This window comes from Sander vitreus, chromosome 7 (assembly GCF_031162955.1).
Source record: "Sander vitreus isolate 19-12246 chromosome 7, sanVit1, whole genome shotgun sequence".
In the NCBI taxonomy this organism is placed as follows: domain Eukaryota; kingdom Metazoa; phylum Chordata; class Actinopteri; order Perciformes; family Percidae; genus Sander; species Sander vitreus.
Window position 1 is genome coordinate 4,610,894 of NC_135861.1, and position 68,993 is coordinate 4,679,886.

The 68,993-nt window shown below is 40.8% G+C and overlaps 3 protein-coding genes across 3 annotated transcripts; 1 reads left to right on the top strand and 2 right to left on the bottom strand.

The window, feature by feature from the left end:
• The first annotated feature begins 5,454 nt into the window (after positions 1-5,454).
• snphb (syntaphilin b) lies at positions 5,455-26,804 on the top strand. Its single transcript, XM_078254269.1, has 4 exons — positions 5,455-7,140; positions 20,029-20,136; positions 20,755-20,904; positions 21,891-26,804. The coding sequence occupies exons 1-4, from the start codon at positions 7,091-7,093 to the stop codon at positions 23,905-23,907; spliced, it is 2,325 nt and encodes a 774-aa protein (XP_078110395.1). The 5' UTR covers positions 5,455-7,090; the 3' UTR covers positions 23,908-26,804.
• A 4,350-nt stretch (positions 26,805-31,154) lies between these two features.
• sdcbp2 (syndecan binding protein (syntenin) 2) lies at positions 31,155-49,177 on the bottom strand. Its single transcript, XM_078254270.1, has 9 exons — positions 49,028-49,177; positions 44,840-44,891; positions 42,618-42,714; positions 38,864-38,964; positions 37,519-37,683; positions 35,347-35,522; positions 34,615-34,786; positions 33,991-34,082; positions 31,155-32,878 (listed from the first exon to the last, which is right to left on the bottom strand). The coding sequence occupies exons 2-9, from the start codon at positions 44,888-44,890 to the stop codon at positions 32,824-32,826; spliced, it is 909 nt and encodes a 302-aa protein (XP_078110396.1). The 5' UTR covers position 44,891; positions 49,028-49,177; the 3' UTR covers positions 31,155-32,823.
• A 1,544-nt stretch (positions 49,178-50,721) lies between these two features.
• Positions 50,722-60,315, bottom strand: fkbp1ab (FKBP prolyl isomerase 1Ab). Its single transcript, XM_078254271.1, has 5 exons — positions 60,178-60,315; positions 59,966-60,013; positions 55,731-55,843; positions 54,216-54,384; positions 50,722-52,125 (listed from the first exon to the last, which is right to left on the bottom strand). Exons 1-4 carry the CDS (start codon positions 60,212-60,214, stop codon positions 54,256-54,258), a joined length of 327 nt encoding a protein of 108 aa, XP_078110397.1. The 5' UTR covers positions 60,215-60,315; the 3' UTR covers positions 50,722-52,125; positions 54,216-54,255.
• Between the last annotated feature and the right edge of the window lie 8,678 nt (positions 60,316-68,993).

The following is a 68,993-nucleotide window of genomic DNA, read 5'->3' on the forward strand; positions in this document are numbered from 1 at the left end:
TTACCACTGCAGTCTGCTCTGTCCCGGCGAGGAGGGGAGCTTTGTTACACCTTTGTGTCTCTGGCAGCATCATACTCTTTTCTCGCATTATGTTTTGCTACAGCCAGTATTGTGCTCTCTATTCAACCCTGTCATTGTTTTTCTACTTTCAATATACTGTAAATGGATTTTGATGCAAAAACACACACACACACACATGCACGCTCCAACTGTGCAGAACAGTTGTTTTAGCTATACAGAGATTAGTCAGGGTCATATCATCATAGACAGCAAGGACGTACTCTTTCATAAGAGAAACCGCAGTGTCTCCTCTGCTGCAGACTGTGTGTGTGTGTGTGTGTGTGTGTGTGTGTGTGTGTGTGTGTGTGTGTGTGTGTGTGTGTGTGTGTGTGTGTGTGTGTGTGTGTGTGAAATCACGTCTTTCCACAGTTCTGTGTGTGTCCAGATTAAAAGCTGTTGTCCATCTTCATCTAGCTAACATCCTTTCCTCATCTACACCTACACGTCTTTCTCTCCTTTCTCACCTTCACAAAGTCCCTGACACGTGCCGCCTCCTCCTTTTATTTCATTGGCTCTCTCCTCTCCTGTTTCCTCTCCTGTTTCCTCTTCTGTTTCCTCTCCTCTCCTGTTCCCTCTCCTTTTTCCTCTCTGTCTCTTCGCTTCTTTCTGCCTCAAAATCGTCTTTCTCCCCTCTCTCACCCCCTCATCTCTTTTCTCTACCTCTCTGTTTCCTTCCTGTCAGCACAGAAGCTGCTTGCGTGTCTACCTTACTCAGGCTGTCCGTGGTTGGGGATGGTGTTACATAACAGGCCTAACTTAATAAATCCTGTATGATGTGCTGTGATGGCCTTTCATCTGTTGTGACAGCAGCCAGAGCTGGAGAACATGCCGCCTTCCCGGGCCTACTGTATGTCACACTGTGTAGAGGACAATTGTAAAATCGCAATTCATTTTAAAAACTTAAATGATAACTATGTTACACAATAAAAGTGTATGCACTGCTTTTCCAAGTCATATTAATCATTTGTACATTTAATCTAGTAAAAAACAGGCATGACCGTGATTTTATTCTGTCTTTGTCTGTGTGTGCATGCATTTCCATATGTGTGCGTATGTGAAAGGTATTCATTTGTTTCACAATCGTCATGAAACCGTCATACTCCCTGTGGCTTTGATCTAAACAGTCCCAGCAGCCAATCAAATGTAAGTAATGGCTGCAGGTTTGTTCCCATTCATAAATTCCACGACTTTAGCCTTGTTTGACCAAAACAGATTTATACGTTTATTCAACCATAAATGAATCTGGCAGCACAAAACATACATAACATACTTACTAAGTAAATCCTGAAACAAACAGTTGTATAACTTAAATTCATTCTTAAATGAAAACTAAATAAATAAATAAATAAAAACATATTGACCTTTGTTGGTCCCCAAGTGAACAGTCCTAAAATAATTGCTGACTGGTGATGACACTGGTCTGGGGCCGATAATGATTCTGAACTATAACTACTCGGATTGTCCATAGTGAGTCTAGACTGAGTCCGATGTGGACTTTAATAATAGTACAGTAATCAAACAGCAGTGCCTAGACCTTTAATCGTTTTGAAAATGGATCTAAATATAGAAGGCAATCATGAGAAATAAGACCACAGGTGTGTGTGTGTGTGTGTGTGTGTGTGTGTGTGTGTGTGTGTGTGTGTGTGTGTGTGTGTGTGTGTGTGTGTGTGTGTGTGTGTGTGTTCTCACCGGTGTCAGGCTTTGAAACAGTGTGCAAAATAGGGAAGTGTCTCTGGGGGTCTTGTAGCCTGACAAGCCAGACCCACATCAAGATGTTGGGTCTGGGAACTCACCATTGGCAGGGCTCAATCTGAGGGGCGGGATAAACGGTTGTCTTTCAAAGACCCTCTGCACGCAATAGGATAGCTCTACAACCAGGCAGAGCAATGCTAGTTGATAGATTAAATCGGATAAAACTCCAAACACATCTTACTTTTTTCAGTGCCGTTCTTTGTTCAAGTAGCAGGGAATTCACGCGGAACCGTTGCAACTCTGCCGTCATTATGTTAAGCCCGCCCACCGACTCTATACACGATGTGATTGGCCTGACTAGAGTTTGGTTTCTCCAGCTCGCAAGCCAACGGAGAGTTGCTAGACCCCCTGGCTGCAAATTACATTTGCTGCCGCTAGGGTGCATCTAGATTTCTAGGCTAGGGGTCTAGGCTTCTTAATGAACAACTAGAAAATGCATTTCCTGTAGAAAATGCGTGGGAATGCTGAATAGCTAAATTGCTAATGCTAAACTGGATGAATAGCTTAAATCCGTAAGAAGAAGTTAAAGTAGTGATAATAGTTGAAAAAGTTGAACTTGTTTTAATAAGTATGACTTTCATTAAAAAGTTAAAAGCTGACGCCAAACTGAATTGTTGGCTTTAAAAGTTCAACGATGCCATCGATGTAAAACATTGTGAGTTCTGAATTTATCTATTAAGTATGGAAGACTTACAAATGCTATGAGAAACATATATTAAAATGCAGAAATCAAAAGAAATGTTCAAAAAATCTGAAATGGTTTGCACTGCACTACTGAAAAATTTGGAATTTGAAATGTAAAAGTGTCAGTTGGAAACTGAACTGCATTACCTTAATAAGCTAACAGTCGAAAAACATTTCTATAAAAGCTGGAAGCTGAACTATAATACCGTCAAAAGTGGAAGTTCCAATAAATTGACTAAAAAGGCTGAAAGTATAAATACTTTTTATTATTATCAGCCATATCCATTGTGTAGAACAAACAAGCATGACACTAAAGAGCTGAGAGGTGAATATATTGCCTGAAAAGAAGCAGGATATATACATGGATGAAATCACAAATGACCCGGGAGGGAGAGGGAGAGGGAGAGGGAGAGAGAGAGGGAGAGGGAGGGAGAGAGAGAGAGAGAGAGAGAGAGAGAGAGAGAGAGATTAGGCCTGCACGATATTGGAAAAAAACTTACATTGCGATATTTTTTTCTCCCTGCAATATATATTGCGATATGAAAAAAAGACAAGAGGACATAAATAGCCCTATTTAGAAATACTAAATAATTCTCAACTACTGGAGTGATTTTGTAGGGGAGTGCATCTACAAAGAAAATAAAAATGAAAAAGGAAATTTTCTTATGTGAACCCGTCTTTGTTGAACTTTAATGCTTTACAAAAACCAAAGCAAGTAAGCGCTGTGATTACTCTTCTGAAGTGATTTTGGAGAGGGACATTAGGAAGAAATACACTGGTTGACTGACATGACACCATTGTATTCACATAATATCAATCCAGGCTAAAGTGAATGATATTAATAATGCATGCATTTTGCTTCCTCTCAGGTTGTGGTCGACTAGCGGGGCCTGCTTTGGTTGATTGATAAATTGATTAAAATTGATCATGATTGTTGGTTTGCTGTGCATGCAGAGCCTGCATGTCACACTCTTGCAACAAACTGTATCCAAGAGCACTTAAATCAGTGTAAATGACGTTATATCAGACACAGACTGCTGTTGTAGATTAGTGTTGCGTTTCCAGCATCGCAGCTCCGAACCATAATGTTAGTTGGGACAGACGCCTTGTTTCCTTAGGTTAACTATGTTAGCTTTAGCCTGGCTGGTAGCAGCTTTCTGCGGTGAAAAATGGCCGGGATATGTCGTGATTACGTTGTATTAATCAGGTGATTTAGTTTGTCTTTGCAGCGAACATAAAACACTGACTACTGTAGCTTCACTACCCATGGAAAAGCATGTGCATCACTGTGTCAGCGGCAGCTGCCGCTTACGGTACTTTTCTACACACGGGAGAGCCTCACTTCCCATAACAACCCCCCCCCGTCGGACTAACGTTACGTCACATGACCACCTGTCTTAAAAGGGGAAGGGTCAGCCAGTAACAATCATGGAAAAGGAGAACGGTGAAAGTTTACTTTTTTATCAAGCAGCAAAGAAGTTGTAGCGTCAACATCCCAACGTCCTGCGATGTGACTATCGCACATGCGCACATCGCGATGTAGACGATGAAACAAAATATCGTGCAGCCCTAACACAGACAGACACAGACAGACACAGATAGACACAGACACAGACAGACACAGATAGACACAGACAGACACAGACAGACACAGATAGACACAGACACAGACAGACAGACACAGATAGACACAGACACACACAGATAGACACAGACACAGATAGACACAGACAGACACAGATAGACACAGACACAGATAGACACAGACAGACACAGACGAAGGGAGGGAGACAGATAGACAGAATGACAGACAGACAGTAGTGGATCGCAAAGGAGATAGACTAATGTTCATATTACTGCCTGTAGTATTCAAGTTGACTATCTGTGAAAGTGTTGTCATGGCTACTAATGACCCGTGACTAAACACCCTTTGATCTCTGTGATGAGATCTCTTTGATCAGCTAACGACCACAGCACCTGCTGTTAATATGGCACACTGCAGCTATTCAGATACACTGAGCTCGAGCTCTCAAATAAAGGCTCAGTCTGCTAAAACGATAAGTGCTATCAGTCAGATGACCTCGTCTTGAGCACCACAAGGCCGTTCTGAACGTAATCATATAAAATTCATATGGATAAACTTAAAAATGTGGGCACATCAGTGATTTAAAAAAAGTATACCTATGTGATTTAAAAAAGTTGATGTATAAATTGTTTATGACAAGTAAATATTGTGGGTGTGAGAGCAGTTTATAGAGCAAGGACAAAGATAATTTTTTCGAAGCTCCACATTCTAATCTGTGACATCACTCACTCTAAGAAGCTACTGTACATACACACTCTGTTTAATCGATAAAATTTCCTGAAATGTACACTAAACTTAAATAGCGTTTTTACAAAAACTGTGAAAGATATCAAAACACTGAGCACACCCCGAATACCTGAATATTTTGTGAATGGTTTAAAGTTTGAATCACTTCTGTAGGTGAAAGAATGTAGGAGGAGATACATTTTGAAGCAGAAGAGGATTTGAAGGATTTGAAGCTTGCTCTCATTGACTTTAATGTTAAAATAAAATGTTTAAAAGCTTAATATTTAAAAAAGTATAAATAGTAGAAAAAAGTTGAAGAAGTCCCATCATTAGCTGAAAGAGCTGAACATTTTAAAAGTTGAATGGTTTTAATAGCTGAACGTATGCAGAAGTTACGGAGAACCAAAAAACGTACGGAATAATAAGAAAAAGAAAAAATAAAGAACAGGATAACAATAGTTGGAATGCTGCTGAATCAGCATTCCCACTAACTAGGACCCCCTTCAACCTGGTCTCACTGATATACGTACCCATTAGGACTCATTTTTCCAGGGCTACAAATACGGTCAGGTACATTCTGCCACCCCAGAAGAAATACAAGTATACCGTCTTTGTATCATGTTCTATGGTGCAGCTCTAATGGGAGTTGTAGTTTTAAAATACATTGGTATATGTCTTGTAAGTAGAAGTTGGCATTGTAGACTTTCAGATACTCCCTGGGTTGTTTTTGGGATGGTGAACACATTGGTTAAATAAGTGAAAATAGCTTATTCCCATATTTGACTACGGCAATTTAATTTGATTTAACTTTACTAATGATCGTTTTATTGAAATGATGCAGCCACAACAGCAAAAAAGAAGGAACATTTTATATAGGCTCCTTCTCCAGAGGGGCAGCTCAGCCAATTAGGGCAAACAGGTAACACAAAAACATGAAAATGAAAAGAGAACAGAGGAAGAAAAGCTAGATACATTAAAGTGGAGTTCAGATATGGATAAAGTTATACAGAAAGTAGCTTTATATTAACATCATTTGAATTAATTAATTAATGTTTAAGTGATGCAGCAGAAAGATAAGAATATAAGGCTGTATTTCCATTAATCCACCTGTCCTCATTCACTGATTGTAGTGGGAGAGAGGTTTATTGTGTCAGTCATGGTTGGCACAGAGACAACACAGCATTTAGAGGTGTTACAGCAGGAAGGTGACTTACAGCGGGTGCCTGGCAGTTACACACATACACAAACCTGGTGTTGCGGCTGTAAGCAGTCCCACAAAGTGCTGCCGCGAGGGACTAAACACAGAGATGCATAAACACACTGTGACGCACTCAAGATCGTATTGCAATGATTTATTCCTCCACACGTAAAATACAACTAGCACTGCAGTTACCAAATGTAAAGTAACTGTGAGTCGAAATAAGTGCGTTAGTGCGGCGGTCAACAGAAAGTGTTCGCTCCCAGGCTCACCTCTCTGTCAAAGCCCAAAAAACCCAGGTGAACAGGTGAAGCAAACAAATATGTTATCACTTCCGCTCAAACCGCACAATATAATAATCAATAAATGATATAAATGAGACCATAAACAACATACAATATGTGGCTCCTACACCTGGTACTCAAGAGCCCACTAAGTTGTGTGTGATGTATTATTGATGCGAGTAATCCTCCTCTTTTTCCTTCCATTTGCTTTTTCATTGTGTCTCTCTGTTTCTCACTCTCAACGTGCCTCTCTATCTCAGATGCTGGCAGGATTTCATTGCATATACCATGAATACCTCGGCTGTGGCAGAAACCGATTTTCAATTATCAATCAATACACACATGAACAAACTTAACACACACAGATACCTGTCTTCACATGCAGATGCAAATGTCAGTTCCCTTTGCTCACTTCTGCCACTCTAACCGATATTCAGCCTGAGATGAGACAGATGAGTGATGATTGGTTAAGCCTCCGACATGACTAGGAGGTGATTGGCTGCGTGTCCAGTCTTAGCCAGCTAAGTGTCAGAATGCAGAGGCTGTCAGCAAAACCCATCCCTGATTTGTGTGTGTGTGTGTGTGTGTGTGTGTGTGTGTGTGCGTGTGTGTGTGTGTGTGTGTGTGTGTGTGTGTGTGTGTGTGTGTGTGTGTGTGTGCGTGCGTGCGCGTGCGCGTGTGTGTGGTCACTCACTGGTCATGTCTGTGTTTCCCTCCAGGCTCTCAGTGTGGAGCTGAAGAACAGAGAGACAAAGTGAGGACAGAACAAGCTGAAGGTTGCACAAGAGGCTGTCTGGCCCCATGTCTGCCCCTGCTCCAGCCAATCGGAGGTCTGCGTTGGGCTCTCGCCGGTAGGTAGCCAATAAGGTCCCGTCATTGTTTGGGTATTCAGTAAGATAGCCACAGTTGAAAATAAGTCTGTAGGGAAGAAAAGTGTTGACCTCCGGGAGGGGACCAGGGCCTGTTTTGATTAAGCATCTCAGAGTAGGAAATCACTCCCAACTGGCCAAAGATTCTTAGAGTGATGCAACTTTGGTCCCACTTTTGGGACTAGGAGTAAAACCATTTTTATCAAGTTTCTAAACTGTGGAAATGACTCCTATCTCTGCTGATATTTAGGAGTCACTACTCTGTGGGAGGAGAGATGTTCAATAATAAGCTTATAAACAGATACAATTTTTGTGACTGACCTCATGCAAAATGCAAAAGAGGACACAGAGGTCCTCCCAAACTCACAGCAACACAGAAAATGTAGTTTTGCAGCAGTGATGATTTGGATCTGTAATAACAACATTTACAGCAGTAATAAATTCAAACCATCCATAATAATCCATAATACACACATTCATTCCATTTTCTACAAGCTGCTTCATATTGTTCATATTGTTACCTAAGATTAGGTAACATTAAAGAAATAACCTGTAAGGTAACAGGGAGTGTTGTTGAACAGTGAAAGAGAGGACTCCATGACCCTCACAGTGCACAGCAACAGCTTTGCAACATCCCTGCTGCCCGCACAATACTGCACAATATATTCAAGATGCAGCACTAATATAGATATTATAAAACATGAGGATATGTCACGCAGCCAAGTGAAGTTGCCTGCTATTTTTAATTTGTATACATTTCTTCAACTATATGAGTGGCTTTTTATTTAGATACAGTCTACAATACAAGTGTCAAATATCATTATGACTAACTGTAACCCATATTTACCTGTACACATAACTCACATACACATAAAATGTTGATGTTTTCTGCATTTGGAAGTGTACCATTAAGTGTACGTTTCTTAAACAGCAAGTGTCATTAAAACTACAATACATAATCATTTCTCTTTTGCGGGTGAGTGTGTCGTGAAACAGCTATGTCACTCTCTCCCTCTCTTTGGTGGAGTCCTTTTCCTTGCTGAAAGTCAGTGTAGGATGCTTCATACATTACACTCACTGAGAGTCTCACCCTAAAGTAGGAATGTTTATAGTGGTAGATTAACTGTCAGCGTGATTCCTAGGAGGGATTCTGAGACGCTTGATAAATACAGGCCCGGATGTTTTCTCCAGCACGAGGCCCAGCTGGAGCTGAACAAATGACGCACATGTATTAATACATCCTTATTCTTATTCTATTCTATTAATATTTTCTATATATATTCCTTATTTACATGTTCTCTTCCTTTCATCAACCTGTGTCTGTGTGTGTGTGTGTGTGTGTGTGTGTGTGCGTGCATGTGTGCGTGTGTGCGTGCGTGCGTGCCTGCATGCATGTTTTCTGTAGCTCAGTTATGTTGCTCCCTGTCAGATTAACAAATGAAACCTTGTGACATGGTCTTTTTAGCACTTCTATAATTTTGTGTGCAAACGACAAAAATACTGTATGTGCTCTGTGTATGTTTGTGCAGCATAATTATTTGTAACACTTTCTGAGCACAGCTTTTCTCCAATTGAACCAGCTGTTTTAAGAACTCTTACCCAACTCGGTAACACTTTCTAATTATTGGCCTGTTATAAAGAGTTTATGAGTTGTAGCCACTTGCTTTATTAATGGTAACAAACCATTTACTAAAGCTTTGTTGAGCATGTATTAGCCATATATTAAAACAAATGTTGCGTTGCCAGGTTGTGAAGAATCTCCCTGGCTGGTGTTTATCCCCCTCCAGCAGGACACTTGCTTTGACTCTTTACCTTTTCACTTTATGAGAGAGACTGCTCCAATAGGCTGACCTTCCAGAAAAGTGCTGCAGAGCATGTGGAGCAAAGTTACTAACAACTTAATAGCATTACTAATGACAGACATGTTTTGCTGTGGGCTGTATAGAAAGTAAGAAACCTGTGACCCTTGATATTAATGACGTATTCATATTTTTTTTATTTGTTTAACCTTTATTTAACCAGGTAGGCCGCTGAGAACATGTTCTCATTTGAAACGGCGACCCGGGCAAGAAAAGCGTAGGTGTGCAAGACAACATACAGTTTCACATTAAATACAATACAAGAATACAGTGTGTGTGTGTGTGTGTGTGTGTGTGTGTGTGTGTGTGTATATATACACACACACACACACACACACACACACACCAATCCGAGTGCACCGATCCGATATTAAGATCGGATATCGGCCCCAATATTGACAAAATAGCTGGATCGAGGTCTAGTTTTTTTTTTCCTCCGTCGCAGCACTGGGACCCCTGTTAACTGCGTACCCTTCTCACTCATGGTAGTAACTTTATAACACAACAATTAATAACCCACAACTAACTTTCTTTAAAAGGATATGTTGGGTAACATCATAGCTGCTAGCTAGCCAGGTAGCATAACAGTCTGTTAAGCTGGGAGAGGCTCCGGTCACTACTGCACACTCAAGAACAAAGAAGAAAGTTAGAGGATGAAGAAAGACCGGAGGTACACCAGAACAACGTATGCTCAAGAGAGGAGCCGTCTGTTGTTGCAAGGTTTTTTGTTTCTAAAAAATCGGACATAATTTAGCCACTGTTGTTGCCCGTCGCTCTAACGTTACTCGGCCGTGCTAACGTTACAGTGCTAACGTTAAAGACATGTCACTTCAAGCATGCAGCGAAGCAACATTATGAACGCAATCCAACTACGGTCCCGCTACAGACCGTTGAGAAAGACGGGTTCAGAGCAATGATTAAAACACTGGATTTAAGATGCCTTGCCTCGCTGAAATACGTCCGCCAACCTACAAACATTATTCAAACAGCGAAGGAGGCTAACAGCGGAGCTACGTTCAGTCGCCCACTACAACCACACTACAACCTAACTTACCTGTGGCCAAGGTAGTGTTTATACAACTAGCTTACAACTATTTTGTTTTGAAAGTTGTTTTTATGTGTATTCATTCAATTTGAGTTTATTTTACTACTTTGCAGTTTGCATTAAAAAAAAAATAGTTTAGATTCTGTAACTGTTTCATGGATTCTCCTTCATATAACGTTATTGTATAATGTTGATGAGCCAAGCAAACCCTTTAGTAATCAAAGCTTTTAGTAAACATGATGACATTAAAATGTTTTTGTGATATTCTATGTACTCCTGACAGTAGAATAAGCCATTATAAACCTATATAAAGGCCCATTATTGTTAGTTATTTAAATTAATTTTAAGAAGTTTGATTACATTATATTTTCGATTTGAATTGTTTTTTAAATAACAAATAAATAAGAATTCAATACATTACATCTGTGCTATTATGTCTTAGTTAGGAAAGTAATGTTTAGTTAGGAAAGTCTGGTGCCTTTAGTCTCTTCCACATGGTGGAAGGAAGGTATAAGGTGCAAAAGGTATACAGTGTATTATTAATTCAACAACAGTATCGGATCCATATCGGGTATCGACAGATACACAAAGCCCTGGCATCGGTATCGGGACTGAAAAAGTCGGATCGGTGCATACCTAATATATATATATATATATATATATATATATATATATATATATATATATATATATATATATATATATATATATATATATATGCAGCCTGCTTGGCGTATAATAATAATAAGAAGAAGAAGAAACATTATTTCTATAGCACTTTACAATGTTACAATGTGCTTTTCAGAAAAACAATAAAAACAATGAAATAAATAATCATAAATCATAAAAACATAAAACACAAAAGTGATATACTCCTTATCCTGTATTATCAACTTTATTAATAGCTTTACTATTAATGACTCAAAAGGCAGAGAGAGGTTTTTTTTTTTTAACATTAATAAAATGATTTACAACCTAAAATTCCTCTGTAAAAGGTGCCATTTTAGAAGGTGCCAGTGGTACCCACAACTCTTACTCAGCTCTGTCTTTCTTTTTTATAAATGTGTCAGCATATTACCCCAATTTGTTTCTGTACTTTTTTTGTCATTAAGCTCTGATGATCCTGATGGAGGAGCTGTGGTGTTAGTGACAAGATGGACTTCAGATAAACTAGATGCATTCAGCTGCTTTCTGCACAATGACCAGTGAACAGCTAGTTTACTGAAACCTGATCACAGTTTATTGATGATATTGAGGTTTTCTCCTACAGCTTCAGCAGCTTCCGTGGCCTGTTTACTGGACACAGGTTAAAATAAGGCCGTGTTACTGAGCTTTTGTTGTCCACAGGGACCAGGGAAGACTTTTTCCACATCCATTAAGCCGCAGACTAAATGTTCTCAACTCTGCAATAATGTTGTATACAGGATGTATGTCTTATACCTAATGCATTGATTTACATCTATGCTCCAGTTTTACACAGTCACCACTTTCAGGTTCAGGTTACTTTATTGGTACCTGTAGGTAAACTAGGTTTACAGTCTAAGAGGCAGGACATCCTTAAAAATATGGAGAGCCTATTTGGCATTAATATTGGCTGATGATCTGAAGAATCACCAGCTAAGTTCAAGGTCAATATACTGCATATTGCCAAAATCCATTTATACTAAATGTGGGTAATGTGATTTTAAAGTGTTTTAATCAGTAGTCTCATCCAGATGTTTCAAGGCATATATTTATGTGTGGGTCACAGACAGATAAATATCCTCCTAAACTGAAGCCAAGATGTCTTGTTAGCGTTTTTTACGGTTTTAATGGTATGGTCATATGTTATACAAACATATATATGTAGCGGTTCAATCTGCAGCTGTGGTGTCCTCCTTTCTCTCGTCTCTTTTCCTCAGATTCAACCCACTGAAGGCGTTGCAGCCCAAACACCGCTTGCAGCAAATACTGGCGTCCTCGCCCGTCCCGGTGCCCAAGCCGGCATTGGGGTCGGGGACAGGGACAGGGACAGGGACAGGGACAGGGAAGGGGACGGCTGTGCCAGCGGCCACGGCACCGGTGGCCATTCCTGTGCCAGCGCCCCCTGCGTGAGACTCACTTCAGTTACAGTCTCAGAGAGCATGCTCCGTAGCTGTAGCTCCGGCATGCATTGTAGCCACTAAAACCGAGCACACAGGCAACATGTATGCTACCTGTCTCACTTAGCCACGTTTTTCATGAACATGATAAAAACACTGAGATCCCAACTGGAGCTCTCAGTGTTCACATGCAGCTGCAGATGTTGGCATCAACAACAGCAAACAGCACAGACTTGTGTGTGTATGTGTAATTGTGTCACATCACCTTCAGGTCTATTGATGCCCTGGCAGGAAAAAACATGGATGTGCACTGAATGCATCACTGACGTGTAAATTAATAGAGTCAGTAGTTACATTTCATAGACTCGAACATAGACTGTAAAAATAATGGACGAAGCTTCCGGGTCTAAAAAGTGAAGCCAATGCGGAAGTGCCTTCAACCTGCATTATATCTTTATATAAAACTCCTAATGAATGAAAGATGTGGAACATGTTTAGGCTAGAATTAAGTATGGATCCGTAAATAAGACTTGATTAAGCATGGAAAGCAGCTAAAGCAGTATAAATAGCTAAAAAAAAAGTTGGAAAGGGATGAAGGATGCAAAATAAGAGTAAGAAATGATAGGGGTTCAAATGGTTTGCCTATCTGCGCCACTATTTCTTTATAGAAGACAGACATATTGACAGAGATCAACATATAGACCTATAGATTGTAGAGAGAAGCCCCGTTTTGACCTGGTGTTAAAATGTTGAGAGATCGGATCACAAGTAGACAGCTCTAAGTACAGTTATTGAACTAAATGCTCGCTCTTGGGTGAATTGTTGGAATTGTTGGGTCTTTGTAGTTATAGTGTGGTCTAGAAGATCTACTCTATCTATCTAGTATGTCGAAAAAAGTGATAGTGTCATAGTATAATACGTCGAAAAAAGTCACAGTATAGTATGTTGAAAAAAGTGATAAAAAAGTCTTAGTATAGTATACTGAAAAAAGTGATAAAAAAGACTAAGTATAGCATACTGAAAAAAAGTCTTAGTATAGCATGTCGAAAAAAAGTCACTGTATAGTATGTCAAGAAAAGTTATAAATAAGTCATAGTATGGTATGTCGAAAAAAAGTCACAGTATAGTTGTCAAGAAAAGTAATAAATAAGTCATAGCATAGCATGTCAAAAAAAGTTGAGAAGAACATGCAAACAACTCCACACAAAAATAATCAGCCCAGATTGGGTATTGAACAAATGGTCAAAGTTTGCACTGCCTACTTGCTGCTATAATTTGCTTCAGTGCTATCACTAGGCCACTGTACCATCTATTAAATATGTTGAAAACAGTCGTAGCATAGTATGTCAAAAACAGCCACTGAAATATCATGGTATAGTTTGTTGAAAAAAGTGATAAAAAAGTCATTGTATAGCATGTCGAAAAAGGTCATAGTATAGTATGTCGAGAAAAGTGGTAAAAAAGTAGTAGTATAGTATGTCGGAAAAAGTGATAATAAAGTGAAAGTTTGGTACCTCAAAAAAAATTTATAAAAAGTCATAGTGTAGTATGTTGAGAAAAGTTATAAAAAACTCATAGTATAGTATGTCGAAAAAGTCATTGCATAGTATGTCGAAAAAAGTGATAAAAAGTCATAGTATAGTATGTCGAAAAAAGTGATAAAAAAAAGTCATAGTATAGTATGTCGAAAAAAGTTATAGTATAGTATGTCGAAAAAAGTGATAAAAAAGTCATAGTATGGTAGTCATAGTATAGTATGTCGAAAAAAGTCTTAGTATAGTATGTCAAGAAAAGTGATAAAAGAGCCATAGTATAGTATGTTAAAAAAAAGTTGAGAAGAACATGCAAACAACTCCACACAAAAATAAGTTTGCACTGCCTACTTGCTGCTATAATTTGCTTCAGTGCTATCACTAGGCCACTGTACCATCTATTAAATATGTTGAAAACAGTCGTAGCATAGTATGTCAAAAACAGCCACTGAAATATCATGGTATAGTATGTTGAAAAAAGTGATAAAAAAAAGTAATTGTATAGCATGTCGAAAAAGGTCATAGTATAGTATGTCGAGAAAAGTGGTAAAAAAAGTAGTAGTATAGTATGTCGGAAAAAGTGATAATAAAGTGAAAGTTTGGTACCTCAAAAAAAATTGATTAAAAGTCATAGTGTAGTATGTCGAGAAAAGTTATAAAAAACTCATAGTATAGTATGTCGAAAAAAGTCATTGTATAGTATGTTGAAAAAAGTGATAAAAAAAGTCATAGTATAGTATGTCGAAAAAAGTTATAGTATAGTATGTTGAAAAAAGTGATAAAAAAAGTCATAGTGTAGTATGTTGAAAAAAGTCTTAGTATAGTATGTCAAGAAAAGTGATAAAAGAGCCATAGTATAGTATGTTAAAAAAAAGTTGAGAAGAACATGCAAACAACTCCACACAAAAATAATCAGCCCAGATTGGGTATTGAACAAATGGTCAAAGTTTGCACTGCCTACTTGCTGCTATAATTTGCTTCAGTGCTATCACTAGGCCACTGTACCATCTATTAAATATGTTGAAAACAGTCGTAGCATAGTATGTCAAAAACAGCCACTGAAATATCATGGTATACTATGTTGAAAAAAGTGATAAAAAAAGTAATTGTATAGTATGTCGAAAAAAGTGATAAAAAGTCATAGTATAGTATGTCGAAAAAAGTAATGGTATAGTATGTCGAAAAAAGTGATAAAAAAGTCATAGTATAGTATGTCGAAAAAAGTAATGGTATAGTATGTCGAAAAAAGTGATAAAAAAGTCATAGTATAGTATGTCGAAAAAGTTATAGTATAGTATGTTGAAAAAAGTGATAAAAAAAGTCATAGTATAGTATGTCGAAAAAAGTTATAGTGTAGTATATTGAAAAGAGTGATAAAAAAGTCTTAGTACTTAATGTCGATAAAGTCAAATATATTATGTCGAAAAAAGTGATAAAAAAATCATAGTATAGCATGTCGAAAGAAGTGATAATAAAGCCATAGCATATTATGTCAAAGAAAGTCGAGAAGAACATGCAAACTCCACACAAAAATAATCAGCCCAGACATTGAACCAAGGTTCAAAGTCTGCACTGCCTACTTGCTGCTGGTATTTGCTTCAGTGCTAACCACTAGGCCACTGTGCCAACCATTAAGTAGGTTAAAAACAATTGTAGCATAGTATGTCAAAAAAGCCACTAACATGTCATAGTATAGCATGTCGAAAAAAGTCATGTAAAAAGTAGTGCTGTCAAACGATTAAAATATTTAATCGCATTAATGTCATAGTTAACTCGCAATTAATCGCACATTTTATCTATTCTAAATGTCCCTAGATTTCTTTTTGTCCAATTATTTTTTCTCATTTTAATACTCTTATCAACATGGAAAAGTGGATCGGCTTGCTTTGGGCTTTTGTCGCCTGGCTTTGACGAGGGGGAATTTGCATCAGCTGTGTGCTTGGCCATCAAGTGGTATTTCAGACTGGATGTGCTGCGATCATAGCACAGTTCACAATGACGAAACACACAGATCACTTTGGTCTTGTCAATGGAACCATTTGGCAACTTTTTAAAAGTAAACTTTCCATTCAGAATCTTATTGGCATCCATTTCGGCGTCTCGCACTCGCCATCCACTCAAAACGCAACGGTAGCCTACTACTCTTTGGCCGGCTCGCAAGCCCAACAGGCACGTGTGCGGCGTGCCTGTTGTTTTGTTTCCGGTCTATCTGTTGTAGTTTTTCTAACGTTACTAGTTGTTGCAACAGCATGTGAAAAAAACTACAAAGTTTGCTATGCCAAAAAGAACGTTAATCTTGCGATAAAAAAATTGACGCCGTTAAAATGGGTTTGCGTTAACGCCGTTAATAACGCGTTTAACTGACAGCACTAGTAAAAAGTGATAATAAAGCCATAGTATATTATGTCAAAGAAAGTCTAGAAGAACATGCAAACTCCACACAAAAAAAATCAACAAATGTCAAAAAAGTGATTAAAAAAAAAAAAAAAGCCATAGCATAGTATGTTGAAAAAAAAGTCATATTATGACGTATGTCGAAAAAAAAGCATAAAAACCTTTGATGACATCACTGCTGCTACGTTCACTATTTTTCCAGTCTCTGGTAAATTTGTACACCAGAATTTGTAACATCATTTGGTCCATGTTCCATGTCATTTTTCGTAGCATGAAGTTGTGTTTAGAGGCTACATGCACGGTAGAAACTGCCACTGTCATTGTGCTTTGGAAGCAAACTGTGATCACATGTGATCACTGGTTCACCACAGCCGCTCAATCAACAGCACCCACAGTTTGTTTACGAACACTAACCAGTTCGACGGCAGAAAGTTGGTGAGACGCCCTGAAATGACATTCCCTGAAATACGAATGTACTTTTTGGTTTATTTAAAAAAGAGAAATTGCTGGAAATCTAAAATGATTTCAGCTTCTTGAAAAGAAGTCTCTGTCTCTACCAGGAACAAACCACAGCATAAAGGAATATTTATGTACTTCACCCACTACACTCGACTCCTGCAGCCTCCACACAACTGCCTCCAGCAGACTGTCACCCAGCACCCGCAGCCCAGACACATGTTCCATCTCAGCAGATGGATGGGACAGACTGACAGACCTGAAACACTGTTGTACTGTCCCCTCCAGGCTCACCGCTTCAGCTGCTTCCCTCTGCCTGTTTCTGTTCCGTCTTGGCTTTTGTCATATATTGATCTTCAAAGAAATACCCAGTAGTCAATATCTGGCCTCCTCCCTTATTGTATCACACAGGACACGTTTACTCAGCTAGAAGGAGGTTGGGGTAGCCCAAAAAAAAAAAATAGATGTAGTCAAATGTAGCCACTACGGTGGTGTGGAGTTATCGGGTCCTGTGTGAAAATCCCTCACGGCTGCTCCGATTGGTCCTGCTTGTCCCCTCCTCCCCCTGTGGAGGCCAGTGATTGGGCAACAGTCATGTTCTTTAAAGTAAGAGGTCATTACAACATTCGCTATGTGACGTATTATATCACTGACATTTACAATTTCTTTAATTTATTAAGAAGTTGCCCATCACAGATCACCCTTCCTTCTCCTGGCTACTACTGATGTAACTATTCTATGATACTCAACTTTATTTTCTTTAGCAGGATGGTAGCAATGGTTAAAGGTGAAAATATGATTATTGGACTTTTTTTAACCTTATTATTTATGATATGTGTGGCTTTACATGGTCTCTAAGGGTTTTTTTTGTGCAAAAACGTCCATTGCCTGACATGGATTAGTTTGACATTTTAGGAAATGCTCTTGCTAAGAGTTAGATGAGAAGATCGATACCACTCTATTTTAGTTAGAAGGTCAAGCATGAAGCTAGAGTCAGCATGCTACTTAGCTTAGCTTAGCATAAAGACTGTAGGCACTGGGAAACAGCTCACTCAAAAGCTAGATAATAAATCCATCTGCACTGCTAAAGCTCTCTAATGAACACAGACATGGGGGAATTACTGTAAGTGTTGAAACTATAGAAAGGATGAAGTCTTGACATCACATCCTGGTTAGCCGATGTTCCACAATATAATCGCTCATTGAGGCCATTGTTATGGATCCCACGTAACTTCTAGGCAAGTCCCGCCCTACGAAGCAGCTCGATTGGTTGGGTTTAGGCATTGACCTCGAGTGGTTAAGGTTAGGATAGGCAGTTGGTCAGGGGATAGGACCTGAACAAATCGGGTTACGTTACCTTGCCGAAGCATGGACGCCTGGCCAGTAGTAATGTGTGAATGCTATTGAAGGGCGGGTCTTGCCTAGAAGTTGCATGGGTTGCATAATAACGCCTCATTGAGCACTTCTGACAGACAAACTGGCAACCACTACAGCACTTTATTAGACATCGAAACCTTCGGGATTTTAACAAAGTTATCCATAATATTCCCCAGCAACATTTTAGCTGGAATCTCTGCTGTCTACAAACGTCTACAGTGCTCTGTCTTTCTGTGTCTCCTGGGCTGTGGTGACATCCTGGATTCTCCACGAGTCACCTGGCAACCTCACTTTGGAATGCGTGAAGCTAACTGCTTCCAGTTTTTATGCTAAGCTAAGCTAATCACCTCCTGGCTCTGGCTTTACATGTAACATCCCACTCTTGGCACAAGAGCAAATAAGCATATATTCTAAATTGTTGTTATTATATTATAGATGATAATCTGGCCTCATAGTGCAGGATGATGTTGTTTATATTATGGGCTGAGGAGGGAAGTTATTTTTAGCAGCGGTTACTCTACAGACTGGCGCGGTGCGTGGAGAGTGAGATTAACAGGGATGTTGGATAGTCCAAAGGGGTTGGATTGGTCTTTAACATTTCACAGCTGGGTAAATCTGACACCATTTTGACAATTGAACAAACCTTTCTGTCCTTCTAAAAGTCTATCCAGATATTAGCAAGGAAATCTAACTTGTTGTGATAAGAGAGATTATATTGTCATGTTCTGACAATCTTTTGATTTGTATATCAGATGTGTCAGAGGTTGAATTTCTGCTCGATTATGTCTTTGAGATCTCCCCAATGTTTCAAAGGGTTAGTGTGTAGAGACATTTGTGTGAAAGCTTGTTTGGAGTGAAATGCTCTGGATGATGAGTCTCTTATGAATAATGCTAATGCAGTTGCCACTGCTTCTCTAATCATTAGAGTCTCAGAACACTGTATCTCTTAGTGTTAGCTTGTGTTCTGTGCCAGTAAACGCTTCATAGCTGCAAATGACTTCACATAGACGTTTTACATGGGAAGCCAAGGAGAGCAGCCTAAACGATTAAAGCAGAGCTATCTTCCTTTCCTTTGGTAAAGCTTTTAGAGAGCCACCTCTCTTGGGCCCCATCAGTGTTTGAGTGCTTGTTGCTATTTAGCAACGACCTGCATCTCAGGCTCTGAATGAATTAGGAGAATCCTAAAACAGCTTTGTCTCACCTCAATAGTGTGCATACATTTGAAGCATGCACATTGTATCAGTCCGGTGTGGTCCTCTGCCGTCTTCTGTGATTTGACACCCTGTTGTCTCTGCCTGGTCAGGTTTGACTACTGCAGGTTCATAGAGCTAGACTACGTTCCTATGGAGACAGGCTATATGGTCTCAATGCGCCCGACTAAAGGCTACGCATCGAACAAGTCGCCGACTAAAGGCTACGCTTCCACCAAGTCTCCAGATCGCCACAGCCGTTCAACGAACTCTCCCTCGACCCCTCGTTGTCGGTCTGTTCTGAGTCCCTCTTCTTTCCTCACGATCAGTGTTGACTTTTTCAAGCATGGGAATGATGAGAGCCTTTGCACTGTGTTGAATGTTTTTCTGACAGAATTGTTTCCACAGCATCATGTCTAGTCTGACCTGTTACTCCCTTATTCTTTTCTCTTTGTCTGTCCTCTTTTTTATACTCTTTAGTGAAAGCTATCCTCATGTTATTTCTTTTGAGGAATGCTTCCTGCAGTTATATCATTGACTTCCTAATTCCTTTGGATTCTTGCTTTGGTTTTCATCTGTGCTGCACATTCCCTTTTTTTTTAAAACTGCTGCATCACTGTCATTGCCCAAATGAGTGTGTGTCCTTGTCCTTGTTTCTAAGGCAGTTTCTAAACTGTTGTCTGTTGGCAGTAACTTTGTCCTCTGTATTCATAATGTGTCTGTGTATATCTGTGCATTTCAGTATTGTATTGGCATGTTAGTGGACCTGGATTGACGTGTGCTCCATTCGTGTCTTCTTTGAGTTGTGATTTTGAACAATTGTTCACAATGGTTTTGCTCAAAAGCTCACAGAATCCACTGTCACCTTGTTGTTTGGAGTGTGGTTTCATGGTGTTGCAGGAACAGGTTAACATGTTTCCTCTAACTTTGGACCAGGCGGACACCGGCCGCACCTAGTAATAGAGATCCCCATGGCAACACCTCCCTTAGCAACAGCAGCAACTCAGGCTCTTGCAAAGGCAGCGACTGCAGCCCCACCAAAGGGTAAGACATCAGAAACTGCATGGTCTGATCAGTAAAGTGCTCTTGTCTAATATACTCCATAGAAGGATTGATTGCACTCCTTTCAAACCAAAGTTACAAATAGAAATTAAAACTTTGCACACTTTCCTCACATCGATGAAAATCAGAACTAATATGTGTATTTACATTCTCTAGCTGTTTTATTGGAAAATGATTTACCCCACTTGATTTCCTAAAAGTGTCCTAAGTACATTTTCAGTCTTTTAAAGCTGCTCTGATGAATCATTTTATAATAATAGTGGATCAAACAAGTATATGTTATGTAAAAGGACTTAGTGACAAACCCGCAGAGAATTATCACCCGACTCATGGTTTTGGTCTTACAGTCCAGTTTTATCTCATCAGAGACAGGAAGCAGCTGTTTTAGCAAGTTCTAAAAAACCCACTGTAAATTTTTAATACCTGACCAGCAACAACGGCACTTTTGACAGTTTTCGATCATCAGTGCTCTGGATCTAAAAGTATTGAGTTTCAATTACCAGCCCTACTTACAAGACATCAACAAACTAAAATAAAGGTCACTGAAGTGTAATCAGTTCTAAAGAACTAGGAAAAACTACTTTCGTATGATTGTCCTAGACGTCATCAGAAGTACACGTCATGTACGGACAACCATGGTATCCGGCCCCCTCCACCAGAGCAGTACCTCACACCACTGCAGCAGAAAGAGGTGTGTATCCGACACCTGCGGGCCAGGCTAAAGGAAACCATCAACACTCTACAAGACAGGTGAGATGCTTAGATAGAAATAGAGATTTTCCATATTGGCCAGAAAGTCATGTTTTATACTGTCTGACTTGTTCTGAGGTTTTCCCTTAAGTACCAGGTTCTATCCCCAACCCTTAAGGCCAATTTATGCTTCTGCGTTAAATAGAAGCTGTGGGTACGTACCTAGCAGTGGTGTAGTCTAATGTATTGTAGTGGGTATACTGTACTCTATATATACTGTATATTGGCCAGAATACCTTCATTTAGCCTATGTGAAGAAGGAAAACACAGATGACAATTCAAAATATATCAAAATTATAATGGAAAGTATGTTGTTGCGTGTCATTGGGCATTTTTAAGTGGGTATATTGAAATCCTGGAGCTTTCTTAGTGGGAATACTGCGTATACCTGTGTATCACGTAGACTACACCACTGGTACCTAGGTGCGTGGAGATACGGACACTACGCCAGACCCTTTGCCGTAGCCTGACGTGCACCTCTCAAAAAAATAACTGCACGTCGAGGCAACGCAGACCGCGACAACTGTTATTTGTCCACTTGGCCGTGGCTTGGTAGCTTTGCATTTCCCCCTACTAACAACATGAAATCAAGGAGAGGGTTAACTTTTCCTGCTACAGATTTCCCACCATGCTCAGAAAGCACAGGGGAGACACTTTGTTTCTCCCACTTTGCCTCTAGAGTCGCTACTCACTCCGAAGCTAATCACTGTCACTCTCTCATTCGCTCTACCACACACTCCCCATGCACACACACATGCCGGCTCTGCTATTCTCTAGATAACGCACCCACCAACACACAAGTATAAACTTCAGGCCACTAACGTAGGCTACGGTGAAAGTTCTGCGTGGAGCCTCCGCAGAAGCATAAATCCCACTTTACACTAGGCCTAATATCTGAATCCTCATAATTATTTTGTTCTCTCCCCTTCTCTTCTCTTCTGTTCTTTCTTTCTCCCTTTTCTCCTCTCCATTCCCCCCCCCATCAGGGACACAGAAATAGATGAGCTGAAAGGCCAGCTATACAGGATGCAGGAGGACTGGGTTGAGGAGGAATGTCACCGTGTTGAGGCTCAGCTGGCCCTGAAGGAGGCGCGTCAGGAGATCCAGCAGCTTAAACAGGCTGTGGACACTGTTCGCGCCAGTCTCAGTGATGCTGGGGGGCTCAGCGGGGACATAGGGGTCCAGAAGTACTTTCAGGACATCAACACTCAGAACCACAAGCTTGAGAACCTTTTGCTAAGCATGGACCTAGCCCAGGCTGGATTAGCCAAGGAGGGGGAAGGCATTCCTGGCTTTCGGACCCGTGTTGGAGGTTCGGCACCAGCATCGGTATCAGGGGAAAGTCCAGGGGGAATACCCAAACCGGCAGTAGGAGGGAGGGGGTCTTGCTCCTGCGATGCTTCGCCAGCCCGTTCTCTGACCCGGAGCTCCACTTACACTAAGCTGAGTGATCAGGCACTTGCGGACCGAAACGGCAACGGCCTGGACTTTCCTTGTCTGTCAGGTGACGGCACCCAGGACAGCGGCTTTGTGTGCTGTGGGGAGAGCAGCGTCCCCAGTCGGACCGACCTGCTGCTGGAGGCAGCCTTCCTCTCTGAGGAAACAGCATCTTTACTCAACTCCTACGCACAGACCTTTTCCCATTCTCTGCCCCATTCTCTGCCCCATTCTCTGCCCCATTCTCTGCCCCACTCTCTGCCTAGTAGCTCTCTGCCCCACTCTCTGCCCCACACTTACTCCCATACTTTACCTCATTCTTTCCCTCACAATTTGTCCCACTCTATGCCCCACACCATGCCACACTCCTCCACCTATGACAAGCTGTGCACAGGTGAGCGGCAGGTGCCCCTTCGTTGCGGCCTGGGTGGAGTGGGCTGTATGAGCCATCCCTGCCTATCCCACCACCACCTCTACCTGCACCCCTTGCGGGAGACAGGCATTCAGACCGAAAGCTGCCCCATCCCTGCAACGGCAGGTTACCCCTCTGATCTAGATACCATTGCGGAGCAACGCACTTTCCGCTCCCAGGCCTGCAGCCCCACCTCTACCTGGATGTCTGATGAGGGGGAGGAGGAGCTGGACTCCATCACCACCACAACTTCAGTAACCACAGCGACGATGATGAGTACAGCCACAGAGCCGATCCTGGTCACTAAAACTCCTCTGGTCCCTCCCTTACCACGGTCCGCTACTGTGGCATGTTCCATGGAAAGTCCTCTATATGGGGAGGAAGAGGAAAAGCAGGAGAAAGAGAAGGAAGCTGCAGCAACGGAGCAGCAGGAGGAAACATCAGTGATTAGCTTGGCAGAAGAAGAGCAGCAGATGCAAATGGACTCAGAGGGAGGGAATGAGGTGGAAGTTCAGAGTGCAGCAGAGGATGTAGCACCAGGAAAACCCTGCGATTTTGCAGAGACATCAGCAGGGACGCAGTGTGAGCTTCAGTTTGGAGGATGCTGTGGAGAAGGCAGACAGGGTGGGACACTGGGAAACCTCAGCATGGAAGACAGGCAGCAAGAAGTTGGTTTATCAGCAGGATCGACCCAGGTAGAGACAGCAGAGCTGAGTCCAAGTAGCCCAGGATTCTCGCCAGACGTAGAACAGCCTCATACCTCCCAGCCGAGGAGATCTACTTCCCATGAGGAGATAGCTGGTGTCACTGTAGTGGAGTTGCATGATGAGAACGATGACGATGAAGATGAAACTAAAGAACAAGGCGCCACAGGGGGCGCCACAGCAGAGGAGGGAGATTCAACCAGCTCTGGGACAATTGAGAAAAGCTACTGGAGTCGTCACTTCCTGGTTGATCTGCTGGCAGTGGCCATCCCTGTGGTGCCAACAGTGGCATGGTTCTGCCGTGGCCCAATCCGTGCCGGACAGCCCATGTATCATATAGGCTCGCTGTTGCGAGGCTGTTGCACTGTGGCGCTCCACTCACTGCGCCGGGGAGGGGGGTTGAGGCATTACCCTGCAGGCGGGGGTGACCTGGGCGGATCACAGATATAACAGGAGAATCTGTCTAGCACCTCTGTGGTCCTTAACTACGGCCTCTCCTGTATGGGTCTTAGCTTGTTGGAAGATACCTGTAGTGTGAGGAGAGGAAGAGGAAAAAAACGTCCTGTCCTGCATTCCTCATCAAGGTTAATAGCTGAGGGGAGCATCAGGAACAGGAAATGTGCATTTATGACTACGATCTCTGACTAGTAAAATCTGTTCTGTTTGGTCTGCTCCTTATTGTCTCTCACCCACTGGTCCTTGCTGTTGATACCAAGATGTCTACTAACACTGCTGACCTGTGCAAAACTGAATGAGCTGATTGAAATGAATGATCTATGCTTGGATGTTTAACACTGATTGTTTTTTTCTTTTTAAATGCAGGGAAATGTTAAAGGTTCATTGATCGTCAACCTACCAGGCTGTCTCAATTCTGACGTGTGTGTGTGTGTGTGTGTGTGTGTGTGTGTGTGTGTGTGTGTGTGTGTGTGTGTGTGTGTGTGTGTGTGTGTGTGTGTGTGTGTGTGTGTGTGTGTGTGTGTGTGTCAGCCAATTCAGAATTGAATTGAGAATGACTCCTAAAAAATGACAAAAACAGGATCTAGAATTACAATTTGAATATGAATTAAAGGAAGCGGAATTGCAATTCAATAAAAATTCAAAGAAATTCATATACATAATTTAAGTGAAGTGTTTAACAACGAAGCTTTACAATATATGTCAGATATGAGTGCATTACATATTCTATAAATGATATTAGTTTGAACTACTTGTACCGATTACAATAAAAGGAGAGTTGTTCCCCCAGCAATGAATGTTAAAAGCTCTAGTCACAGAACAAATAATTAAGTTTGATTTATTGTAATTGTAAGTTTGTGGAACATGACAGAACATGACTCCGTTTCCCAGAATGCTTTACTTTAACCAAGTATTTAAAATGGTTGCCAAACAATTTGAGGTGGACATTTGTTTGAAAGCTTCTTTTCTACACACTTTGATGGTCAACGCTGGACTTCTTAAGTTTCAGAAGTCCCTTACAACTTCAGATTACAAACATTCATAGATTTGACACCTGTAATAACAGCGACATGGGAAATAATAGCAGGCCTAAAAGGTCATCTGTTCTAGTTCATTTTGAAGAATCAATTCCAACACGAACACCTGGAAAACACAGTCATATGCAAGCACTGCAGTGCTCCAGTCTGTGGCTCCATCACGGCTACTTCAAATTTCAAAAGGCATCTACAAGTAAGTTAACAGACAGACAGTCTTTTATTTTGAAAAGCATCTCTTGATGGTATTATGCTACTGATATTTGATATCATCAGTGTTGGGGTCACTACTCAAGAACGTGTAATACACATTATTCACTTTAAAAAAAACAACAACCATAATGCATTACCTTACTTGTTATTCTCTATGGATAGTAACTCATTACTCATTACATTACTGTAATAACACTAACACAGCAAGAGCCTGGCATATAGCTCATAAAGAGCTTAAACACACCTTCAACTCACAACACAACAGCAACAGTAACATTAATGTGTTACATTGCTCAGTTACAGCCAAATGTGATTATATTATGGCATTACTTCGTAATGAGTTACCCACAACACTGGATATGATATGTGTTTAAAAGCATGCAAGCACACCTTTTACTTAGTACTTACTGTAAATCAAGAAAACAATTCTTGTCAATTGTGGAATTAATAGAAATATTTGTTTTCTTAAAGAGTGATCTATATTTTGGAACAAAATGTATGCAGGGTTGAGGAGTGACTAGTTACGTGTAATGAAATTGTTATTAAATTACAAAATGAATGTAATTGTATTTAGTTGTATTACAGAGGTAAAATGTGGAATTCAATTAGTTACTATTCCAAATTAAAAGGAAATTGCTTTGCATTGATAAAGTAATCCAAACCACATTTACAATTACATTACATTTAATTCCACTTCCTGTCATTCCAATTCAACTTCCTGTGGGCGAAGTCCAATTCATGAATTGAATGGAGGCCAATTCTGAAATTCTGAATTTTGCACAAGCCTTGTGTGTGTGTGTGTGTGTGTGTGTGTGTGTGTGTGTGTGTGTGTGTGTGTGTGTGTGTGTGTGTGTGTGTGTGTGTGTGTGTGTGTGTGTGTGTGTAAGAGTCAATGTGTAACCAAATGGTCTCGTTGTCTGCAGTGGATGAGCTACACTGCTCAGTGACTAAGGCAAAATCCACCCTAATTCAGACTTTACATGTGTCCTTTGACTGTTTTCTGAGTCTTCAACATCTTAGAGACTGAAAACATGGAGTTTATCTACTATCAAGAGATAACAACGTAGACACAGACCTCAGGTTGATTCTAAGGGTACAACACACCGAAACACACAGCAGCAAGGCTGCCAAGAACCATAGACACTTTCAACACTCAGCTGTTGGAGGGCAGATCCAGTGCCTGAAATGGCCCTTACTTACCATTACTTTTTGTCCACATGAGTATTTTACACTTCAACCACAGTCAATACTCTTGGATATATATTAGTATATTATGAATAACTGTCTTAGCAATCAGTGGGTGGTTGTCATATTGGATAGATGGATAGAAACATCTGCCAATCGCTAGATTTTGCTTCTAAATTCCAATCAACATCTATTTCTCCTTTCTTTAAAGTTGATTTCACAATAGAAGCTGCTCTTTTAGTTCCCTCCACCCAACCAACCAGCATGCCAAGAAGCCCAGGATAGCCCGTCTTCACAATTCTGTTAGCAACACAACAGAACAGTCAAAAACTCATTACTAAAGTCAGGTCTTTTGAGGGTTTTGTCGCCTCTCGCAATGAATGGGAGCTGGTGGCTCCACCCAGCTCACTGTGTTCAGTGTGTTTCTACCCTGAGATTATTGATGATGATGATGATGATGATGATGATTATATTATATCTCGAGAAATCAAACAAAGCTGAAAAACTCAAACTAAAGTTCAATGAATCCCCAAAGTTGTTCCCCAGTTAATTATCCCTCATATTTACAGATGTATTCAACTGAGCAGAAAATGCTACTTATTTTATGACTGTAAGCAAACCTCATATTTTCTTTTCTTTTTATCTTCTACAGCCACGGCTTACATAGCTTCTACTCCTTCACTGTTTCTCTCAACCATTAAAGGAATAGTTTGCCATTTTGGGTAAATGTGCTTATTTGCTTTCTTACCGCGAGTTAGATAAGAAGATCAATACCACTCTCGTCTCTGTACTAACTCTGTACGCTGTAGCTTAGCTTAACATAAAGACTAGAAGCAGGGGAAACAGCTAGCCTGGCTCTGTCCTATCCATCTACCAGCACCTTTAACGCTCACTAATTCAATAAAATGAAAAAGTGTAAACGTCAAGTTGTGGTTTTACACGGAGTTACGTGCTGGAAGTCTTTGTTCTTGGGTTTCAGGCTACGAGAGAGAGAATAACAACAACATGGACATTCTGTTTTAAGGTGGATTTTTTCCCTGTCCTCAGTCATACGGTTGGTCCTTGTACACAGAACACACGTAGGGAATGTCTTCAATTCATCAAATCTAATAGGAAAGTCATATAATGATCAGACACTTGTTTGTACTGTAGATACTCACTGGCTCAGTTTGACACTTTGATGTAGATCTGAAAGAAGTGAGCTGTGCTCAGTCTGTGCTCTGTGTTGTATATTTCTGCTAACTTAATGCTCTCTTGGTGTAGTTTAACTGTCACTCTGGTAGTGTGTATTTCAAGTCCACTGTACAAGAGTTAGTCAGTCACTGCGAATACATCAACTTGACTTCTTTAATGGATCATTCTGCAAAACATTTCTAGACATGGAGTACTACGTGTTAGTCGACACTCAAAATGTAAATCAATAAGATATCTGGGTTGTAATCGCATTTAGGATCAGGGTGTTTACTTTGTGTGAATGTGTGTTTCTTGAAAGGACTTTAATGAAAGTGGCGCCTGACGGCAATTCCCTCTTGTTGCTGATCTTGTGTTATGAGGTCAAATAAGCCGACTGCAACTGTCAAATCGAAATTTGTCTGATTGTCAGAGACTCATGAGCCAAACGCGGATCGAGGAACACCCTGACACAACCAGCAAAAAAAGAGTCTGACGCCAACTGAATTGTTAAGTTCTTTGGTGAAGAAATAAGCAACATGAATCTTTTCTTTTCTTTTTTACTATTTGGTTGACATATTTTGCACTATTGTTCACTTTATGAATTTAAGCAATTACTTGAAGTTAAGATTGTATGTGTAAGTGTTGTATGTCCACTGAGTTCTGACTGATTGTTCTGTTGGCCTGCAGTGTCAATTCAGTTTGATATAGTGCTGATCATGTTCAAGGCAAAGATGAAACAGGTTTAACTAAGATAATCTAGACATTTCAGGTAGATCCATGCCATTATTTCTGTGAATGTCATCCATGATAAGAGCTTTTGATCTCCGCTCTCTACATTTGACCACAATATGTATCTACAGGCCATACAAAATAAATGGACATTTAAGTCTAAATGATGTAGTTAAAACACACACTGGTAGAGAATAAGCAGTGTTTATGCTACGTGGTCAAATTATGTAATTGTCAGACGTCAGTGACAATCATGGCAATCCCTGTCTGTTTGGTTTTCACTTCATCGATTTAAAGGGTCCACAAAAGCAGCAGCCGTTATCAATGCGTTGTGATCCATGAAAGGTTTGAAGGAATCCCTTAGAGACACAAAGGACTGCCTCTTCTCCACTTCCACTTTTGCTCATCCATAACTTGAACATCATTCTCATTATCATGAGTTGTGCACTAGTTATGTTACCATCTCCTGACTGTGTGAGCTGCTTGGCTAAAATGGATTAGGAGGGTATAACTATTTTATGTTTTAGAAAAAGCCATATAATCCTGTAAGGGAGCAGGTGGGAGGCGGCCTCCTCCTCTACGTATTGATGTTTTGTGAAACGAAATCTCTAATGATGAAAGTCAAGTGAATGATAACTACTGTATATCATCATTGTAACTGATTTCAGTCAGTCCAACTCTGCCGCTGGCATTAAAAACAGGCTATTGTAACAAACACAGGCTGATGGAGGAAAGGAAAGGGTTGATATAGTGAACTTGTGATGCTGTATTAAGAAGTTCAGGTTTAGGAATTCAGGCTTGTTGTGCCTCTCATCTAGTCTGGAAATCCAGACCCAAATACGAAAGATTAAGGGTCTGGCATTGAGTAATTAAAATGTTGCATTTGAAAATCTCACTGCACGCAAATGGATAACACTACGACCAATCACAACAATACACGGGGTGACGTATCCAGAGCCCCATACGCTTAGCTACCAGCGGAGCTAACTGGTAGATTAAACTCATCTCGTCGTCATCTGTTTAGCTCGCCTCTGGCCCACCTATATCAGATACACCGATGTGATCGGTGCAGCTCGGCTACAAGGGCATAGTTAATGAGCATCGTTACTCAATGCCAGAGTGACTCGCTGAGCAAATTCAAACTGTGCTCTCGCGAGAACTCTGGAATTCCAGGGTAGGTAGGTTCTCATCTCAAACCCCTTCATTTATCTCTAATCACAACAGTCTACACTTCAGCTGCTTATGCGGTCATGTATGTGAACATGTGTGTCTTACAGAGCTTCCCAAAGCTCTGAAAGAATTTTTTTTTTTTAAATATATATATATATATATATATTGTGTGCTTTGGATCTTGTGCATACAAGATATCTTGTTGGCGTATGCGTAAAGATGTGTTAACATGTATACTTAATGTCGTAAGCCGTTTTTTTGCTTAATATAGCCTTCCATAATTTTTGTTGAATTGACACGTAAAAATATATTGTGTTAACACAACCACACTGTGTTAAAACGCATTTTAATGTCGTCTAAACACTAAATCTCTAAAATGCTATTTGCGTTAATCACATTCCATAAAAACCTGGGTTAAGAAAGAAAGTTGCTAACCACCGTCATCATATCCATTATATCTTTTTTTTTCATTTAATACCTTGTGCACCCAAGTTATAGTCTTGTCCGCAGAAGATATTATGTTGTGCACACAATACCTTTTGTGCACAAGTTATCTTCTTAACTTGTTTGCACGCATTAAAATAATAATTTGTGTGTGCAAGAAAAGAATGAATGTTTTTCTCTATATTTAAAACTATATTTCTTTGGGGGAGGGGCACCGTGTTCAATAGCTTTTTGTCTTTTATATGTTTAATGTATGCTGGTGTTGCTAACACCTTTATGCCTCCACTTACTTAGACCCTAATAGGGTCTGGTGAACATAATCACATCTTTGGAGCCATTTTGTCCCCTACATCTTCCTATCGAATGGGTAACAAACGATATGGCTTACAGTGTCCTTGTTTAGGATTCTAAACCTTGTTATAAATGATTCCGTTCCAGAAGAGGCTTGCAACTCTTCAGAGTGTGATTGATTGATTGATTCATTAAAAGTTTAATCTGACTTTCCTCGGATCAATCGTTACTATACAGCACTTTATCAAAACCCATTCCACGATTATTGCAATGCCAAGGAGGCCATTATGCCGAGTGTCCTACGCTGTCTCTGCAAGGACCTTGTTGTATCTCACAATGAACCTGTTTTCTATTTCTGTCCCATAATACACCTGAACGTCCTGCTGTAGTGGTGCCCGTGTACAGTATGTGAGCGGAGGGGGGTGATTATATACTACGTATATCCTTAAACACGTATGATGCTGAATGTGTCTTGGGGAAGACAGGAGGTTGTTGGGGGGGTGTTTGGCTTTTTGTGTCAATATTTGAATGTGTATTGTCATTTTATGCTTTATTCCTGTCCAAATTGTCTGAGTATGTGTTCCATAGCCTATGTAATGATAAGTAATGTATACAGAGGTCATACCAAGTCCTTTAACATCCTACCATTGAGGGCATTCAATGCCTTGTATAAAAAAAAGTAGCTGACATCGATATCTACAGATAACCTAATGTAAATTAACTATTTTAATGGCAATAGTAGTGTGTACAGTTAAAGACATCAATGGGCTACTTCTCCATTCACACTCCCACCACGCTGTATAAAGAAAGACCAAAAGCCCCTATATTAAACAGCATGGAGCAAACGTTTGTGTTGTCTTCATCTGTGTGTTTGTCTGAATCTTGTCTCTCTGGATGTTTTTCTTACTTGATTTTTCCCAAACCACAGCGATTCTAAAGACTATGTTAGGATGTTATGTTTATCTCCATACTGAGTGGAAGACAAACACCACCAAGCCAATGTGAACAGAAAGACTGTTTATTTGTTTTACAATATTATCTTGGTTACATTCGTATATAAACTTTAAGATTTTTTTTCTAGCATTTTCTTACAGAATGACAGTGATGTTTATCAGATTGCATACCTAGAAAAGTAAAGGAATACATGCATCCAAACATGAACAGCATTAAAAGGAGCAACTTTATATAACAAGTAGAAATTCACAACTGTGAGCTCCGCTCAGTCTCAATGTGCTCATCAGTCAAGGAAGGATTATTACATAGGGGCGTCCTCTAACAACACTTGGGCAGAGGAGAGCAAGTTCAATGGCTGAGCTCATGATGTGGAATTTAAATGCCTTCAATTTGAGCGGATGATTTTCAGCATCAAATTTCAGCAGTTTCCTATGGTTAACATACAAGTTTGTTTTCATGAGTTCTCTCATTAACATGAGGCACCACAAACAATAATAAAAAAGCACAACTGTTGAAATGGGTACAGGAAAGACAACCTTTTAAAAAGGTAGTGGAAAGTGCACTTAGTGGGTCCGCCCAGCACAGACCCTGCCCAGACAAACACCAACGATTCCCTTGAAAACTATAGTTAGAAGCACAAAACCATATCCGACAAACACCTTTTCAACTAACCTCCAGCTAGCTAATCACATCAACGCACTCTTGTTTGTGGACAGGGCTAAGTTCCAGCTGCATGGGGCAACAAACATCTACGGCTTCCTCTTTCCCTACACTTTCCCCTGGAATGTGCACACAGTGTTCCCAGTACCTACAAATTCAACACATCAGAGCCTCATCATGTCATTTGCCCGCAGAGACAGTAATTGTGGTACAATTATACCTCGCCATCTCTTGGAGAAGGTGGAAACCGCTACGTCGTAACTCTCACGTATATGTTAGAAATGTTGGGTATCTACAAAAATAAAATAAAGATAATCTCTGAGCCAACACCTACACTATTTTCTTGTACCAATATATGGTATAAACTAAAAAAAACAACGCTGTTAGTTTTACTGGCCAAGTAAAAGAGACACTGGAATCTAGAATCCAGTCAGCAAACGTTTTGTCAAATGTGAGGCCCCAGATGTTAATTCAGCTCAGTTGATTTACGTACACACATTAGGGGCCGAGTGCAGGGGCTGGGAGCACAGCCGTGTAATCTACATGGTAGGGCTCTGATGACTGACCGTTGGATTTTACAGCATTTTGACAAGATGAAACGTCACATGCAAATGATTCATCTCCACAATGAGGAGGAAGCTCTGGACTCACGATAGTGTGCATGTTTAACAAAAAAAAAAAAAAAAAAATTTTGTACTGTCCTTATTCCTCAAATACAAAACAAGAAAAACAAAAGATGTAATACTTAGACTACAAGGTTAACCTTCAAAAAGTACTAGATATGTCAAAGGAGATGAGGGTATGTAGAAAAGGTAAAGACTCTACTGAAGTGAGAAATAGAAGAAAGAAAAAAAAAGAAAAGAAAAAAAAAGGCATTTTAAGATTATGTTAAAGAAATGGCGACGATGATTGTGACGCAGGAGGTGGTTTGGTATGAAGGCAGAAAGAGACAGAGAGAGAGAGAGAGACAGACAAATATATGGCTGAGGAAAAGAGAAAGAGAGACATATTGATGTATTGTAGACATCCTGACAGTTTACAGTCCTCCTCCTGGTCTTCACACCTCTGGGACAGAGTGATCCATGGCTGACCGCAGGAGACCGGAAGACATCCTGGAGGGGGGGAAAAATAAATAAAAATAAATTATAATCACACCCATCAGCTCGTCAGTGATCAGTTTAGTCGCACTTAACAGATTTTTGGTCGCATGTTCTGGTCCACTTTGGGCTCCCGGTGGCTTATTCCCAGTCCTTCCAGAAAAATTGAGGTTTTTTTTGTGATTGTTGTGGGCAAAAATCCTTGATTATGCGGCACGTTTTCTTAAAAAATGCGATGGAATATGCGGGATGTTTATGCAATTTTATGCGATGAAATTGCGGGAACTTGGAAAAACTGCGGCGTCATCGTGGCTTCATCGCGGGGTTTGCGGCTTTCTGATGATGTTCACGTCGCGTCACTTCATAACGTTCCCATGGCAACAGGGGAAAATGGCTGCTCTTGTGTGAAGTTAACGCAACATTTTTCAACTTTCTGCTAAGATATATGTGACTTTTTTGCAACGACAATGCGGGGATTATGAAATCATGTAAGCCCCGCATATTTTGCGCGGAAATCTGCAATTTATGCGGCGAAAGTGCGGCGTATTTGAAAAGAAATGCTGCCCCCCGCATAAATATGCGGACTTTGGCCGATTATGCATTGAATTATGCGATCGCATAATCGTGTTTTTCTGGAGGGACTGTATTACTACTGAGCTAGTCTCGCTTTGCCAGACCAGGCGCTGAGTCGCGCGTGAGAAGAAAACTCAGATTGGACAGATAGTCTTGCTAGCTGTCTGGATTTACCCTGCAGAGATCTGAGGAGCAGTTAACCATAGTCCTCAGAAATCCACCAGAGTTTAGAACGCCAACACAAAGAAAGCGGAAGGTAACGGACATCGGCGAAAATACACGCATCCGGTGGAATTTCCCGCGGCACCGGAGCAATCCCAGATGTGGAACGTCGAGGATATAAGACGACTACTGAGCTAATAAGAGCAAACATGAAGTCATACGAACCAGCAGGTAACTCATTGATTGGTACGTTTTGGAAAAGTTTTGCATCATCATCAGCGCTACATGGATCCACGCGGGAAAGTGTAATTCTGTTGACTGACAGCACCTTATGTGTAGTTATTAATGATAAGGAAACGACACTAGATTCACTGAAATGATGAAGTCTCTACCTCTTAACCATGTGTTCATAGATGAACTTGGGCATGATGGTGATGGTCATGGCAGTCGGAGAGGTGCTCAGAATGTCCTTGATCTGAGAATCCTGGAATTTTCACACAGGGACAGTTTCATGTGAGGACCTCATGTGATTAATGAATTGCCATTGACATTGTAGGTTTCTTAAAGAACACATGCAAAGCCTTCATCACAGGGCAGAATGGAACTACACACCTGCCAGAGAATAAATTGGACTAGAAGCAAAACTATGGCTACATTGCTGATACAAACTAAAAAACCATTTGACTTCACTTCACATTTGTACAGACTTGGAGCTGGTGAATGCTGCACTTACTTAAAAAATGCTGTACGTTCCCGCGTAATACTACATTCCGCAAGGATGTACGCAGCCATCCCAATGCAAAATTCTAATTAGCATCAACTTAACATTCTATAGGCATCACACATGTTCTGTATTTCTTATAATATCATTTTTAGTCCATGTTTTTCAACAATGCAAGATCAACAGAACCCATCTTGTTTCACAGCACACACACATTACTAGCTCATATAATTAGCACTAAGTAAACAGTTTGTATTTGATGAAAAGACTCTATATACAGAAACAAGTGTCTCACCTTGAGTCCAATAACGTTTTGGCCATTAATTTCACAGATGAAATGCTCAGTCAGCAGGCCGTTGCGGGCTGCAGAGCCATCCTTGACCAGCGAGGTGATTTTACCAGACTTGTAGATAAAGCCCACGTGGCCAGAGCTGTCTTTGTGCATGGTGATGGTGCGCTGAAATGGCCTAGACAGACAGACAGACAGACAGACAGACAGACACACAGACAGACAGACACACAGACAGACACACACACACACAAAATTAGGAATCCACTTTGTTATAAAGAGCCCTTTAATCAGACTATTTTATTTAAAAACGAAAGTGTACAAGTATATCTGTAAATGTATAATCATGAAGAAAAAATTAAAAACTCAGAAAGTGATGGGAACATACAAGATAACAAGAAACTATGTGATAATATTCGTAAAAACAAAACCAGAAGGAGAGCTGAGCAGCATCGCTCAGCAGAGGGAGCCAAACCTTTCAGCTTCTTTCAGATACTATGACGCTGTATAGCAGCATGGCCACTGTACTGTATGCGTGATCCATTACAGTCTGGTATTACCAGGTAAACTTTTCCCTTTAGCATTGCGATAGATGAGAACAACACCTGTAACCATGGTAGCTGTACACATCAAAGCTGATGACAGCTGTAGCCTCGCAATGCTTAGGAAACATACAAAATGAGACTAAATGATAGACACACGGTTATGATCGCATGTCCTGTATTGAAAACTCCTCACCTGTCCCTGACCACGAGCTCAATGCGGGTCTCTGCGGCAGCCTTCAGGGCCTTGTGGGCCTTGTCTACGCTCCAGCCAGCACAGTTCTGCCCGTTGATCTGAAGAACCTGGTCCCCAAAACGCAGCCCGGCCAAGGCCGCAGGAGAGTTAGCCTGCACCAGCTGGAGAAACACTCCCTGTGAGAGGACAGATAAACAGATAAAACATTCAAAATGAGTCCAAGATATGGATGGCGAGGGAAGAGAGAAAAGACAGACGATAGAGCGATAGTGGAGAGAAAACAGAGCAAATAAAGAGGAAGGAGGCAAGGACATAGAAGAGATAAAATGTCCATAATGATATAAAGATATTGCTAGATATTTGAAACAGTGAAAGGAATTAAAACACACAGAACCAACAGATGGCTTGTGTTTAAACGACTCTTTCAAAAGAATAAGTTACACTCTTTAACTTGATGTCCATGCAATATAATTAAATCATTTGATTGGAATGTCTTTCATTTTGAGGATTCGGCGCCCTGTTAAGTCAGGTGTGTGGTGTCATTTCAGCAGTACATCGATCATCAATACACTGAATCTTCTCTTTTTTTCATTTCATTTCAGTCATCTGCCATTCACCTGTATTAGTGCAACTCAACACAAACGGAATAATGAACTACTTCAAGAGGCTGTTACCACGCACAAGACTATCGAAATTCACTCGTAGTTGTTGTTTTTCTTACAGCACATTAATTCTTCATTGCTCTTAGCACTGATAATAAACACCCAGTCCCTGTTTTAGTTGCTAACTTTACCCTGGTAAAATGACTGTACTGTCATAGCCAATGCACATATGTCCCAGGAATAGTCCAAAATAATGAAAACAGGTCATCATTAGGGGTGTAAGAAAGAAATCGATACACCGTATCGCGATATTTCTTTTTTTTACGTAAAAACAATATTCATGTCAGACAGCGGATCACGTTTATGTTGTACCACTAGATGGCTATGCTGAGACGCAGCACTAGTGTCCTCGCCTAACGGGGCCTAGCGGTGCCTGACTTTTTTTTCTAGAAGCTAACAATGTAGCTATGGCTGAACTACTTTAGCATATAAACATTAGCTCACTAAGAACATGTGAACCACAATCCCAAACTGGCAGTTTGATTTTCTGTGTACTGAATGGTTTACCTAAAGTAAACCTCTTTGACTTTTATGAACATCATGTCTTTTCAAATATTAAGTTTTTCTAAAATTATACTTTCAACAAATCCCAATATATCGCCTTAAGCACAGTATCGGAATATATTGCAATATATTGAATTGTGACCCATGTATCGTGATACGTATCGTATCGCCAGATTCTTGCCAATACACAGTCATCATCATCATCATCATCATCATCATCATCATCATCAATTTAAGGGACACTCAAATTGTAGCAGGTGTGTTCAAATGTGCAGCTCGACTTAATCTAAAAATATAGCCACTATTCATACTAACAACACTTTTTGCATGTGTTTCATAATACATGTGTTGGCAGTGGCACGCCTTTACAACCCCAGAAAAATTAAGCTGACGAATGTTTGAATTGTCACTGTGTAAAACTATCTTCATAAAGTCTATATTGTACTCAAAAGACTGAAAAGAGCCCTACTTGAACGGACTATGATTGCTGAAAGCCCATATTAGCTCTGGTTAAACTTTGACGTATTTTTTCATAGAAAGACGACTGTGGATTTTGCCCACCATCTCCTACATTGGAATAATAGGAAGGGATGCTTTTTGGGAGTATGTTCAGTGTCTGTTTGCAGGACTAGTAATAGGATATGAGAAACTCTGGCTATAGAACTCAGACGTGATGGTTCCACCACAGTGATCTTTCATTAAAAGAGATTTAAATAAATACATAAATAGCCCTATAAATAACACAACAGCCCAAGAAGTAGTCGTCAGATTACTTTTTGCAAAACTCAACAAGTATTAGTTGCTAAATTAGTACTGGCGAAACCCCTCGTGATTAACATGTCAGATCATGATGCTCCAGATGAAGAGTAAAAACAGGTTCAACATTGATGGAAGAGTAGAAGAAGTCATCAGTGTGTTGTCAAAGGGGTGTTAATGACAATGAGTCTGGGCTGAATAATGAATGCAAGAAGAGGTGCCGGTCTAAGAGTTTGTGATGCTGACTCACATTGTCGATGGACCTGAGCCGGATTCCCACCTTCCCTTCCTGGTCCTTACAGAGGATAATCTCCCGCAGCCCTGGGCGGATCTCTGCCCTCCTGATGCCTACGTCCGCCCCCGTCACGGGCCGCACCATCCCCCCGACACCTGAAATGGAGGGCACTGCCACTTGCTAAAGAGGGAGGGAGGGAGGGGGAGGGGGGGAGAAAGCCAGACAGCAAGGGAGAAAGTAAAAGAGGTGGGTTGAGAGAGAACCAGGGAAATTGAGTGGGGGTGAGACAGAGGCGAGAGGAAGAAAGGATTAAAGAGGCATGTTACATTAACATTCAGGAACGCTGCATCAAATAGAGGCATGTGGGAGGATTCAATTTCATCTCCTCCTCCACCAGTGAATGAGATCAGGAGTGCTTTAGGCACTGCTTTCGAAAACATTCATCATTAATATGCTCTGCTGCACTGCAACAATGAAGAAACTAAAAAACACTAGCTTAATAATGGTAGAGGTGAAGATATCAGCAAATGGCAGAGAACACAGATTAAATTAAATTTAAATAAATTTAGGTTAAATGCCAGCTGACAAGCTAGGGTGCTGTGAGAGACTTGGCATCTGCGACACACACACACACACACACACACACACACACACACACACACACACACACACACACACACACACACACACACACACACACACACAAGTGAAGAGCTCACACCCTCCCACACTCTGCTCAGGCCTGCGGTGAGTCACTCAGCAATGTGGATCTCCAAGAACAGAATAGTGTTGTGCTCTGATAGATCTACAGCTCATGGCTCTTTCCATCTACTAAAAACAGGTTTTTAGTCAGAGGGCTGGTTGTTTTAAGTGAGAGGCTTTAATGTGACCTGAAATCTAAGAAGTCATTATGAAATGGGTCTATTTTTTTGGTTCTAGGCACATCCAGCAGGGAGGAGGCCTCGGGGGAAGACCCAGGACCAGGTTGAGGGATTATATCTCCAACCTGGCCTGGGAACGCCTCGGGATTCCCCAGTCAGAGCTGGTTAATGTGGCTCGGGAAAGGGAAGTTTGGGGTCCCCTCCTGGAGCTGCTGTCCACGCGATCCGACCTCACATAAGCGGACGAAGATGGATGGATGGATGGATGGATGGGTCTATTGTTTTGACCCAACATGATAAAAACAGATTGCAGATGGAATGGAGATATCAATGGGGAACTCCACTGATACTATACATGAAAGTCTTGGCGGTGTCGCTTGAGTCAGTGATGGTTGGGGCTGAAGACTACATGTTCGAAAAAGAAAAGAAAACGATTGCATGCGTTGACACACATCCCCAGGACATACACAACTACTTACATTGTCAGCCACAGGCATCAAGGCCAGGTTCCTTTGAACTTCATCACTGTTGAGGGCCAGACCCATATAGTCTCCTAGCTCCTCGAGGTTTGGGTACAAGCCTGAGAGAATAGAGAGAGGGGTGGGAGGAGAAAGGTGGGAGGATGGGTAAAAAAAGTGAGCCGAAGAAAGATGGAGGGAGGCAGCGCAGGTGGGAGAGGTGTAGAGTGAGAGACAGGTGGTTGGTAGGATAGAGAGACCAGGGGGGGGGGAGAGAGAGAGAGCGAGCGAGAGAGAGCGAGAGAGAGAAGATCAAACGTTACATAATGAACAAATGTATACATATGATAATACATTATGCATGTCCTGCTTACACCCCCTATTTCCATTGTCAAACCAGCTCATTTCATTGGAATCATTTTTTTCCAGACATTGCTTCGCGAGCAACGTTACTACGTCTACTCGCTGAGACTTCACTCTGCACTGTCTGTGTCCGTCTCCATCTTTAGCTGCGGCTAGGTGTGACCACGGAGATACGATGACAGGAGCTGTTTAGCTTAAACTTGTGAAGTACACGGTAGTTGGCTCGGATCACGTTCTTCTCACCACAAAAGTTCCAACGTTTTGGGCTCGATTCAACTGAACTAAACAAGGCACGCCCATTGGTCTCCATCCGAATTCACAAGGTGTACAAACAGTGTTATATTAGGCGCACCTAAAGCGTATTTTTTGCTGATCTCTCTCATTTTTTTCCTACAATTTATATTTTATTCATGCCATCACAGTAGGGTCCTGCTTGAGCCGTTGAAAGAATGCTGATAATCAGTCCCTCCAGGATTTCACAATGTCGCGATCACGCAAATTCAACCAATCACCGCGAATTTGGTGCGACTCGCAATTTTGACCAATCACCGCAACTTTTCCGCACATTTGACCAATAACCTGAAGTTTCCCGCGACTTCAACCAATCGCAGCAGTCCCACGTGCACTCTGAGAGCCAATGACCAATCGGGAGTGAAAACGAGTTGATCATTTCGTTGTTTTTGATATGAAGACGAGACGTGTGTGTGACTCATTTACCAACAAAACGTACAGCGAAAGGTCGTGCATAACATTTCAGAACGTCCTGCCAACCTGTATACATTTTAACATCAATGTAGACTTTAACGATTTAAAAGTCGCTGAAGTTGCTGCCATTTCCATCCTGGCTGTCGGCTCTCTGCAGCGGGTGGGGCTACTGCTCCGTACCCCCGCGACTGACGCTTGTATACACACAAACAACACACACACAAACAACACACACACGGTGGATGCAGGAGAAAAAGGAGATGAGACGACACGGTGACCTAAATTGAGGGCAGCTTACATTACATTATTGTAAGTGCAATGTTAAAGTCAGTACTTTATCAAACCGTATGAATGTGTCCCAGGCCAGGCCAGCATAGGAAAATAACTAACAATGTAAAGATCAACAAGCTTCTGACAGATATGTTCAAATGTGATTGATTCAATAAATTATTATTTTTTGTCTTAAATCCACCAGCCATTTTCATATTATACCAACATTAGCAGCATCCTCAGCCTATTTGGTAAGGTTACTAGGAAATGTCAGCCCAGAGTAGTTTTATTCTCCCCAAAACAAGTTTCCTTTTTATTTTTAAAGAACTATACAAAAAAAAAAACGCAACTTTTTTTGCAACTTTCACTGTCTCCCGCAACTTCATTGCAACAAACATACAAAAGACATCGCAACTTTTATCGCAATTTTTCACAAAAGCTCCCGCGAAATCAGGCATTTTGGGTCGCAACAATCTAAAATAAAAGGCCGCAAAATCCTGGAGGAACTGGATAATGAACACTCTGTGTTGCAATGTTCCTGGCATGAGTAGTCACATCCTTGCTAGGACGTAAAGTGTTATCTATGATCTGTGTGTGCGTCAATCTATCAATCTATAAATACACACACAAAGCTTTAAAGCAAATGAGTAATGCCTTGCAGCGTATATGAGTCATGAGGCCTTCAGCTGGTCAGGTAGCCGCCTCTTAACTTGTCTTCAGGTAACTGAGTAACTGATCGACCAGTTTTCTTCTTTGAATTCCAAAACTCTATAACAGACGTAAGACAGGGGTTAGGATTAAGCTTGGTCTTCCTGTTTTACTGTCTCTCTCCTCGGTCTTCTCAGTCAATACACATATCAACCAACAAGACCTACATACAGTATCAGGAAGTAGCTAAGTGATTCTGAATCAATAATCGTATCATTATTTGTTTTTGTCAACAACAATGACTACCAGGTGGGGTCAAGTGTGAAGTTATTGTTCGAGTAAGTCACTTCAGCCATGTACATACTCCACCCAATCACCCACTGCAAAGGTACAGGTGTCAGCTCTAGTCATAGTACAGAAAATAAAAGAGAGAGAGAGAGCGAGAGAGACTGAAACACCCACACCTTGTTGGCAAAACATAAAAATCACAAATAACAGAGATTCATCCTGTACAACTAACATAATTTCTCGCCTGAACCCTTTCTTCTCAGAAGTCTATCTTGAGCTACTGTGTTTGGGAAACAGCCCCTGACCTCAAACCTCTATTTCCAGATCTCCGTGAGAGAGGACCTGGATTCCACTGGCTGATTTGTGACCCTTCAGTTACCAGACACACGTGTCTTATTGATGCTTTAAGGTAAGGAAACAACGACAATTCAAATCACAATTTAGATTGTTTTGCAGCTTTAAAAACAAGCAGATGAAGGTTGTGTATGAATTTTCCTATTCACTTGGAGTTCTTCCTATAGGGATGAGAAAAGAAAACTTTTTGACAGGAAGAAGAAAAGTCATTCTGTCGAGGTGATTTAAAGGCAGTAGACGCCATTTACAGCATTAGTATATCTGCCTAGGCTATGGTCCAGTGTTGATGTCAATCAGTCCCCTTTCACCTCCCCTGTTTCTCCTCCCATCTCTCCTCTAGTGCACTTTACACCCCAATCCCTCCCTACTTTTCAAATCAACTCCTCCTCCTCTCTCTTTCTCCCATCATGCCCCTGTCCCAGCACAACTGCCAGAGCCAGTCGCCATGGTGACTCATAGCTAGCTCTGCTGAGGTAGAAACAAAAGACCAAAAGCCCACTGGACTTTGCATCCATAGAGAAACTGAATGAGTGGGAGAATAGGAAAAGGGGGTGAGGTGATGGAATATAAGAAGAAGGGTTGTGTTTTGTGATTGCTAAAAGGGCCCCTTGCCCATCTTTTATATATTCCACTTTTGATATTCGATGGATGCCTCCTTTCTTTCTCTTTTCTTCCATCTCAGCCTGGTTTACCGCAAAGTTCATGTCTACTTTCACATAAACTCAGAAAAACCTTTCCCCAGAGCAGAAAACAATGAGAGAGAAAAACATAAATAGTCACAAACACAAAGGGAGAGAAATCATAGCCGGTGTGGGGGGCCCCATTTACTCCTGTTATTGTCCAAAGACCCCATAACTCCTCCTCCCAGCCCAGTCCTCTCACTCCACTCGTCTTTATCCATCCCTAATACTACAGAGCTGTTCTTCTCCAAAGAATAGCACAGGCTCAGAACCACAGACCCCCCACACACAGACACCAACAAATAAACAAAGAAGAAACAGGGGAAAAGGAACGCAGATACAGATGAAGGTGTTACAACTTAGAGAAAGAGGGGTTTCACTGATTTATCTGGGCGTAGACAAGTTAGGAACACAATAGAGGGATAAAATACGCTCTAAAAACGTTCAACAGTATATGTGAGACTCACTTGATCCTGGCATCCCAGCAGTGGCGGGCTGAGGCGGATAGGTTCCCTCAGTGATAGCTGGCATCGAGGTGGCAGACTGGGCAAACTGGGCCTGGGCCTAGAAAGTAATCAGACACACCAGTCAACTGGAAGTGTACTTGGACTTAAAATGGTAAATAGTGGACGAAAGGGAAATGACTGAAGTGGGGTTTGTTAAGGAAACATTAATCTTCATTAGAAATGCATGTCCATTTAAAAAAAAAAAAAAAATACATTAAGTCTCAAACCCTGAATGAATGGTTTTAAGCAAGTGTGAGAATACAACTATTAGTAATCAGATTAAGTGATTGCGGAATACTTCTTCCTCCCCAACAACAAATGTTGTTATAATCCGTGATTTAATACTCAGCGACTTATTTGATGACTAATTAAAATGGGGGACTCACAAGAGAGAGATTAAAGACAGAGGGCCCTATTTTAACGATCTGAGCACACAGCGTAAAGCGCATGGCACAGGTGCATTTAGGGCGTGTCCAAAACCACTTTTGCTAGTTTGGCGGCAGAAAAAAGGGTCCGGGCGCATGGTTCAAAAGGGTTGTACTTTGTGTCTTCATTAATCAGAGGTGTGTCTTGGGCGTAACATGCAATAAACCAATCAGAGTGTCTCTGATCTCCCATTCCTTTTATGATGGCAGATTTGCACAGTAATATTTTTATTTTTTATCTTTTGCATGTTTGTGTGCTGCTGCGCTTCCCTGTGTGTGTGTGTGTGTGTGTGTGTGTAACAAGCATAGTGTGTGCGCGCTGTGCATAAGCCTGTTGACATGACAATGAAATGCTGCGTTATTGACTTTAGACCAGGTTTTTGTTGGTCAATGGCGCGGTCACTTCCCGCTACCTCAAGATAGCAATACGCCAAGAATTCACCTGAACACACCTCCCTGTAAGACCAGCACGCCCATGGGTGCAAAGATGGGCGCAGGTGCATTTGCTATTTAAACGACATGGGCGCTGGACAGTCTTAAAATAGCAAAGACGCTTGCGTTGGGTTTTGCGCCGTGCTGCAAGATAGGGCCCAGAGTGGTCAAAATCAAGCAGCAGAGGCCAAAACATCCTAACTTTTGGTCCCTAATATGGGTCAAGCACCAAAAACACTGGATCCTAGCTCCTAGGATCCTAGCTGTACATTGTCATATCTGCCCGAAGGTTCTCAGGTTTGACAAGGGTCCAGGCCTGAGGACATCTACAGGCCTTTTGGTCATAGTGCCCCCCGCTGGCAACAGAAAATGAGCCTTATATGACAAACCTCATCCTATTTACATAAAACTTATAATGTGTGGTATACATGTGATACTGAGCCCCCTCCCTATACTTTAACCAGGCCCTGTGTACTTAGGCCACGCCCCCCTCTTATGGCTTTTGAACTGTTTAAGGTAGAGTCTTGTGTGAGGTATCAATGAACTCAGCAGAGTTCCTTCTTCATTGGTGATGGTTTGGCCCTCCCCCTACGATTAAGCTATGCCCCCTTTCATAACTGGTGACCCATTTAAGGTAGAGTCTTATCTGAGGTATCATTGAACTCAGCAGAGTTTCTTTTTGATTGGTGATGGTTTGGCCCGCCCCTTTTTAATAACTTATGACCCGTTTGATGTAGACCCTTGTGTGAGGTTATCATTGAACTCAGCAGAGTTCCTTATTCATTGGTGCTGGTTTGGCCCGCCCCCTTATGATTAAGCCACGCCCCCGTTCATAACTGGTAACCCGTTTAAGGTAGAGTCTTAGAGATCAAGAGAGAGAGCATGTGTATGAAGTTAGCAGTAACGTTATAGCTGTGAACGTAGCAGTGCAGTGTGTGTACAATTTGGCTCTTTGTCGGTGAATAAATGCTACAACTCCTCAAGACTAAAGGCAAAAAAAATATATTTTCATTTGAATGATCCAATGTCGATTCATAAAATCCAGAATCGATCATAGAAAACTAAAAGACCTAAGAAATCTGTTGGTACCAATCATGTCATGCAAGCTTGTCGGGAAGGGGGTTAAATAACGCTCCAAAGATAAGCTATATTTTGGCATGGGAAAAAACAGCTATGGTCATTTTAACAGGGGTCCCTTGACCTCTCACCTCAAGATATCTGAATGAAATGTCACTTAGTACTCTGGACTATGTGAATCAGTGGCGATTCCCAGCGCTACTCAAGACCCAAGCCAAGTTCTCTAAACCGATTCGCCCTAACCCTTACCTTGATAACCTTGTCGACCTTGAGGTCCTCGAGGGATGGATACAGGGACATCCTGAGGAGAAAACACAAACAGCTGTTAGTGGAGGACCTTGGGGAAGGGAGGATGGCATAGCTGTATGAGATAACATACCAGCCAAGTAAGCCTCGCCAGACTACTGACTGGGATAACCTCATATTACCCAAATGCCATCCATTACCTTTACACTCCATTAAGCCATACTCTATAATAAGACTGAATCAAATGACTCTCTGTGATGTAAAAGGGATGCTATGGGGTGCTGATGATTCCATTGAGAATCAAAACCAACTCTGTCGCTGCATGCAGCTTTCGGCAACATCCTGTTCCTTGTTTTAGTTTTCTGGATGACAAAACCGTGAAAAATGCTGCTACCTGCCTGGCATGAAATGGCACAGAGAGGACATATGTGACTGACAGATAAAGACAATCAAACATTCAGCAAGTCAAAGGACAGCCATATATTCTGCTCAGGATCTGGCAGCATAAACAACATCTACAACTACTGAGGATGCTTGTCATAGATTGGGAAGACAGCCAATTTCGTTCAAGCTAAATCTCAAACTCAGGCTGCATTGCAAATACAGTTTAGAAGCAGACAGAAATGTTAATAGGCATTGACAAGTGCATGTGTGTTGACTTTGCCTTACTGCTGTACATGACAAAGTTACAAACATTTAAGGTCTTTCCATTGTATTCATTTACTCTCAAACTCAGCACTGTTTTCATGATAAAGCTTTCTGTTGAACAGTCACACTGAAAAACACATACAGGTGACTTGTGTGACGTACAGACTGCCACAACACATAATACATGAGTAAACATGGGTGGATGGAAAAACACATAAGAGCATAAAAGCAAAGAAAATGGTTAATGGCTCTCACAGGGTCCCTTAATATTGTAATTATTATGATAATAATGGTGGTCTACTCAAACCAAACAAGACTCAGAAGTACTCAGACGAACTCACTGCCACGGTACTACAAAACAGCAGCCTGAAGTGTGAAGAGGAAATGAAAATGCCTGATTGATTATGCAATGAAACAGCTGACTGAGATTATGCACATAGTAAAGCAGAACAGGCTGAAACTAGAGCTGGGCGATATCACGATATTTTTGACCAAATACGTCGATGTCGATATTGCGGCGATAATGTAGGGTTGACTATTGGTGCTTTTACAAAACATTAACGCAATGAGATTTTTGATAAATAATCACCAATAATGTGGATATAATCACTAAGTGGGTAAAGGCAAATAATAAAAGTCTGGAAAATGAAATCACCTTACAGCCTTTAAAACCAGAAACGGACAACACTTATCATGTCATATATATATAGCCCAGGGCTCCAGACTAACTTTTTGCCTTGGTTGCACTGGTGTGCCTAACATTTTTATTTAGGTGCACCAGCACAAAATTTAGGTGCAGCCAAATTTTTCGCGTCGCCATTAGCGCTGAATACATACACGATATATAGCTGTGTATTTCCTTACAAAGTGGGCTAAATGTTCAGTTTTAAGTCAAAGCCACTTTTCACAAGCTCTTTTATTAAAACAGATTGTGATTAAAATAAAATGCAAAGACAGGGTTTTCTTTACCAGTTTGAAAATATACAGCTGCAACACATGTAAATAAAAGTTATCTGATATATATAGCCTAGGAGATTATATATATATATATATATCTGGTAGATGTTTGTGATTGGTCATGCTGTGTAAACACCGCCTCTTTTATGTGAACGTGCGCGCTGCTGGATTGGGAAACCCTGGGTTGATTGAATTAGATGTTAACCACCGTCGTGACACAGCTTATGCGGGACCGCGGTTGTTAGGGTTAGTGAAGCCGGGTAACTGAAATCAATCCAGGACATGTTGATCTTGATTCATAGTACAGGCTTCTGATCATTTTCACATTTGAGAAGCTAGAATCTGAACATTTTTATCTTGAAAAGTTACTATTTACTACTTAAAGCTTTAGTGCGTAACTTTTTGATATTAATCAACGTCCGTTACATTCAAGCCATTGCCAAATGAGTTGCTACATGTCATGGCCAATACACGATCGACTTGATAAGGTCAGTATTGGCTCAGAATCCAATCCAATGTATTGGATTCCCTAAAATAAAAGGCATAAATGCCAAAAACAAAATGATCTGCACTTTAGTCTTCCCAGTCACAGAAGCATTACTGATTTCTTACACATTTTCTTCATCACACCTTGACAACTGTGTGTCACAATCACAAAACACTGTGGACACATCTCTTACTCAATAAGGAACAGGAAAACAAAGTGAGGCGAATGGCAGTATTATATAAAAACAACAGATATCATGACCAACTACAGAAAGCCAAATACCTAATGATAGACATGACAGACACAAAAGACAGCAACATGTAAAAAATCAAGTCAAGTAAAAAGACGACTTCCTTTTGTATTGATTTACCCCATCACAAATATATTTAAAAAAAAAATATCCTAATACACCATACTAAAATAATCACAAAAAAGTCTATACACATGTTTTAAAGAGCAAAACATCACAAATATGACTGTGTGTTGATATGTAGGGCTGGGAACCAAATTAAATACTTTTAATGAACAAACCGAATTTCCTCTAACGCATCGAGTATCGAAAAAAAATGCCTCGTCATTCAATATCTAATTTCAATACCTAAGGAGTAAATCTCATCAGCGTCAGTTCGTCGTAGAGGCATGCTGGAAAAACGACAGAGCTTAAAAATACATAAAAAGATTTGTGCTGTAATGTGTAATGTAATTTCTTTACGAAAAAAAAGTGGCATTTAAGAACAGGTTTCGAAGTCAGGGTATTGGTATCGGTATCCATCATTTTTGAATGATACCCAGCCCTATATGCCATGTGTAGGATATGTGGTAAAACATTCATTTTGACACCAGTAAGCGAAACATGCTTACTGGTGTAAATCCCTAAAATAAGCAAATCATTCTGACCACAATCACATTACTGCCACTCTCCCAGCTACTCCATCCACCTACTCTACTCGGTTATTCTCAGTCCTCACAAACAAGAGCGTCATTGTGTTGGACACAGAGGAGCATTTTAATACTTTCTAGTGTTTACTTTAAGGCTGTGTTTGTTTGCTCGCTTTATATTCCTCCCTCATTCGAACTAGCTGGTGGAGGTATTAGTGAATAAGCCTGGAAAAAATTAGTTTGGGCTGACAGTGAAATAACATAACCTAATCCTAGAACCACTTCTGCCTTTGCAGTTCAAATGAAGTGGACAAGTGACGTTCTTTGAAATGGAAAGGGATATTATCTTTGTATATAAACACAGGCTAAGAGAACAGCTTATAAAAAGGCATTGGTTTATCGAGAGGAGTGCTAGCAAAGCAAACGCTTTGGTGGAAACTGGAAAGGAAAGAGAGGGCTAACTTCAGTAAGCCTGAACGAATTGGTTAGATACAAGAATGTGGTCTTCTTGGCAGCTTATTCCGGTCTATTGACATGGCTGGGAAAAAAAGAGAGTGAGTGGGGATAGAGGAGGAGGACTGACATCGGTAAAACGGAACAAAGGTCTGTAACGGTACTGCTATGAACTGACCCACACCCTTTCTACTGTAACGTTACACCTAAATAGGCCACATAAACAGGCACCATGAGCTAACTTACTGTTTTGACGCTATGACAACACAGACTCAAAGATAATACGTAGGGCTTAACTGACGTTAGCTTAGTTATAATAGAATGCGCGTTTCCTTTATATTCTAATATTGAGGTAACGTTAAACGTCTGTATATATTTTAGAGATGAACTAACGTTAGTGCCGTGTCTTTATCACATGACTGGTTAAGTTACAGCACGAATTGTTGCAAATCAACGTTAGCTAACGGCATGGTGCCTCAATGTCATTAAAAAACAACCAACTGCTATTAGCTGGTTAAAGCAGGCAGACAGATCTAGCTAGTCAAATGGATAGCTAGTTAACTTAGTTGAAATTACGACAGTTTGAAAGCTGAATGAAAACAAAACTAATGTCTTTTAGCGGAGTCGCTAAGCAGACCCGTCTTTGTTCCGACATAAACAGCAGGGAAGCAAAGAGCTAGCCCGTATCGTTAGCTTGTTAGGTAAACGAAACCTGGATGTAACAGTTAACCTTACCGCTACGGAGAGTTTGGTAGAGACAGTCTCACCTTTAATTTCTTGGTTGTAAAATCAGCGTAAACACTTCGGAATCTCAGACAGCAGCAAACTCCTTTTATTTTTCAGTTGTTTCTCTCTTCGTCGCGCTGCTGAAGGGGAATTCTGGAAAGTGATGTCACTGCTTGGCTTCCTGGTCGTGCAAACCACGTCAATCAATGTTGACGTTGTAAGCCACGCCTCGTATCGGTCACATGAACTACAGCTAGACCAAAGAGTCGTCATGACAGTTTTATACATAACATACCTTATGACAATCATCATGACCTGCCTAATAGTAGGCATATTTAGCCTTCTGTGTGTCATTGGCTTTGCTTTGCTTTGCTTCCCTGTGTGTTGTTGCCCTCTGTCAGGAATCAGGTACAGGCCAAATTATCGTGACTGTCTTCAGAAATCAGAATCAGCTTAAATGGCCAAGTAGGCCAAAGTGTAACCACATACAAGAATTTGACTCTGGCTTTTTGTTGCTCTCAAAGTAGCCTACTCACACAGAAATAAACATACGGAAAAACCAAAGGACATAAACATAAACATTTGAATCAGAATCAGGAAAGGTTTATTGCCACAGTAAGTTACAGTTACGAGGAATTTGCATTGGTGATTGGTCCATACATAAACAAACATATTACACATAAATAATTTGACTACTATGTACAGACATAAGTTTGTATATCAATATACACATACGTAAGCATACATATACGTACACACACACACACAATTGATTATATACATTTAGAAAAAGTAATGTCAGCAGTTCTATGGAGTTATGGGAAAAAGGACTTGGAGTTTACCTAGAGCCAGTGTTTGGTTTGTACTGTAGAAACATGGCGATGCAACCGGCTTATTAATATTTTCAGGTGATTATACACTAATGAAAACAGACTTATTAATATCAAATATCATCCCCTAGATCCCCCTAAATCCTATACACTGGTACCTAAAAGCAACCCATGTATGTTGACTAATTTGTTAATTTGTGTTTTGCAATTTGGCAATATCTGTGCTGTCGGTTTGTTTGTTTGGTTGTGTAAAAAAAACTATATTTATTTTTATTTTTATTTAACCTTTATTTAACCAGGTAGGCCGTTGAGAAGAGGTTCTCATTTGCAACGGCGACCTGGCCAAGACAAACGTGCAAGACAACAAATAGTTTCACATTCAATACAGTACAAGAGCACAGAATACAATATGCTACATAAAGTGTAGAATAAGTGGGCAATACAAATACCGGGACGTAGTGAGATGCAAGTAAGTTGATGGATATGCAATATACATGAACAGAGAGTCTATATCACTGCTGAGATGGTGTAAAGAGTCAGTAAACAGTTAGTCTAGTGGTCTAGTTAGTGAGGTAGATCAGTTATTAACACTATGTATATGAATAGACAGTCTAGATAAATGCTGAGGTGTAGTGAGGAGTCAATCTACAGTTAGTGCAAGTTGCGGTCTATTAAGTGATGTAGATCAGTAATAACACAGTAAGCAGTAATCAATCTATAAAATGCTGAATGTAGAGAAGAGACAATATACAATTAGTGCAAATGGTGGTCTAGGTAGTGATGTATATCAGTAATAATACAATATGCAAGAATAGACAGTCTGTGTGAATGCTGAGATGTAGTAAAGAGTAAAAATTAATTTAAAAAAAATATATATTAATAAAAAAAACACAAGAAAAGCCAAGTGGAGAGCACTTCTTTTATTTTAAATATGTCGTCATTGGTTTAGTCTGCATACAGGAACGTATCAGCAAATAACTACACAGCACAGAGGTGGACTGCTGCCGCACCAGTTGCAGCTTGGCCAATATGTAACATTGACAACCACTGTCAAAATCTGACAGCCAGGCTAGCATATTCCTTCATTAAACTCCATTTAAAACTATTTATTTGAGATACAAAACCACTAGGGTGCCCGTGTGTCTGCTTCTTTTTCTACCACAACACAGATTTCAGTTAGGCAGTGTGGTACTTAACTGACACTGGCAAAAAAAAACCTGAAAAACATTATCTTTCATCATAGGTTATACATAAGCTTTGCTGATTCTCAGAGCTAGAAAGTTGGCATTTGAAAAATACGATTGAAGTTGTTACACAAAATAATGGGGGAGGTCACAATTTGATTGATTCCTCAACCCCCTTTTGTAAATTTCAAGCATTTCCTTTTTTGTCTAAGAAAAAAATAATCCAATTGATGTGCATCAAGGCAAATCTTGTCTTTGCTCTGTTCAACCTGTGTATGGCTTTAAATGGGGTTTAAGGACATGGTGAGATGAAAAGGTGATAATAATGCAAATTGGATGCAAAGCTTTAACATGTACATACTAGGGTTTCCATCGGGCCTAGAACATGCAGACAGGGCAAGGTAGTAACCATGTGTCTGGTGAGAATATTTAGGCACACATTAGAACTATCTACGACTGTGACTGGTTCTCCTTTGGGCCAATTACCCCTCTCGAGCTCACGCTTCAGTTAACAATTTAAATACAGTGACACTATATAAAACTGGGCATTTAATGTAGCAAACTTAATGAAGGCCTCCCTGTCACTTGACATTTCACCACAGGTAGCCACTAAATTCAACACTACGCCTTACTGTGTATCTCTAGCAGAAACTCGTCTCATTTGTTCTGATTTTCAACTGGATAGGGATACAAATGTGTGCTTTTCATTTTCTTTTGTAAACGTTTTTTTTGATTTCTCTAATATAACAAGCACCAGCTCTCGAACATTATAATACTAGTACGCATTGACTCATACGAGATGAATGTCACTGCTAGTGGTTCATTGGTATTTTGTACTTCTCAGCGTAACCATGCACAGCCAACATTTACAGAAAACACAAAGAAAAGTAAAGCGCAATTCAAAAGAATTCAAGATTAGGAACATGGAGGTTTGTAAGGTTATGGCCCATGGTTTTTAGGAGGAAGAATATGCTGAAAAATATAATTCACTCAGTCACAGAGACAAAATAACACAAACTGTCATATTTGGATGAAAAAAGTAGTGGAACTATAGCCTCAAGCCTCTTATAGAATCAAGTGCAGACTCTCCTAGCTTCTCTCCAGGTCATCCAGGTAGGAAGTCACCTGTGAAGACAACAAGAGGGAGATTCAGGATAAAGCACAAATAACAGCATGCCTCAGGTGCAACTCAGTGCTCACACCCCAAGGGTTTAATCACACAGCTACTAACCCTAAACTTAGTCCCATATTATGCAAATTTTCTGGTTCATACTTGTATTTTAGTTTCCGGGTCTTCTGCATCTGCATTCTTGGCGTCTCTGCATTGTCATTGCAGACGGGGAATAACTGTAACGGCACTGTAGCAGTACTTTCTGCCTATATATACTATAGTTGTGACATCAGAACTGTTCATTCTGTTCAAGTCCTGATGGCTCATTTAAAGGCACCGTTTTTCTAAATACGGGCTGTGTGTATTTCTCTATGGATTAAGCGTTTTGATACCGTTCTGTTCAATGTTCTCTGCATGAACATGTTAGCAGTGTGACTTGAAATGCCACTACTAAGTCTAATGTCTTGAATGTAATGCATTTCAAAGTGCTTAATGTGTGCACTTATGATCTGCATTCATGTGCATGGCAAACAAGCTAGATATACATTGTATCCAAATGAACCTGTTGACTGACCGGTACATATTTTCTGTTCCTACCCAGACAATAAACATCCAAACAGAAATAGATGCAGGCCTCCCGTACATCATTCTCTCCCTAACAACACAACACAACACAACACAACACAACACAGGGGTTACTTAACCCTCCTGTTGTCCTCGGGTCAAATTTGACCCATTTTCAAAGTTTCTATATCAAAAATGTGGGATTCTTCTCCCAAAAATAACACGGATGGTTCCATACACAAAACAGGCTGTGATTATCCATCAACATATGTTTCTCTGATCTTAACTATTAGTCAAAAGTATTCATAATGTCTGTTTGTTTTTTTTATTATAATTCTTTGGGCATTTTAGGCCTTTATTTATAGATCAGCTGAAGACACGAAAGGGGAGAGAGAGAGGGGGAATGACATGCAGCAAAGGACCACAGGTTGGAGTCGAACCCGCAGCTGCTGCGTCGAGGAGTAAACCTCCGTATATGGGCCCATATACGCCCATTTCTGGGGTTTTTAACTCAAATATTATATAATTTATTATGAATTAGGTTTATTGAGCATTAAATCCAAAAATAAGTGTAAAACTAGTGCTAATATAGATTGGAATGAAGTTGACTAAGAAGATGTAACACAGAATTGGGTGAAAGTTTATACTTCATGCTTCATATATGTGCAAAACAGAAGGACACAAGGGTTAATTAGCCAGGTTCAGTGGATGCTGTCTAAACTCATTGACATCAAGTTACAGCATGTTAGCTGATGTTAGACTTTCACTGTGCCACAGGAAGAATGTGAATGTACCGTATTTTCCAGACTATAAGTCGCTCCGGAGTATAAGTCGCATCAGTCAAAAAATGCGTCATGAAGAGGAAAAAACATATATAAGTCGCATTTATTTAGAAATTTATTTCACAAAATCCAAGACCAAGAACAGACATTTAATCTGGAAAGGCAAGTTATTAAACTACACAATAGCACACAGAACAAGGGGCTGAATACGGTAGGTGTCCGGTATGTTAACGTAATGTAACTGCACTGTTGACGAGCCTCTTCCAGCAGCACGTTGTTCAAGCACCCATCTGTGGACTCCTTCCTCCAGCTCTGGCCATCTGGATTTCAGCGCGCGACTAGCTTTCTTTGTTTTCTTCATTGCAGTAAGACTAACCTTTTCGCCAGTCCCTCACAAGTTTCTCACTCACTCCAAACTTTCGTTCTGATGCTCGATTACCGTTTTCGGCTGCTTATTTTACTACCTGCAGTCGCCTGCAGTTTCTTTTCTTTCTCAGTTGTCTTTAGGAGCAGCATATAGTTGTCACAAGCCTAGAGCGTCTCTCACGGCTGTAGACGGCAATGTTTTCAGCATGAAATAACATTTAAAAACATGTTAAATTATATATATTTTGATATATAAGTCGCACCTGACTATAAGTCGCAGGACCAGCCAAAGTATGAAAAAAAGTGCGACTTATAGTCCGGAAAATACGGTAGCTAAAAACTTGTAAAACCAACAGTAACCAGCAGATAGTAGTTTGTTGCAGATTACTTACACAGAACAAAAAAAAAAAAAAAACAGGTCGTGAATCTGTTTCATTCCAAACCCAGCAGCTCAACGTCAAAGATGAGGGTGGCGTTAGGAGGAATGATGCCCGGGTGGCCTTTGTTTCCATAAGCGTATTCAGGTGAGCAGGTCAACTTGGCCCTTTGACCAACACTCATCTGGAGGTATGAGGAGACAGACGATACAAACAGAGGAGAGAGAAAGAGACAACAGGGGCCATGAGGACCAGCTAGTCTGCAACATACAATGCTGCTAATTAGATCACAATGCAGTCGAAGTTGGATAATAAACCAAAGTAAAAGTGAAAACATATCTCTTACTAATGATGCTCCTGAATCTCATCCACTCTTTATTTAACAATATATGATGTTGCAGTCATCAAACGCTTTTTAAACAGATGCCCTATTGAGATAAAGGCTGACGCTCTAATAGGGGTGTAAGAAAAAATCAATACACTTGAGTATCGCGATATTTTATTTTGCAATACTGTATCGATTTTCAATATTTATTTTTTTTCGTTCAAAAATATTCATGTAAGACAGTGGTTCATGTTTATGTTGTACCACTAGATGGCTATGCTGAGACGCACCACTAGTGTCCTTGCCTAACAGGGCCTAGCAGTGCCTGACTTTTTGCTAGACGCTAACAATGTAGCTATGGCTGAACTTTGGCCTACTTTAGCATATAAACATTAGCTCACTAAGAACCTGTGAACCACAATCCCAAACTGGCAGTTTGATTTTCTGTGTACTGAAATTGTTTCCCTAAAGTAAACTTCTTTGACTTTTATGAACATCATGTCTTTTTTTAAATATTAGTTTTTCTAAAATTATACTTTAAAAAAATATATCGCCTTACGCACAATAACGAAATATATTGCAATATACTGAATCGTGACCCATGTACTTTGATACGTATTGTATCGCCAGATTCTTGCCAATACCCACAACCCACAACACACAGAGAACATGAAGCTACAGGGCCTGCACACAGGCCGCACCATTCAATAGCCGCCTCATCCAAATGCTGCAGGGCTGAGTGTGTGAGATAAAGAGCTGCGTCCTTGCTGCACTGACCCACTGTTTGTGGTGCTGTTTGCTGTAATGGAAACCCTGGTGGGTGAAAACTCGATAATGGAACAATAAATTAATGTATTTCAGCAGATAAACTAACGACATAATCAGCATGTGCACAAAATGTGTTTTCTGTCTTGCAATCGGAATTATTTTTGCCTCTGAATCATGTGTGTTGAAGCTGCTTAGTCAGCATGACTTTTTCTTGGAATTGGTCGTTCCAATGGCATTAATAAATACACTGTAGCATGTCAAGTAGACCCTGTTCTGAAGGGATGAATGAGTGCGACCTGCAGAATTTGTAGCATTTCACCAAGCTAACATTTAAAGACTGTCTTAAATGAATGAATGAATGAATCAATCAGACTTTATTTATATAGCACTTTTCATACCCCCATTTTGTGCAGTATATATTCAGTTCTCCAGCCTACCTGCACTACACCCTCTTCCCAGCCTCGGATCACTTCCTGTTTGCCGATCTTGAACCTGAAAGGCTTGTCCCTATCACGAGACGAGTCAAACTTACGTCCATCTGTCAGGGAGCCTGCGAAATGGGAGATGGAGAGAGGCACAGAGTCAGAAAGAAAGTGAGGCAGCTGCCAATGCACAACCTTACCACATGGGTAAAAAAACCCAGCTATGAGTCACTGAACATGCACATTACAGGATTTATCACTAAGAGAATTCCTGCTGCAAAAACATGCAGACCAGATAATGATGGAAACATACTGGCCCCCTGTGCAGCAACATTCAGCATGAAAAAAACTGTATTTATAATATCATAAAACCATTGGAAACAAATATGTCTGACATCCATCTTCCCTGCTGTGTGTATATTAGGAACGCAAATAAAGGGATTCTAAGGATCTCAGAAATAGCGGCTGCAGCTGTCTGCGGGGTGGGTTTCAGTGTGACAGTCAGGAAAACGCAAGCATCAATCCGCACAGTAACACCCCTCCAAGACTATTTACGTCAGTGCTGTTACTGTTATTAGCACCAGCAAGGCAGCATGTGTGTGTGTGTGTGTGTGTGTGTGTGTGTGTGTGTGTGTGTGTGTGTGTGTGTGTAAAGGTGCAACTTTCCTGGGCACAAGATGCAGTCTGTAATCCAGGCAGTGGAGTGAGTGGGTGTCCTGTGTTCTTATGGACATCAAGATAGCACCCTAATGGAATTATCTATACGATCTAAAAGGTGCTATCCAAGTATCAAAGCCAATACAGTGCATTTTCATATTTCACCACCAAACAACACAGTGTTGACGTCTTCAAACACTGACTATTTCCTGCAGACAGAGCCTTTACAAAAACCCAACAAATTAAAGTGTTGATCTTTACTTGGACGTCTACATTTAAAAAGGCTTGTGTATATCCTGTTTCATGTCGCATTTCAAAACTGCTTGGTGCTGACAGGAAGGGAGACCGCCCAGAGAGGAAATCCTGTAGTTTGTGTGATAGAAAAAACTTCACTGTGAAGAGGACTGGGACCAGCTTTGCTAAACTAAGAATAAGTGCAGGAAAATGTATAGTCCAGCACAGTGGAAAGCAAAATCCATCTAAATTCTCATTTTGTTGTTGTTTTTTTTTGTTTTTTCATTGCTTGCACTGTTTAAAATTGTAATCTCAGCCATTTCAGTAGTGTGACTATGAATATCTGTCTGTCTGTCTGTCTGTCTGTCTGTACACCACTTTGGTCCATACTGAAATATCTCAACAACTTTTGAATTGGTTGCCATGATATTTGTACATCCAGTACCTGTGAACCTAATGACATTCCCACAACTACTTTGAGCTTAGTGCTAATAAGCTAACACGCAAAACTAAGATGGTTAACACGGTAAAAATGATACCTGCTAAACATCATCCTGTTAGCATTGTGAGCGTGTTAGCGTGCTGACCATAGACTGTTAATATTTAGTTCAAAGCACTGCTGTGCACTCTTTGGGATTCCAACAGGCGCAGGTGCAGCGCATTCCAGTTGCGCCGTGGTTTTGTTCCGTCCTCCGCCATGCGTCATACCACACTGGGAGCATTCTGAAGTGGAGCGTATTGCTTGCAGATTTAGTTGATTTGGTCATTTTTATAGGATATTTGTGCTTCAAACATAAACGTAAGCAGCCTACATTTAAATGGTTTCTTTCATTTAGTCCGGTTATGAACAACACAGATCAAAGATGTGTGGCGGTGTTGTAGTTGTTCGAATAGTGTAGCGATGTGATGTACGTTCCGTAGTCTGTACAGGGTGTTTATTTTGAAAACTGACTGGATGCCCTAGCACAGTGGTTCTCAAAGTGTGGTCCGGGGACCCCCAGGGGTCCTTGAGGGGGTTCCCAACAAAAAGGGGAATCATTTATTTTCACTACAATTTCATCCATAAGTAACACAATGACAGATTGTATGACTATGTTGCTCATGGGTTTCATTCACTTTCTGTAATAAAACATCTAAAAGCAAAAATTCTATCAGGTAGGGGACCCTGGGACAAAGTATTATCAGATGGGGGTCCGTGGTCTAATTTGTGTCAGTTTAGGGGTCTTTGATGTGAAAAACTTTGAGAACCACCGCCCTAGCAGTTCCACTTCTTGCCCGGCCTGTGAAATGCCATGCGGCTCCGTCAAAATAGACCCAGCCCGTATTTTTTAGCGGAGCAGAATGGAGAGCCACTTCTGGGATGTGCTGCGTTACAACTGGTGGAATCACAAGCATTGTCTTGAGTGGCCGCGATCGCTCCGGCAGGCAAATGCAGCGCAGACGCGCCTAGTGGAATTTAGGGGTTAAGCCGTCTACACATGATCTGCGGCAAAACCGCGAAGTAGGGCGCAGAGCAGAGAGGCAAAGCGCAGCGCAGGTATACTTTCTGGAATTGGTTGCACCTTAAAAGGTCAGCGGCAACGAGGTCAAAGTTGAAATAATTTGAACTTTGAGTGCAGAGCCTGGCAACAATTCAGAGTGGTGCACGACGCCAAGGGCAGCGTTTTGCCTAGTTTGGTGGCACCGCTCTCCCCATAGCAAAACAATGGAACTGCCGGCGCAGTTTTGCCGCGGATCGTGTGTAGGAGGCTTTGGTCTTGTTGGGAATTAACTAGAGCTGAAATGATTAATCGATTAGTTAATCAGCAGGAAATTAATCTGTAAGTATCTTTTAATCCTTTAAATACATTTTCAAGCAAAAATGGGTAAAACTCACTGATTCCTGCTTCTCAAATGTGAATATTTTCTCTAGGCTTTTATAATAGTAGTCCGAATATATATTTGGTTCTTTATATACAGTATATATACAGTCTATAGTTTTGGACTGCTTATCAAAACAAGACATTTTAATAGGGCTGCGCAATCAATTGAATTTTGATCCCATTTTGCTAGTAAAATGTGGTTCTGAATGAAAAAAAAATGAGTTCAAACGGAAAAAGTATTAAGGGAAATTTCACAGTTTAAGGTGTTTTCACTGCTGATTTGTTTAACTGTTTCACTGTTTTTTAAGTTCAATAAATGCAACATCTTTCCAACAGTCAATGAGTAATCGTGTTAAATAAGCTGATTTCAATATTGACCAACATGATTGTGATTGTGATTGTTTTTCTATAATCGAGCAGCCCCTAGATTTTAAGACGTCAACTTGGGCTAACATTCTATAGATCAAATTATGAATTAATCAATAATGAAAATAATCATTTGCAGTCCTAGATATAATACTGTATATTGGTCCTATAGCCGTATCATGGTTACGCAAAGAATTACAACTGATATTATGGGCCCTTCAGGAATGAATAAGTGATGTCATAGAGTCCTAGGAATAATTGGGAATACTTCATACATAGGCTATTTGGTGTTATTCAAACATTGCGCGTCTCTGGGTATAATATTACAGGAATAATAGTTGGTTATTGCAGTGCCCAGACGGTTTTAATCCGCTCAACTAAACGCCCCCCCCCCGCCCCCCCCCCCCCTTCCAGAAACTCCAACAAAGACAGAAAAACGCTCAGACGGGAAATCAGACGGGATTTAAAAACCCCGCTGTCTAGTCTGTCTGTCTGGGCCACTGAGTGAACCCTGCGGCGGAATCCGTCTGCGTCTCCTTTTTTTTGGGTTAATTCTCCAGACAAGACAAATTACCACATTATCCACTGATCTTGATGAGATTGTAATGGACCGCTCGGTCCAAACTACATCCGCAGTGATACATCCAGTGCGCTGTCCCCCGGGACATACAGCCACTATACTCCTGCTATCAACATGATCACATCCAACTATCTTGAGCACAAATGTGATTCCAGGGAGTGAAAATGTGGTGAAGGGGTTAAATTTCTCATGCAGCCCAGTCGGTGACTGACAGTCATGCCTCTTTGCCCTACTGATAAACCACTGCCTGGAAGGTTTGAGGGTAAAAAATAAAAAGATGTCTGCTGTGCATATAGTTTATCGCGCTCCACAGCGTTTCAAAAAGTGCTCCCCGTCGCTATAATAATGGTCCTGTGGAGATTTACAGTGTTTGTTGTGACACAACATGATTACCATGCTTGGCTTTTTTTCATACGGGTGTAGTAGACAGTTGCCCACAGCCGTCTATCCACTTGTACGGACGGCCTTCATGAGTAGCCTACAAATAACCCACGAAATGTGCAGAATGTGCCCATGCATGCAGTGTAATAAGTTTCTTATTTAAAACTCACCAACATAATGCACCACACACGTCTGTCCTTTTTTGGGGAAAGTCCTTCCTGTGGAGAAACCAAAGAGGCGCTTAATATCACGGGCATACAGTACGCGATTAAGGCGGTGTTTCTGCGGCTGTATTAGATATATGCATAACAGATAAGTGCAAAACATGCACTTTGTAGGCTGATTCACACAAACACGTTTCCTCTTCGTGCAGTCGCTTTACCGTCGCCCGGGGTTATAGTCTCGATTTCGACTCCCATTTTAGCGGTGTGTTCTGGAGATGTCCCTGCGCCCGGCTACGCTCTTCTTCCCGCAGTCTGTCTGTCTGCTCCTCCAGCGGATGTTCTCAGCTGTCTGTCTCTCTCTCTCTCTCTCTCTCTCTCTCTCTCTCTCTCTCTCTCGCTCTCTCTCTACAGGGAGGTCCAGTGTCAATTCCGTATATTATACAACAACACTTCCGCCCCCAACCTCCAAAATAAAACCATAGACAGTGAAAGAAAAGAAATAAATAAATAAGTAACACCCGCACAGAGGGATTTCAGACTGTAACACGGGCCCCCTGGCGGCCATAGTGCATGCCCACAAACATGAATACTTTTCTAAAACATTATCAAATACTGATTGGGATAAGATCATGTGTTGAAAGCTTGGAGCCATGATTTCAACATGTATCATACTGAAATTAGTTTGGATAATCTAATAAAATAATATGTACGGCTCTGTTCTATTTGAGTGTCTAGTAGCAATCCATGACAGTATGACAGTGAGAACAATAGCAGGACCCTAAAGCTGAAGCAGCTAAATGGAAGTCAGCCATCATTGATTTCTTTTCTTTTTTGTATTTAACCCTATGCTTTTCTAATGTGGCATGGAAAAGAGCCTTATGGGGAAAAGGGAGTTAAAGATTATTAGTATGAGTGTAACTTAACTAACAGCTGTCTCCATACACAAAACCCTCCTCCCATTTTTTCATAAGTGGATAATAGTTGTTTTGTTTTTTTCTGAACTACACTAGGTTATTTCAGTATTTCTGTAACAGCACGTCTCAGTGAGGCTAAATGAAAACAAACCAGATCTATACAAAGTAAGCACAAAGCGATCAGTAGATGGTCATCCTTCTCCAAAATCTAGCAAAAGTATTTTTTAGCCTAAAATCATACAAAAAAGGCAGCATTTCTCAGCTTAATTCAAATTCTAGGCATGACATGGGGCACACTTGGAGCACTGATAGGAGAATTAGGTGAGAAAAATGCTTTTATTGTGAAGGAACATTAAGTAAGGTGTTTTTCTTGTATCTCTGATTAACTTAACCTCTGGTAAGGCTGTGTGTGTGTGTGTGTGTGTGTGTGTGTGTGTGTGTGTGTGTGTGTGTGTGTGTGTGTGTGTGTTTCGCTCTGAGGTTTCAGCCAAATCAAATGAATAAAAAAAACTGATTTATTTGATCTCACTGATTTATTGTCACACTTCAGGATCATATTCATACAAATTTTTTAAAATAATAAATAAACACAGATAACTGACTGCAGTGTATACCTGATGAAGTCGTAGTGAGAGATGGGGCTAATTTAGTTTATCGGTGTTTTAAGCCCCCAACGTCTCCTTCCAGGCAGACCGTTGACTTCAAGGCACCTAACCCTAACCCTAACCATAACCATAACCATTACCTAACCCTAGTGCCTTCCAGGCACCATTGAGCGCTAATTTAGGAGCAGCTCTGAGTCAAAGCCTCCTAGTGTCCCAGCAGACACTCCTGCTCATGTCTCCACAGCAAATTTGCATCCATAGCAACGCCCACATCTTCCTTTCTGTAGAAACCAATAGCAATAAAAGCAAGTGCTTCTAATATCCACAGGAGCAACTTTAATGGAGCGAGAAATTAAAAACTGCTCGAGTATTAGTTGCATTATGATCACCATTTTTAAATCCAATTCTATTCTAACTGAAAAAATCTGTGTATATATTTACTTTAAGCTTTTGATTACATTACATTACATGTCATTTAGCTGACGCTTTTATCCAAATCGACTTACAATTGCTATATGTCAAAGGTCACACGCCTCTGGAGCAACTAGGGGTTAAGTGTCTTGCTCAGGGACACATTGGTTGATGTATCGCAGTGGGAATAAAACTCAGATCTCCCACACCAAAGGCATGTGTCATATTCACTGCGCCATCACCACCCCACCATCATTTGATTTTCTAAAATTCTTCATGACTCATTAAATTGCGGCTCAATAGTTTTTGGGGGTGTTATGCTGAGATCACAAGAACAGATAATTGGCTCTAAGTGCATGCCATGGAGTGTCCACGTGGGCATGCAAGCCCACAAAAATACACATTGGTTAAAAAATGCAATAAATTGCAACCAGTACTGCAGATTATTTGGCTTCTTAGAAACAAACACAGCGAGTCACTTTTGGTGTGATGGAGTCAATACAATTCTGGAGAACCAGAAACAAAAGGATAGCATAAGATTATACAAAGTTTGGCAGGAAACAGTTGATGGTCGCATCTAATATGCAAGATGTTTTTTTATACATGTATATACATGTGCTGCAAATATGCAACTGTATGTGTGTGTCAACAAAAGAGTGTGATAGAACAATAGACTTATTTTTTTAGTCTCCATTTTTCTGAAGGCCAGAATTTTTCTAAGCAGACACTCCAGGGGCCGGACTTTCAAATAAAGAACATAAAATGTATTTATACCTAATACTCCTTTTCTTGTTCGATATTTTCACTTTTTTAACTGAATTAATGCTTTATTTTTTTAGATGTATATTAGTGTGAGCAAACTCCTAAAAAACATGGAAACTCCATAATGATAACTGGCTCTTTAACTAGAAAATGATCTCCGACTAGGAGCCAGTTCACTGAGGAGTGATGGTTAAAAACTGTGATTATGGAAATGTCGTTGTAATAGTGGTGGAAAATGCTTGCAGAAAGAAAGGCCTGTTGTCAGGTAAAAATGTCACTGTCAAAGAGGCTGGAGCGAAAAGTTGATGTGGGAAACCCAAGCTTTAAAGGTGCACTATGAGGTCCTGCATGGTTTCAGTGCAATTTAATTTTTTTCTCAAATCGTAGGTATCTCTCCTTGATCCGCTAGCTGCCTGCCCCCTGAATACACTGTGAAAAAGCCCGGTCTCGGGAGACAACACAGGGCTCGTAAACATCAAACAAACAATAGGGGCACAGGCTGTGCACCAAAATACAACAAACCACGTTCCACCCAATCACCGACAAGATGGTTGGAGGAGGGGGTGGGGGTTAGTGACAGTTAAGCTGCTTACACACCTACCAGACGGCCAACCATTGGCAGAAAAGGCAGTTGGACTGATCAGTCTCCCCGAGTTGGTCAAAAAAAAAATGCCTCAGAACACACCGAAGAGACGAGACGTAATACGTCAGCAGGCAGCGCTAATCTGTATTGTTGCCCAAAAAATGAAAACCGGCATCTGATTGGACGAACGTGTCACGTGGGTCTGGTTTCTCCGGAAAGTCAAAGCCAGACTGTCATGGTGGCTTGTTCAGAACACAATCTCATATTTTACTAAAATAGTTCACTGAAACGTGTTTCTGAAAACATTTGAAGCGAGAAATAGGCCATGCAGTTGCTGAATCTGTCTTCATTTCAGATCGACAAAGGTCAGTTTAAAAGATTTTTCGTCAGATTTTGAGAGGCTTAGTCACGCTCATTCCGCTCGCCATTTCCGGGTGAGTCCTGACTGCTCTGTCTCTGACTGAGCATGTAAGGTCGGCGAAAATGAAGGCGGACAGCTCCTCCAACGGACGACGGCACGGAACAGACTCGAGTCACTGACCTCGCTAGACTGTACAACGGCCGATCATCGGGTTGGTGTGTAGCTGGCTTTAGTCAGTTAGTCATGACAGTTACGGAAACATGGATGGAGGGTTTTGTTTGGAATTTACTTGGAACGGAACAGAAGTGACGTCATGCAGGAACTCGTAGTGCACCTTTAAAGATGAATGCATTTGTCTTGTATGCCTCATTCGCAATGAAACAATGCTCTTGCAAAATAATACAACCAGCATTATCATCAAGGATGAAAAACGTGAACATAATGATCGTGGCATTCACGTGCATATTAAGTAGCCACATGCATCTGTTTTGGTCTTATAATACATCCATAGGTTTACCGCTCCAGCGGAGAGGATGGTTCGTTCGGCCAGCAGATTAGTTTACAAGAATTTGTCCAAATTTCAAGAATTGTGGCAAACTAAGATAAACAGTTACTACAAACTGACAGCTTTTGTTTCAGCTTGTTTTTTAAAAATTCGCTATTTGCAGAGTAGAGCTGTGTTCGCGTAAAACAGCGCGGTAGACAAGAGTGGACTGTACAGACAGAGCAAATTGAAATATCGCTTCCTACATGTTTATGCCTGTAGACAGAGGAGTGCATTGATAAGTATTGATTTTTTACTCACGGAGGTTTTATTGTAGCCTACTTACAGTGAGGAGCCTAGCGTTAGTTCATCTGAGCCAGGGGCATTTCTAGGACTTAATGCAATGCAAAATACCTGCTGTAAATGCTTGAAATGCTAAATACCCAAATGCATTTTTTCCTCTTCCCATTTTCTGAATTCATGATTATTCTGCGGGCCAGAATGAAAGCTTTGGCGGGCGGATGTGGCCCCCGGCCCGCCAGTTGACAATGGCTGGTCTATGGATAGGACACATAGGCAAAGAAAGCAGATGATATGCAACAAAGGTTTCCGATTAGAACCCAAGATGATGCTGCCACTACACTGTTGTCCATGTGCTGCTGTTGTTTCTCAAGTACTTGGTTTGATGTAGTCAATTACTTCATTGTTGATCCTTGAGTAGATGTCAATGCCATCTAGACGGCTCAGTATCTCAGAGCGTTGAGGTTTTAACTTGGACATTAACTCAACAAGAGTAGGATTCATGTTGCTCTCACAGGAATCTGCCCCAGTTTGTGTTTGGTCCTCAAGGCCTGTTGTTACGTTGCGTTTCTTGTTTTCATCCAGATTTTTTCCTTTCTTTTTAGACCAGGACTCTTCTGTTCAATCTTTACTCAGAGCTTATGTCAAAATAAAATTTGTAAATCTGTTAAGTGGAGTAAAACCCCCCCGCAAATGATTCACTAAAGCCGCCTACACATGATCTGAGTGGGTGGTGATGGCGCAGTGGATATGACACATGCCTTTGGTGTGGGAGATCTGGGTTAAATTCCCACTGCGATACATCAACTTAACCCCTAGTTGCTCCAGAGGCGTGCGACCTCTGACATATGTAGCAATTGTAAGTCACTTTGGATAAAAGCGTCAGCTAAATGTCATGTCATGTAATGTAAAACCGCGAGGTAGGGCGCAGAACAGAGGCAAAGTGAGCGCAGATTAACGTTCTGGAAATGGTTGCGCCTTGAAAGGTCAGCGGCAACAAGGTCAAAGTTGAAATAATTTGAATTTTGAGCGCAGAGCTTGGCGACAATTCCAAGCAGTGCGCAACGCCAAGGTAGTGACCCCTTCTAGTTGGGCAGCACTGCCCTTCCCATAGGAAAACAATGGGATGGCCAGTCCGGAGATGTGTAGGTAGCTTAAGGTGAGCTCTTAGTTCAAGCAACCATCTTGCTTTTCTTTGGCACCATTGCTCCTTAGGACGATTCTGAGGGGAATTACTTGCTTTATGCAAACCGTCCCTGGTTTCCATGAAAATCTGTTGTTGGGAAGCAAACAGCCTCTTGGTTGTGTCCACTGTTAATGCTACATTTCTAAGATGTGACGGCCCTTAAATGTACAAATAAAACAATGGTTTAAAAGCAGTGGTGTAGTCTAAAGTATTGTAGTGGGTATACTGTATATGTATGGGCCTGTATTTATGGGCCAGGATGGGCAATTTTGTGCATCAAAGACTTCTTTTCCTGCATTCTGATACACTTTTATGCACCAATTTACAGTGAAAATACCTTTACAGTATTTAGCCTACGCAAAGAAAAAAAAAAACAGATGACAATTCAAAATATATCAAAATTATAATGGAAAGTATGTTACGTCCCATTGCACATTTTTAAGTGGGTATATGGAAATCCTGGAGCTTTCTTAGTGGGTATACTGTGTATATCTGCGTATCACGTAGACTACACCACTGTTTAAAAGGTATACAAGACCAAGGAATCCGGTTTCCACTGAAGAAAATTTTGATTGGTGTAGCTCATGTAAATGCACTGAATAATGATAGAGGTGTTGTGACTGAAATACTGACACCAAGACATTTGGGGGGGAAAAAAAATCCTAACCATATACATACATATATATACAAATACATATATACACATATATATATATATATACACATACATACTAGGGCTGTCAAACGATTACATTTTCTTAATCGCGATTAATCGCATGTTTTATCACATGATTAAAATTCTATTATTTTGTATTTCAGAACTGTTTTTAAGTACATATTAACAATGGAAATTAATTCTTACCAGTGTATCTTGATTGGGAATCAAATGAATGCAAAGAAAATTACTTTATGAACTTGATTTTAAGATTTGTATTTGTTTATTATATATTTAATCTAGTCACACATTTTAATCTAGAGTCAATATTAGGGTTGGGTATTGTTTGGTTTGGATACCGGTGCTAAAGCGGTACTTTTAAAACAGTACCGGTGCCTTAACGGTGCCTGAACCGATACTTTTTAAAGGGTGATTGAATGATTATATAGGGTATTTCACACTGTTCCTTAATGTCTCCTAATAGGGGATGTAACATTGGTTGGGCTGAAAATTGCCCGAATGCTATTTTATTAGGCCCTTAACTACCCTGTGAATATAGCTCTATTTGGAACAAGAGCTTTTCTTCCAAATATGGTATGCTCATGAATATTTAGATGAGCTGTGTGCTGATTGGTTTGAGCGAACCCCATAGAAACACATTGGAGACAAGACAGCGGGTCTCATATTTCAGACACTGCAAAGGTATACATTGTTTGTCGGCTATTTCGTTATTAAATTCACTTCTGAGACTTTTTTAAGCGACAAATCAACTATATAAAGCTCAAGTATGGGCCGTTTTACGAAAATTGATGGCTAATTGCAAATTTAGTGAGACATGTCGGACTTTAGGAGCTCCACACAGTCTGCCGTGAAAGCGACAACCTCCATACCCAGTTAAAGTCACCGTTTCTCGGTTACTGGATGACCGGGGGCTTGGGGCTCCGCGGAGCTCCGGAGCTGCAAGCTAGGCTATGTGTCCCATTTAATCCTATGGGAAAAGATCGTTGCTACACTTTCGGCATAACTTTCGTATATTTACAGTTTGAATTTTGTCACGCCACTTACATAACATGTACCCCAAGGTCTTATAAAGCTAACAATGGTGTCCGATTTGAATGTAATGAATTTTTGTGAACATTAGGGGTTTCGTTAGCTGCTACTGTCCCTCCAATCGTTTGTTTACACATCGTGGCTAGTTAGCTTCACTTTCGGCATAATTAAAGTATATTTACAGTTTGAATTTCGTCACGCCACTTATATAACATCTACCCCAAGGTCTTATAAAGCTAACTATGGTGTCCGATTTCAATTTAATGCATTTTTGTGAACATTAGGGATTTCGTTAGCTGCTACTGTCCCTTCAATCCTATGAATCACGGCTAGCTACAGGCCCTTGAGTTCCATCAGGGCCTCGGCATTTTGTAGTCCAGTAACCCAGAACCGGTGACTTTGCGCGGGTATGGAGCGCTGCGGGCTTCCCTTCATGACGGAGATCCAGCTAGCTCACAGCGAGCCAGAGTCTATGAAGTAGGACACACCATGCGGCGAGGCAGCACCGGCCGCTGTCACGTAGCCTGCTGAGCTCCTGCTGAACTGCGACACACAGTCGGACAAAATTTGCAATTAGCCATACATTTTCATAAAACGGCCCATATTTGACCTCTACATAGTTGATTTCTCGCATAAAAAAGTCTCAGAAGTGAATTTAGTAATTAAATAGTGGACCTCTGGAGATCTGCATGACCTAGCTAGATTCAGAAGACTAAGCTGACCTCAGGTCAGTGGTGTATGCCTTTGCAAATGTTGGTGCGTGACAAAGACTAGGAGTTGGGATGCTTACGTCAGCTTCCAGCTTTGTTGTTTTCAGCGGCAGTTTCAAAATGTGAGATTTGCAGAGGATAGGGGTATCAATGAGATTTTGAGCTTCTATGTATGTATGTAATTTACCCACCGAACTGTCGTTATTAACTATGACAAGGTAAAATCTGTTTTGCATTCTATCACCTCTTTAAGAAAGTTATAAAAAAAAAGGGTACTAAACAGTTGGCGACATTAAAGACAGGCTTGTTTATTGCTAAGGCCATATCATCAAAATTAAATGTTTTAATAATAATGTAATCACTATAACAACAATTTATTTCACTAGTAAATAGCTGTTGAATGACAAAAACGACCAGATGGGAAAAGGGCATTTAACAACAACTTTGAATGCACCACGAGCATGTAAATTACCAGTTTCAATGAACGCACCGTCTGTGTTTTTCCGACAACAGCAGCTGCAGATTGTTACATCCCGGTGTTGGAATCCTCTCCAGTGAAATACAGACAAACTTTACACCGTTTAGCGTTAGCCGTCAGCATTTAACTATGTTTAATCCAGCTACTAGCTAGCGGTAGGCTAACGTTAGCTGCTGTCGAGTATAGTGTTAACTAGCGTCACGTGCAGCGATGTTTCTGTTGCCTGTAACCATAGACAGTATATAAGATGAAGATATTATAAGATATAAGCCTGTAACGTCTGTTTCAGAGCATCAGAGAGAAGTGCAGGCATATCAGTGGCACCAGAATGAGGCACCGAAATCCGCGTTGCTATTCCTGCAGCAGCAGGATGTGTTACGAGGAAGTACGGCAAAATAGTAGCCTGTTAGGCACGACGCAAAGCCGAGTGAAGTGAAAATAAATTAATAAATGGCGGCATGCCATTAATACGATTAAAAAAATGAACGCATTATGCTCGACCCTTAATCGCATTGCGATTAACGCGTTAATGCTG

Excerpts from the sequence above, each read along its gene's own strand:
- snphb (XM_078254269.1), top strand. The coding sequence starts at position 7,091 with ATGTCTGCCCCTGCTCCAGCCAATCGGAGGTCTGCGTTGGGCTCTCGC. Across the intron at positions 7,141-20,028 it reads TCTGCGTTGGGCTCTCGCCG|GCGGACACCGGCCGCACCTA; the intron begins GTAGGTAGCCAA and ends ACTTTGGACCAG. Across the intron at positions 20,905-21,890 it reads ATCAACACTCTACAAGACAG|GGACACAGAAATAGATGAGC; the intron begins GTGAGATGCTTA and ends CCCCCCCATCAG.
- sdcbp2 (XM_078254270.1), bottom strand. The coding sequence starts at position 44,890 with ATGTCCCTGTATCCATCCCTCGAGGACCTCAAGGTCGACAAGGTTATC. Across the intron at positions 38,965-42,617 it reads TGCTGGGATGCCAGGATCAA|GCTTGTACCCAAACCTCGAG; the intron begins GTGAGTCTCACA and ends CTATTCTCTCAG. Across the intron at positions 34,083-34,614 it reads AAAACGTTATTGGACTCAAG|GATTCTCAGATCAAGGACAT; the intron begins GTGAGACACTTG and ends TGAAAATTCCAG.
- fkbp1ab (XM_078254271.1), bottom strand. The coding sequence starts at position 60,214 with ATGGGAGTCGAAATCGAGACTATAACCCCGGGCGACG. Across the intron at positions 60,014-60,177 it reads GACTATAACCCCGGGCGACG|GAAGGACTTTCCCCAAAAAA; the intron begins GTAAAGCGACTG and ends GTTTCTCCACAG. Across the intron at positions 55,844-59,965 it reads GTGTGTGGTGCATTATGTTG|GCTCCCTGACAGATGGACGT; the intron begins GTGAGTTTTAAA and ends CCCATTTCGCAG.